General features: G+C 35.3%; 5 protein-coding genes across 16 annotated transcripts in view; 3 read left to right on the top strand and 2 right to left on the bottom strand.

The window, feature by feature from the left end:
- The window catches only part of LOC132286470 (uncharacterized), a 4443-nt gene extending 1301 nt beyond the window's left edge, over positions 1 to 3142 (bottom strand). The window contains exons 1-5 of one of the 2 annotated variants that reach the window (XM_059788812.1): positions 2880 to 3142; positions 1454 to 1531; positions 1308 to 1372; positions 702 to 1193; positions 531 to 621 (exon numbers count right to left, since the gene is read on the bottom strand). In XM_059788812.1, the coding sequence (XP_059644795.1) occupies positions 531 to 621; positions 702 to 1193; positions 1308 to 1372; positions 1454 to 1531; positions 2880 to 2981 (828 nt within the window). In that variant the 5' untranslated portion in view covers positions 2982 to 3142. The remainder of the gene's footprint in view (positions 1 to 530; positions 622 to 701; positions 1194 to 1307; positions 1373 to 1453; positions 1532 to 2879) is intronic. The other variant, XM_059788811.1, reaches the window with a different exon arrangement.
- A 702-nt stretch (positions 3143 to 3844) lies between these two features.
- Positions 3845 to 12404, bottom strand: LOC132286471 (calcineurin B-like protein 10). Of its 8 annotated transcripts, none has more exons than XM_059788814.1 (9): positions 12128 to 12396; positions 11874 to 12012; positions 11669 to 11751; positions 7406 to 7465; positions 6823 to 6931; positions 6676 to 6728; positions 5027 to 5107; positions 4797 to 4909; positions 3845 to 4361 (listed from the first exon to the last, which is right to left on the bottom strand). In XM_059788814.1, the coding sequence occupies exons 1-9, from the start codon at positions 12137 to 12139 to the stop codon at positions 4307 to 4309; spliced, it is 705 nt and encodes a 234-aa protein (XP_059644797.1). In that variant the 5' UTR covers positions 12140 to 12396; the 3' UTR covers positions 3845 to 4306. The 8 variants fall into 8 exon arrangements, 7 of the variants coding, with proteins under 7 accessions (XP_059644797.1, XP_059644799.1, XP_059644796.1 ...); XM_059788816.1 differs by having other exon boundaries at positions 11880 to 12012; positions 12128 to 12395; XM_059788813.1 differs by having other exon boundaries at positions 11841 to 12012; positions 12128 to 12394.
- An 11868-nt stretch (positions 12405 to 24272) lies between these two features.
- LOC132282340 (K(+) efflux antiporter 6) lies at positions 24273 to 47621 on the top strand. The gene is made up of 20 exons (XM_059783985.1): positions 24273 to 24712; positions 25646 to 25689; positions 26201 to 26259; positions 26407 to 26485; positions 26568 to 26629; positions 26732 to 26807; positions 26918 to 26992; positions 27643 to 27714; positions 27841 to 27924; positions 28508 to 28576; positions 28675 to 28752; positions 30418 to 30506; positions 31985 to 32081; positions 32274 to 32327; positions 33166 to 33261; positions 44925 to 45113; positions 45215 to 45292; positions 45504 to 45548; positions 46692 to 46781; positions 47145 to 47621. The coding sequence occupies exons 1-20, from the start codon at positions 24460 to 24462 to the stop codon at positions 47232 to 47234; spliced, it is 1779 nt and encodes a 592-aa protein (XP_059639968.1). The 5' UTR covers positions 24273 to 24459; the 3' UTR covers positions 47235 to 47621.
- Positions 47622 to 49555: 1934 nt separating this feature from the next.
- On the top strand, positions 49556 to 66994 carry LOC132282979 (serine/threonine protein phosphatase 2A 55 kDa regulatory subunit B beta isoform-like). Of its 4 annotated transcripts, none has more exons than XM_059784834.1 (14): positions 49557 to 50107; positions 54443 to 54546; positions 54677 to 54775; positions 54886 to 55005; positions 56744 to 56950; positions 57179 to 57270; positions 63317 to 63435; positions 63795 to 63918; positions 64219 to 64342; positions 65195 to 65263; positions 65378 to 65469; positions 65585 to 65662; positions 65836 to 65903; positions 66356 to 66994. In XM_059784834.1, the coding sequence occupies exons 1-14, from the start codon at positions 49993 to 49995 to the stop codon at positions 66490 to 66492; spliced, it is 1548 nt and encodes a 515-aa protein (XP_059640817.1). In that variant the 5' UTR covers positions 49557 to 49992; the 3' UTR covers positions 66493 to 66994. The 4 variants fall into 4 exon arrangements, with proteins under 4 accessions (XP_059640819.1, XP_059640817.1, XP_059640818.1 ...); XM_059784835.1 differs by having other exon boundaries at positions 56744 to 56953; positions 66362 to 66994; XM_059784833.1 differs by having other exon boundaries at positions 56744 to 56953.
- Positions 66995 to 71010: 4016 nt separating this feature from the next.
- Positions 71011 to 72089, top strand: part of LOC132282735 (uncharacterized) — a 7051-nt gene continuing 5972 nt past the window's right edge. Inside the window, exons 1-2 of the mRNA XM_059784501.1 lie at positions 71011 to 71454; positions 71801 to 72089. The exon at positions 71801 to 72089 is cut by the window's right edge and continues 1 nt beyond it. Of these exons, the coding sequence (XP_059640484.1) occupies positions 71148 to 71454; positions 71801 to 72089 (596 nt within the window). The 5' untranslated portion in view covers positions 71011 to 71147. The remainder of the gene's footprint in view (positions 71455 to 71800) is intronic.

The following is a 72089-nucleotide window of genomic DNA, read 5'->3' as shown; positions in this document are numbered from 1 at the left end:
ACCTGTAGGAATTATCACGTTTACATGCAAATAGAAGTTTATCAATTATGCTCAGATTTGCTGCAGCCAAATTGTATCAAACTTCTAATCACATTTAGGAAAAAGTACAAAATGACCAAGGAAACTTCTAGAAATTCCTAATTTCTAGATTTCTGCATGCACATATTAAGCAAAACATATCTGATGCAAATGAAATACTAATTTCCTTATCACTTCAAGCATGCTGTGATTAGATGCAATGATAATGAGGCTGCAGATGGATAATACCAGTATTTGATTTACAATTTCAGTCCGTTAAATTTCTCCACCAGATCAAAAGCACATGTAAGAGAGCAAGAGCTTTGTAGTGATATAGCATTTATGTGCAAATAAACTTTTTAAAGTATTAGTCCTCACAGTAGTTCAGGTATTGTTAAAAGCAATAAAATAGTAAAAAGAACAAACTAGTAAAAGTATGGAAACATGAGTTAGAACAACCTTCAAAGTTCAAAAAATTAAGAGTTTTCTGACATTATATTTGTCAATAATACCTCTTTAAAATCTTTAAAACAAAAAGTCTCCGCCATATCCGTACGGGTAACAGAACTCTGCCACTGAGCAATCAACATTGGGCAATGGTTCCTGTTAAAGAATAAATTAGCTGGAGCCAATCAGCCAAAATGCATGTCAAAGCACTGGAAAACATATGAAGTTCACCTTACCTAATGTTCTTCCGTTGATTCCCACCTTTCATGGTGTAACTTTGTCGAGGGAAAAGCAAGGAAATATCAGAGTTATTCTCGTCTTTAGTGATCAAAACTGATAAACTATGATTATCATCATCTGAGACAGCCCCATAGCTCATCACAACAGACATGTGTAAACGTGAACCGATTTCAGCAGCAGTCTGGGCTATGTGCATTATCCCACCAACCAAACCATTGACATATTCCGTGTTTTTCTGACCACTTGTATTTTCCCCAGCTCCAATGTGGACAAAAACTAAATCGAACTGGCTTGTTTCCAAAGTCCTCCTTTCTTGAAACCCAAGAAGCTTCAGTAACTCAGAGGCCACAACATCAGCCGGAGGTTCAGCAAGGGGATCATTGTTGTTGAATAATTCATTCAATTGCAACATCGTGAAGCCAAGTTTGCCTCCAAAAGATTTCATGCTGGAATTGCTTGTAATTATAGCAGCTCTCATTCCCATAAACCTAAAGTCCAATAAAGCACCATGTTGCTTGATATAATCATCGTACATATAAGTACATTTCATAATCATCAATATTACAAGTTTACAACCGTACAAAAACCAAAAGCAATAATACCTCTCTGATATAGTTCTTGTTAAATACTTCTCTTGACATTCTATTTTAGCAGTATCTTCCCCACTCTGGAAAACCATAACAAAGGCTGTAATATACTATTTTTAATGAAACCATAGTTTATAATGCTTAAAGTAAGTGGATCTCACCATATTGGGACTAGCTTCACACACATCCAGTAGCTGTGCAAACTCTCTAACTATTCTTCCTTCTTCGCTTTCTGAAATCTAAAATCCCAGTCAATCCCTAAAGTAATAAATGAGGTATGTAGAAATGTTGAAAATGAATTTCAGGAGTGGACTGAAAGAAGCACAACAGATTCTTTTCTATTCCAGACCAATCACTTTCCAACACAGACAGCAATTAATCCATAAGAGAGTTTTTGGTCAAGTAGCAGAGGTTGCTGTATATGTACATTTGAATCAATAGATGGAAGATGGATGAAAACGAGAGAAAAACAAAGCAATTGAGCCAAAGGGTTTAATGTCTAAAACTAAAAGGAAAACAGTTTCTTCAATAGATTATAGAATATAATTTCACAGGTGAGAAAAAATAACTAGATAAAAAAAATAAAAATAAAAATAAAAAAGAAGAAGAAGTGAGAATGAGCCTATGATACATAAATTAAAGAATTAACAGTATATAAAAGTTGGTGACGGATAAGTAAAACACGAATGGAGATATTGAGACATATTAGTGATAGGGAATGGGATATATGTTAATAGACATGACAATGACAGAGAAACATTAGAAGAAATGTAATAGACAAAAATAGGGAAGATGTGTTTTTTAGAATGAAACACAATTAAGCATCGCTAGTACAACTGACCCAAGAACAATTCGACATAAATTGGACTTTATTTTGTGCCCATGTGAACACCACTATGCCAATTGTGATTAGTTCTTTCTGATGTGAAAACGAATATAGGTTACAACTTCTGAAAATGACTTCAATTTTGGGAAAAATTAAAATTGCTTTCATGTAAAAATTCTAATCAGCGACAAATGCCGGATTAAACAATTTCATTTCCAAACAAATTGATTGTTGTATTTCATAGTTTTCACAATCTCCGATTCATAAAAAAATAAAACCTCCTCTAAGTCTGACCTAGATTAATACACCATTTTGGCCTAATTCTATCAATTAGAAAGCAAAGGATCATAAAACATTCACTTTCTCTAGTTCTCTCAGCAACCAAACAGAGGGCCAGGACTGTTATGTATCTAAAACTATTTATACCCAGCAATTAAATCATAAACAAAGATATGCTAACTTCGTCGTGGGTGTATCTTCATTTTGTTCGTTCTGCATAATTACTATATCAATTCGAAGAACTGAAAAAAATGGAATAATTATTTATAGGAACATAGATATATATATATATATATATATATATATATATGTAAAGGGTCATTAGGATACATACACACATACATGCCTGTGTTCGGAAAGATTTTACCAAAGATGAAAGCTCAAAATGAACAGAGTCGCGTACAAACTGGCAGTCCATTGTCTATATTTGTAATAGGGATAAGTGTGTGTATGTGGTGTGTGTATATAGAGAAGGGGCAAACCTGAAGGAGGGGAATTGGGGAGGGACAAGAAGCCACATAAGCCACGGGACGCGAGGGAATGGAGATGGGTATGTGATGGATTGACGAATTGCGCCAACCCATCACCGTATAACACCAACGCTCTACTCGGCTTGTCTGCCATTTTCTCTCTCTACCAAGCTTTGGTCTCAATTTGAAATTAGACAAGATGGAGAGAGGAGTGATGAGTGAGAAACCGAGTCGTCTTTTGCGATTCAAGGTAGCGTCGATGGTTTTGGAAAAGTAAAGTAATGACGTGGCTTACATCATAGACAGCACAAACAAAAGTAACATACCTGTGGAGGTGAGATTATCAATTTATTTTCTAAAGAAAGTCGTTGGGAAGAAAATGTTGATCAAAGATTCCATATATTTAATGTATTTAAAATTATAATTATAAAATAGTTTTAGATTTTTTTATTTTTTTTTCTTAACTGTACTCACACACACGTGCCTCTACCGAGACTCGAACCCCTGACCTCCTTTTGAAAAGTAAGAATTTAGTACCGTTAAGCCACTGGTCCATTAGTAGTTTTAGATTTTAAAATCATGTTAAGCTCCAATTGTTACACTACCATTCAACCCAACCCTAATTAAGTTTTAAAAAATTTCAGCTGATGTTCAACTCTAATTATCAAAAATAATTGCTCTCGTAGTTACAGATAGTGACTGAAAATGTAATGAAAATTTTCCCATTTGTTTGATAAGAAATGCAAATCGAATATCAATAATTATAATTCTACATGTGAAACATTTCTCAATATCTTAGTTAATTTGTAATAAAAGAAAATTCCATTTCTATAGTTAAAAAGAGATGCTTCTTAGTTGAACATGACTTGTTTATTAAACGAGCTCACGCCAAGCTTTAATCAAGTCGAACCCAAACTGTTTGCGAATAACTCTGTTTGTTTGCAGCCATGAAGTCCATGAAAAAAAACACAAGGGAAGAGGAAAATGAAAGCAGAAGTTCAACTCAAGGTGGCAATGTAGGGCGACTTCCCAATTTTCAACAATCAGCATCCACAGATATATGGATTTACCGGAAACGGGGCAAAAAATTATATACACACAAGGTTAGCCCAAATGTAAAAATAAGGAAGCAACAATACTAAACCTTTCACAAACTCAGTAATCTAATAACATTGTATAATGCAAAGCTTTCAAATTGGATTATAAAAAATCAATGACTTTGTCTATTTTTGGTAAGGAATGAATCAATTGAGACTGTTGTTCTCACTTGCATGAATAGGCAGCACCTCCATGTCTATGCAGGAATTCACTGACATGGATCATAATCATTTCGGAATTCAAATCCGCTAAAGTTGACGGCACTAAGCAGCTCTATCCGAGGCTGCTGAGCTGCTGCTTTGCCACGGATCCCCTTCGTGGAAAAAGAACGCTTTTGAGTCTCAGTCCTCAACCTCGGTGTTGAAAACAAAACTTGGAAATGCAGTTGTGATGTCCCTGAGAGATGAGAATGTTACAAATAAAGTTGGACTGTTTGTCAAGTTTGTCAAGTTTCAACATCAAGTGAACAGTTAGAAAGCACTCTCGAAGAAATCGTTGGTTCGGTTGAAGGGATCAGACCCAATGATTAGAAGTTTCATAATTGCTTTAACTTCTAAACTACCAGTAGCCAATCAAATCCACTCTCATTGTGATGAAAAGTGAGGGAGAAAAGAAAAAGAACATAAAACATGGCTGACGTTTTTTTATTTCCTTTTCTTTTTCCCTTTTGAGAGAGAGAGAGAGAAAGAGCACTGTGGTTGCTAAATAAAATAATAGATAGAGTGTGGGAAATATGGTGAGTCATACACGATAATTTTATTATAGATCTGTGGAAAACTAAAAGGAAGGGGGAAAAGGGGCAATACAAAGCCATAGGAGCAAGTAGCATACTTCAAATAAGGAAGAGTCATGTTCTTCAGGATGGTGGGGTGTCTGATAACAAAATCCTTCCATTCTTCTTTACCGATTTTACCATCCCTGTCAGCATCAGCATCAGCAAACGTCTGCGGAAAATGAATACAGTTTGGTTGTAATATGTTCGAAAAGATGAGCAATAATTATAAATAAAAAATAAAAATAAAAAAGGAAAAGGAAAAATCCTAGCTTGGACTAACTAATACCTTGTCAATGATATCCTCAAGAAGTTCTTCTGACAGATTCATATCAGATTCCGTCAGAATTGCAGTTACCATTTGCTTAACCTGCAAGCATTTGTTACAATATGTTCTCTTAGCTTCCATTGGTTATAATAGCGTTGGATAGAACATGAATAGCTTATTCTGGGACATCCTTAAATCATGATTTACTAACCAAAAATATGACAACCAATATATAATGGAACTGATAGTGTGGCACTATCGAGGGAATAAGTGACAATGATATATTTGGAGAAATAATGGGGGAACAAAAAGTCTAATAGAATCCTACTTTTTCATTGGGCTCTGCAACCATGTAGGCCAATCATTCCAAACTGCTCTGGACAGAAAGAGAGATCTCATTATGCATATAATTAGGCTCTAAACATAAATCCCAGGTCCTGAGGGTCATCCAAAGTGTTAGAGAGACGAGAAGCATGACTAAAAGGATAAGTGATTCTCTTCTAGACTTCTGAAAAAATTCAGTTGATCAGGAAGCTATCTGGGCACATGCAGGAATAAGAGAGGAATGTATACAATCAGTGCACCATTTAAGCAACATGAACTAATCAAAAAAAAAAAGAAGCAACATGAACATTCAGTCCATCAGAAAAAACTAAAAGCATGGGAACCCAAGCAAACTTCCTTCAACAGAAGTGCTCACATCCGATTCTGTAATTCACGTATCCATTCATATGCGAGAACTTCAAACAGAATTCAAAGCTGAAGTATGGGACAAGGAAAATGCATTCTTCTTTACAAGAGTGCCAGTGCGAACCCCCCCACAACAAAAAAAAACATTTCCTGACCAGTTCGGGCAATCTTCTCCGGGAATAATATTTGTTTGCATGGAGTCGATTTCATAGTCCAAGCACCCAAGAGAAGAGTTAATATGACATGTTTCATGGACTAAAAAAGTAAAGTTATTGCACAACCAGCGCATCATCCCCCAACCCAATGACCAAAAAAATGCAAGCAGCCTATTTATCTGGTGGCAACTTGACTTAAAAATACAAGCAGCATTTAGAAAGAAGAAGCTTTGATATATCCAAATTGGAATTAATTACAGCCCCCCCGGGCAACCAAAAGAAGGCAAGAAGCCTATCTATTTGCCCAAGAGAAGAGTTAATATGACATGTTTCATGGAATAAAAAAGTAAAGTTATTGCACAACCAGCGCATCATCCCCCAACCCAATGACCAAAAAAATGCAAGCAGCCTATTTATCTCGTGGCAACTTGACTTAAAAATACAAGCAGCATTTAGAAAGAAGAAGCTTCGATATTTCCATATTGGAATTAATCACAGCACACACACCCCCACACCCCCGCCCCCCGCGCGTGCATGAGGGGCGACCAAAAGAAGGCAAGAAGCCTATATACAAGCAGAACTAAGAAAGTGGTGATAACTAATAAGCTTTAATACTTCCACGTTGGAATTAATTACTAGTTCTATTTCAATACAAAATTATTTTTAGGGGAATCAGTTAAAAGCTTAAAAAAACAATACATGAAATGAGGGCATGTAATAACTATAATTTTACAGGGCAAACAACAGCTTAGAAATTACTTCTAGCATTTTCTTAGATATACCTATAGCATTTTCTCAGGTATACCTAAAGTATAGTGCACTTACTTCTTCTCGCTCAATAAACCCAGTTTGTCTCAGATCATAAAGCCTGAATGCAACTGCAAGGCATCAACAAGAAATGTATATGGGTTGTAGTTCATAATTGAGATGTAATTGATTGTATGAACTAAAATATTGCATTCAGTCTCTTACAATCTATCTTGTCTTCCACTGGAGCATATGGATGGAATACATTGAGTGCATGGACAAATTCATCAAATTCAATGACGCCATTTTTCTTTTCATCAAAAAGATAAAAAACCTAAAAGCAAGAGCAAATGGTTGAGAAGTGTGTCACCTTAGGTAATGCGGAGTTATTAGCGTAAATCCCATGAAGAAGGAATGATAAAATGGAAATGGCATTTCTTAGTGTTCATTTGGAATTCTAAAAAGTAACAAATATTGTATATACACGCATTCAACTTCGGATCCCAAAGGCACCCAAAAAATAGATCTAAAACTATGAAAACTTTTACATGGAGTTCACAGATATACATTTTTTACTGCCTTATTCCCTTTTCTTTTTATTGTTCTTTTTTTAATAACAAGCTTCTTGTCAAAGAAAGTTCTTCATTTGATCTTCTGAGTGGCATTTAGTCATTACACACAATCAAATTCCAATAAATGCTAACTTGGGGGTTCATATGCTAATAATACCATTTCTTATTTTGATCCAAGCAATTGAAGTGATGTTTTTCAATAATTAATCATAGAATAGGGAAATAAAGGCATTTACCCGGTCTAGAAAAAGATTCTCGCCATATGGAGTCCTGAATATTGCCAATTGAAGCTCTTCCTACAAAGTGATTAACATTGAAGAAAAATAAGCATAGACCCAGAGTACAAAACTTTGTTTTGTGATGTGTATATATGAGTAAGTTGCTTATCAGGGACAAGTTTGCTTTTGCAATTTTACAGAACGCTCACAGTATTATTAAAGTTCAGCTTTACATGGATAAGATTCCAGAAAGATTGATGAAAACCTTATGGAATTGGTCTGTGTAAAAATTAACAATTAATTAGATCCACTTCCTATCAAAAACCTGGCATATAATGCAAAATTACATCATACAAATAAAATATCTAGAGTTTTCCTTGGGAGTGTGACATGGGTTACTTCAGCGCCATAGTGCCTGGTCTTGAACAGTAGCTCGAGGCATTTTCTCTACCCCTTCTTACTCTGAAAAAGCGGGGCCACCTTACGTCCTTGAACCAATAACCATCTTTTGGCATTATTAACCTTGCTTTTCATGAATCTGGCTCTGATGATCACATTAATCATCAAGGAAGTTACCAATCAGTAACCAAAGCAACATTGTACATTTGGTTGGTTGCTGGAATAAAATTTCTAAATTAAATTAGTTTCATGGTTCCAATAATCTACTGACCTGTGGAACCCAAAGGAACTTGTGAAAACTAAACAAAGGTAACTTAAAAGGGGGAGGAAGACATAAGGAATACATGAAACTCCTCATGGAGAAAGACCCAGAAACCCCTCTTATGTTTTTGAGGAATATACTCTCTATTAAGTGTGCCAGAGAAGACCTACTCATGTGTCCTGAAAAAAAAAAAAAAAAAAAAAAACCATCTCACTAGACTACATCTATTGTCTATGAGCCCATTTACTGTATCTCAAGTCAACAAACTACATTTTCAAGAATGCCCATTTATCTACAAGAAAATTGCCAACTTAAGATTGGGGGGGAAGATTCCACTTTTCTATCACAAGTTTAACAATAGTCCCTTGATAGAAAATCATCACTTATATAGTGAAACCACCAATTTAACCTTGACTTGAACCATGGAAAAGTTAAATGCCTTCCAAACTTCTCTACTTGAGCCACCACATCCTCCCTTAATGTGCATCTTCCATATGCTAGTATGATCTACTTCCATTTTTCTATCCAAAAGCGCTCAAAGCTTAACCACATGCTTACATGCATTCAAAAGAATCAATTTATCCACTATCGTCACACCCTTGAAAGTAGCCTGAAATTCCTTCTTCACCCATGAGTAGAAGGGAACAACTAACATTAAAAAACTTCTGAAATTTCAAGTCTAAACTATAAATTAGAACAAACGCTACAAACTCCAGTTTGTTCTACAAAATTTGAACATAAATCCTACTGACCTAACAAATTCAACTTCCATGAAGATTTGGACATCAACCGGCAATATATACTTCATATTCAACAACGCCCAAAGTCAATTCTACAACTTTATTTACTAGATTTATGGAAAGACAATGTTTTATAAGTCCAGTCGCCGTCAAGCAAACTCAAGCACAGTGCTTTGTGGGGCCCACCAAGCTTCGTAGACAGTGTCAGCCTACCAAGCATTTTCCTTAGTGGATTAAGCAATTCCTTTTTCCTTATCCACGTGATTCATAAACAAAAAACTCCCTCGCCTCTATTAAACCAAGATTCTTGAACCAAACTCTTCGCTTTTAATCTCCAACATTCTTTCTTACATTGAGCAGTCACCCCACATTACTGATGTGGACTTATTAGTGGGCCATTATTCTAAAGAGAGCTTTTTTCCCTTGGTTGTCACTTTGCTATAAAGACTTTGCTTCGTAGACAGTGTCAGCCTACCAAGCGTTTTCCTTAGTAGATTAAGCAATTCCTTTTTCCTTATCCACATGATTCATAAAAAATAAAAAATAAAAAAAAATAATAAAAACTCCCTTGCCTCTATTAAACCAAGATTCTTGAACCAAACTCTTCGCTTTAATCTCCAACATTCTTTCTTACATTGAACAGTCACCCACATTACTGATGTGAACTTGTTAGTGGGCCATTTTTCTAAAGAGAGCTTTTTTCCCTTGGTTGTCACTTTGCTATAAAGACTTGGTATCATGCAAACTATCTAAGGATGAATTCATTCGCAGTTCACAATTACATGGTAAACTACTTACCATTTATACCAAAAGTGTGCCATCCAAGTACAACTTCCAACTTGTAACCATGTTCTCCAAACTTTCCGTGACTACACAAAAATGTGGCCACCTTATCCTTTTCATCCATCTTCTTAACAATGCATTTCATTTGGCTAATGTTTTAAAATCATTCAACTTTTGATCACCAATTCAACCATATAAATAATTTGATTTTCTTCTTTTGGAGATCCAATTTGTCAAAGATTTTGATTTGTATAAACTCTACAACTTCAACCATTCTCCATGGAATTTTTTTTACAAATTCTATTGGCCGATGTTTCTTTCGATTAATTTTGGTTTAATAGAGGAAAGGGAGTTTTTGTTTATGAATCACGTGAATTTGGTGTATCTTGCAGAAGTTGTTAGTGGGCCATTTTTCTAAAGAGAGCTTTTTTCCCTTGGTTGTCACTTTGCTATAAAGATTTGGTATCATGCAAACAATCTTAAGGATGAATTCATTCGTAGTTCACAATTACATCGTAAACTACTTACCCTTTTTACCAAAAGCATGCCATCCAAGTACAACTTCCAACTTGTAACCATGTTCTCCAAACTTTCCGTGACTAAACAAAAATGTGGCCACCTTATCCTTTTCATCCATCTTCTTAACAATGCACTCCATTTAGATAATGTTTTAAAATCATTCAACTTTTGATCACCAATTCAACCATCTATAAATAATTTGATTTTCTTCTTTTGGAGATCCAATTTGTCAAAGATTTTGATTTGTATAAACTCAACAACTTCAACCATTCTCCATGGAAATTTCTTTACAAATTATATTGGACGATGTTTCTTTCGATGGGCAAAATGAAATGCCATATAATAGCACAACATCTTAAGTTAAGCTCTTTCCATGCATCTTCTATGACAGTCATGCCTTCTGAAATGAACTAACAAACAATTCAATATAGCCATCAAACTCCTAATTCAAACTGGTTGCTCACCACTATTCAGTCAAACCCTGTTTTAAACAATTTGCCTAACATGTTGTGTAAACAGTTTGTACACCAAGGAATGAACGAACAAGTCAACAATCACCTTTACATGCAATGCTTGGATGCTCTAATACCTTGAAAGCAAACCTATCAGCTTCAAATACCAGTTATTGAGAATCCAGTCGCCAAAATCAAATTTCTGAACTAATATTAGTTCTTTGATCAGTAGCTGGCTAAAACCCTCAAAGCTCTTCTGCGAGATACACCAAGTGAAATGGAGAAAAATAATAAACCACAAGCTGTGCACAAGAGATGTGCATGCTCTTAGTCCACGAGAAAGCGGCAAGAGAAATTTCAGTCCCCTGTTGGAGAATTTACAAGGAGATGGATAGGGAACTCACTATCGCATACCTTTTAACCCGACACTCCAAATCCAACTACCAAACCAAAAGAAACTTGAGTTGGAATGACAATGGAGAGAACAAGAGAGACGAAATCTCTAACACCTTCACTTGAAAGTGATTTCACAACACATTTTCCTTCAAATAGCACATCATGCCTTTATGAAAATGAGCAAACCCTTTTAAACCAAGAGAGCAAGTAACATGGGAGTGGGCACTCTATTTTAAATAAAAATAAATAAATATTATGCTAATGCCCTTGGTAATCGATGTACTAATTTTCACAAATATCTAGATGAGCAAACATTTCCCAAATTTCCTTCGGACATATAGGGATGGGGATATGCCGCCTATGTGAATAAAGAAAGATCCAATTTGTTTATTTGAGTGTCAACTGAAATCCTAATTTTTTGAATCAAAGTGTCAAGGAAAGCGCGCACAATAATTTGACACTTCCAAAATGCAATAATCTCAATTCTGAAACCATGTAAAACCCAATTGAGACGCTTACAATATATTAAGAAACCTAGCTGAAATGGCTTGCAGTTTTAATTAATACTACACCTATTTATTGTCTGAGACACTGAATACAACATGAATTTCAAACTACTAACTTGCAATTAAACATATTGTTATAAAATCCTTTCACAAAAACTGACACCAAAAATTAAAAATTAAAAATAAAAAATAAAAATTTTGATTGTATTAAAAATTCAATATACCTTGTGTATTAGGCCATCGTCAATAATTGAACAGCTTAACTTTTTAAACAGCTCATAGAGTGCCTCCACTTCATTAACAGTGACTGGAACAATATTAATAAAACAATGATTTAGCTTTCAATTCAAAATCGAAACAACAAATTGCAGTGAAACAAAAGTTATATAAAATCACATCGAGATTCATCAGCGAGTCGAGAGAAATCACAAAAACCGTATCGCCATTTCCTGGGGCGTTGGCTGTATTGGAAACAGCCAGATACGACGAGTGTCAGAGCCTCGATTATGGCGACAAATGGTATGAATGCAGCACATATTCGTTCCCCTATTGTTAGAGAGCTCGATCTCTGTAATTACCAAAAATCAATCATACAATAAACATACATACAGTATACACATGTTTGTGTATAAGCAGAAGAAACTATCATGTGAAAGGGATGTTAGAGAGAGATTTTTATTTACCGAATAATCCATTGTTCTATGCAACAGCTCATCACGTATTTTCTGTCTTCTCCTTCTGGATGTAAAGCTTTCTGTCTCTCTAAAATGTTCTCTCTACACGGTCTCCATCGTTGCGTGTCAACGCGCTCGCTCTAATCCTATACGGAACATTAGATCTTATCTTGGGCCGTGTATGGTAACCAAAAAAAAAAAAATCTGATAACATTTCTTGTGAAAAAAATAGGGTTTTATGATCCATGATTGCCGATTGCTGTGATTTTTATATCAGCAATAATGATGAACACTGATTCATAATGAGGTGGCACTGGCCAATAAGGTTTTGTACCCACTGATGTGTAAAGTCAAGCTGTCATTCAGAATTGGATGTGATTACGTGTAAGGGACCATGATGTAGGTCTACAATCTCATAAATTCTCCTTATATATATATATATATATATATATTAATATTACTAATAAGTTAATAACACTCTCACAATCTTCCATTGCTACAGGTTTATGCTTTTTCTAATTGAGACAATGCCAATGTTAAGCTAGCTTGTGTTTTAAGAATAGCAACTATGGAGTATATCTCATGGGAGAAATTTTTACATCACAAAGGATATATGATATGGAGTAGTCTAATTGTTATATATATTTTACTCCCGTCAAATATATTTTATGTCCTTTCATTTTAATATATATTTTAAAACTTTTTATTATTTTTTTTTATGTCCTTTCATTTTTCTCTTTTTTTTATTTTTTTAATAATGTGTGATTTCTTTGCTCTTTTTCTATTTTGTTTCCTTTCAATTCTTCCTAATACCCGAAAGCATTTTTAAATTACTCGCGGGCTAAAGTAAAATAATAATTTACTAGGATAAATTAGACAATCTGACAGCCTCCTCCTACACATTAGCAATGACACTCATTTTTTGGAATATATATATATATATATATATATATATATATATATATCTTATTTGAATGTTTTAAGTAATATGATATAAACCATTAACTTTAATTTATTAAAGTGACACGGGATGACATGTGAAGTGCACGTGTTAGTCACCACATTTCATATTTTTCCTTATTAATATATTTTATGATACCCACTTTTGTTTTTTTAATGGTTGTTGTCAATCTTTACCGGATTGGATCTGTTCATGTGTTTAAAGGGCTTGAGACAAAATGGAATGTTTGTTTAGACTGTATTTAGATATAAATCTTTTAAATCTATGCTGAGATTGCCCTTTGTCAACAGCTAGTCTCAAAGTGAGGGTATACTAATTATAATTTTTTTTACCCTTTTAAATTAGATTATTATTATTATTATTTAGAGTTTAACACAAACTTTACTCGTATTTAACTCAAACTAGCACCGATCCAACTTCAGCAAATCACAAGCTCACGATGCCAAATAATATTATGTTGCGTTTGTTTGGTATATAATTTAAAATGGCAATGACCATTTCATTTGAATGAAAATATATTTCTGGAAATGAAAATCCATTTCACAACTAAAACTATGGAATGGACATTCCATTCCTTATTAAATTTTTTTAAAAAAATCAACTTCCAAAAAAATCCTCATATTCCAAATCAAAAAGCCATCACTACCTTTCACCACGACCACCTTCGCCTTTCACCACTACCACCACCTTTGTAATACCCCTAATTTTAAAAGAATAGTCTCGGTATTTTGATTAAAGATTTTATTGCATTTTCATTAAATTATTTGCTTATTTGTTTATTTGTTTAATTGGTTAATTGTGTATTTATTTAAATTAATTGTTTAATTGTAATTGTGTATTTATCTAAATTCATTGTTTAATTATTTATTTAATTTAATTATTTGGTTAATTGTTGATTTAATTGACTTGTTTTATTTAATAGCTTATATGATTTATTTGTTTTAATTCTGTGTATGCTTAGGTGAACTTAATTGGTTTATAATTTATATGTGTCGTATATAGTTTAGGTTTAGGGTTTTTCTTTTATGAGGTTATATTAGCCGACTTATAATTAGGTTAGAATTAGAAGTAGGTTTTATAGAAGCCTGTATATATATAAGTTAAGTGTCTGCCAAGGGTTTTAGAACCCTATTCACGTACTGTAAGGCAGAAAGAAACAAAGAGGGGTTTGAGAAGAAAAGAGAGAGAACTTGAGAGAAACATAGAGAGGCTCAAGGAGGAAAGAAAGGGTGTTGCTCATGGGTTAACCAAGAAGCAACAGAGGAGGAGAACAGTCTTGGGATTTGTCGGAACTCAGAGACAGTGGTTTAAGGTTTCAAAACTGAAACCAAAGGCAAGTTTTATTCTAACTCCTTCCCGTAAACCTGTGTTCTATGCATATTATATAATCTCCAAGAATTAATTCCAACTTTAAAACGGATGTTTGATGCATGTTACATCAGACTGTAAACTATTTTATGTTTAATTAACTAAAATTATTTTTCTTGCATAAACTATTTCGATTATGTTTTAAATTTTTGTCAAGCAATTCGTTTTGTAATTTGAGGAGTTTCTAGGACTTTTAGGACTTAAATTGGATCCTAAAAACTTTAAAAAATTGGGACAGAGGACCTGACCTTCGCCGGAAGCGAAGAAGAAGAACAGAGGAAGAGTAGCACGGCTCTCAGGGAGATAGCCAACTCCCTGGGTAAGAGAGCCGGCTCTCCATAAGGGAGAGCCGGCTCCCATGAAGAGGGAACCGGCTCCCTTGCTGTAACACCCATATGGGTGCATTTTCTGATGACAGACGGCTAAAATATAATTCTGAAACTTGTTTGGGGGTTTTTAAATAATGTATAGAACATACTTAAGACCCAGGAATGTTGGTTTATACTGTGGTAATGGACTTCATGAAATTTAAATACTAATTTGCATGTTGTCACGGAATAAGGAAGTTTTATTGCTAGTGATTGTTTTAGCAAATTAAACAGACAAATAGGAATGTATTTTTGGAATTTGAATGTTATGTGCTTAGTTTATACTTCTGAATATCATTATATCATGCTCTTGATTCATAATTGAGGATTAAATGGATATCATGAAATTCATATATTAATTTGCATGCTGTTAAGGATTGTGGAAGATTTAATTGCTAATTTTATTTTAGCAAATTAAATGGACTAGTATGAACGTATTTTTGGGATTTTGGTATAATGTGCTCAGTTTATATTTCTAATTATCATCATAACATGCCATAGATTTTAATTGATGAACGATTATAATTTATGTTCTGTCAATTATATGGATATAGATAGTCTAAATTGTTTATCATTACTCTAGCAGTTTAAACGGAGGTTATATGACTATAATCATATATTGGATGCATAAGAGGATCTTGTATCTGACTTCTATTATATTTGTCTCTGGATGTATTTGATGTTCGAATGAGTGTGCATCATTTATGGATTATATGCACCGGTATGGGACAGTGGCATATTAGGGATGGATTAGATCAAAATATTAATTCCTACCTATCTATACATATGAAATGGATTAACTAAAGCAGTTAAATTCTACATGGATTCATGTCTTGTCAACTAAAACAGTTGAACAACATATCGGATGTTTGTTTTATATTCTGTATTAGGAAGGATTTATATATATGATTATGGTACCGTGATATGAGCTTGAGTCTCAGGCTCATGGTTAGGGTGCGTATATCACCTAAGTTGTTGTTCCCTGGTAGGTCTAGGTATACATGACCACGTTGCGTGCGATTTGCATGTTACCTTCTACTCAGGTTGAGACAGAACTGTGGGCTAGTGAGCGTCCTATAGTGTGTATCTATATCTATATAGACTACTTAGTTATTGTTGAGCTATCTAGGATGTATCTGTGAATCGAGTTTCTGTATAGATTGTAGTAGAATAGAATTTGTACGTGGATCTGACCTACTCTTATATTTTTCCAGGTGTCCGTCAGTTCCAGGCTTAGAGCTTGATCGTGCTGAGCAGATATAGTCACTCATTCATTCGACTACGCAGAACTGCTTTCCATGTTTAGCTTTGGATTTTGTTTCAGTTGTTTCTTTTTCAGTTTGGGATTTTAATAGGGGTCCACAAGATGGATTCCCGAGTTGTTTAATTAATGAAGGTTTTTAATTATTGGATTTCAATAATATAATTTTGAGGATTTTTAATTTAGAATTCTTTTAGCTTTATTATTTTATTCTTATTTCATTTTTGTATTCTGTACTTATTTACATATTAATTGTTTGGTATCCCTCGGATCTGTGCTCGGACTTGATCACTTGTGGCTCTAAAATAGAGAGATATCATAGCCTTCCACCACCACCACCACCGACTTTCACTATCGTCCACCACTTTTCACCACTGACACCGCATTCATTTACCGCAACGGCCACCACTTTTCACCATCGCTACCACCACTGCCTTCCACCACCACCATCGCTATCGCCTTTCGCCACTGCCGCCACCACCACCGCCGCCTTTTACCATAGCTATCGCCTTCCACCACCACCGCCACCTTCACCACTACTACCACTTTCCGCCACCGCCACCGCTTTCAGTCGCCACTTCCTTCCAATTCCACCACCGCCTTACACCACCACCGCCGCAGCTACCACTACCACCACCTTCCATCACCACCGTCTTCCACCACTACCACTGCCACTGACTTCCACCACCGCTTTCCACCAACGCTTTCCACCAACGCCACCGCCACTGTTTTCCACTAACACCACAGTCACCTCCATTGGCTTCCACCACCACTATCTACACCATTATCTCCTTCCACCACCACCACTGCACTATTGCCATCGCCTTCCACCAACATCGCCGTCGACGCCTTCCATCATTGCCACCATTACTGCCTTCCAACACCACCACCACCATCGTCACCACTACCACCATTGCCACCGTTTATTTTTAAAAAATTATTAGAAAATGTCATTTTGTTAATTTAATTTATTTGTTACTAAGAGGGATATTGTGATACCCCTGGATTTCTAAATGCGGGTTGGCCAGGCCCACGCCCAAATACTCGAGGATATAAAAAACAATGGGTAATAATTGAACACAGAACACAAATATAATAAGTAAGAATAAATAAAATGTTAAAAAGAAACTAAAATGATAATCCAATAATTGATCCAAAAAACTTTCATTAATAAACAACCTCTTCTGATACAAGTAATCCTCCAAATAATAATACAACTCGGGAATCTATACTATGTGGACCCCTAGAAATCCCAACTGAACAAACCGATATAAAAAGGAAAATCAAAACTAAAACATAAATAATAGTCCTACGTAGTCGGAAGAGTGAGTGAACGTCTCTGCTCAGCATGAACTAGCTCTAAGACTGGAACCGTCCGATACCTGAAATATAATAGTGGGTCAGGCCCACGAATAAGTTCTATTCTACTACAATCCAAACAGAGACTCGATACGCAGATACATCCTAAACATCTCAACAATAAATAAATAGTCCATATATGTATAAATACACACTATAGGACTCTCACTGTACTGCAAGACAGTCTCAACCTGACTAGTAGACAATATGCAAAAACCACCTGAAGTGGGCATGAGTATCTAGACCTAGCAGGATACACATCAAACCATCATAGCCAACTATGCATCCCAATGCATATACGCTCCCTAACTATCGATCCTAAGACTCAAGCTCATATCGTGGTAACATAATTATATATATATATATATATATATATATATATATATATATATATATATATATAATCCATCATAATACATAATATAAAAACAAACATCCAATTTGTCATTCAACTGTTTTAATTGACCTAACATGAATATATGTATGATTTAACTTATTAGTTAATTCATTCCGTTATGTATGAATAAGTAGGAATTAACATTTTGATCTAATTCATCCATAGTATGCCACTATCCCATACCGGTATATATAATCCACAAAATCCATAAATGATGCAACATCTAAAGTAATACATCAAATAAATCCATAGTTGATGCAATAATGTAAAGACATCAAATATCCAAAAATAAGCATAGTAAAAATCAGACATTAACATGATTATTTTATACTGTCAGTCCATGATTAGAACCATCTAATATCCATACTAACTGCTAAGGTAAATTTAAGCAATTACATCTTCCATTACCAGTATACAAATTCTATTATAATTTCATACTGATTAAATCATTTAGCATAATAAAATCAGAGATAACACGTGATTACATTATACTTCTAACATAGAATTACTGTAATCCAATATCCATTTACATTGCTAAAGTAAGATTAAGCAAAATAAATCATCCAATTCACAATATGCTAATTTAATTGAAAATTCCATATTGTGTCAATATATTAACACAAGAATATAAATTATGTTTCTAGGGGTTTTAACAAGTCCATTATAATTATTTAAACCCACACGATCTTCCAAAACCACCATGAAACCACAAAATCCAACAACAGTGTCAAAAATAGTCATCCCGTAAAATTCCCAGCGTGAGAGCATGCTCTCAAAATATGGGAGCAGGCTTTGCCCTTTTGGGAGCCGGCTCCTCACAAGTAGGAGGCGGCTCTGCAGTGTTGGGAGCCAGCTCTCTCTCCCTTTAGAGCCGTTTACCAAATTTTGTTATCTTCTTCGCCTCCGGCGATGTGCAGAACCCTCTGTACTATTTTATTAAGGTTCATCGACTTCAATCTATGTCCCAATTAATCCAAAAAAATCACAAAACACAGTATGCATCATTAACAACAATTTAGAATCCCTAATATGAAACAATTGATACGATACATCAAAATTTCCAATTAACAACACATAATCTAGTTAAAATTCTAAATTAATATGCATACAAGATCAGTTTTAAAATCTGATTAAACCCTGGAGATTATCTAGGCATGCATAGAACACAAGTCAAAGGGAATGAGCAAGAAATATAACTTGCCTCTAGGTTTCGAATTGAAACCTTAACTTCTTCTTCCTAGTTTTTTCGGCGATCGTGACTGCCGTTAAGGACTCTCTGCTCTGGTTCTAACCCTTGAACAACCATCAACCTTCCTCCTTGGTCCGGCCTATAATCCTTGGCCAAAACCCTAGCTTTCTCTCTTTTTATCTCTCTATTCTCTTTTCTTTTATAAGTATACTATATCATGTATAACAATATTTCAGCCTCCACAGACCTATACTATTGTATATATATACATACAATATAAAACCCTAATCATAGTTTAACCCTAAGTCTGCTAACTTAAGAATAAAAACCACGTAATATAAAAATAAAAAGGAAAATAAATAACAGAAATAAAATAAAATAAATAATACTACTATATAGTAACACTAATACTATCCTGTAATATTACGTATTTACATATAAATATAACCATTAATAAATAAAATATAATTATATATATTTATAAAAATATATATATAACTGAATCCTACTTATCATTATTAATTAAAATCATAATAATCATAACCTCCAATACCCATGGTCATAACCCCTACCCATGTAGGTCCATCCAAGTAATCCACGAGACCCATTTATTTGGTCCACTACTACTATCCAAATTCAACTCCTTTTTAAATTAAACTTAAAATTAAAATTAAACAATTAATCATTTACAACTAACAAATAAGTTACAAGAAATTTCACATAATTAAACAAGCAATTCTCACACTATCAATCAACTAAAACACACAAGTAAATCACGTATTTCAAATAACCAATTAATCAAATACACTCATAGCCACATAATCAATTAAAAATGCACAAGAAATAAAAATTAAATTTCAATTATATCATTTTGAAAATTAGGGGTATTACAGATATTTTGGAGAATTCAATTTGAAATTTATTCCATTCTAAATTTTAAATTAGTCCAACCAAACACAAAAATGGTTATTTTCATTCCATTCCTACACATTTCATATTTACAACCAAACAATAGAACGAGAATCCATTCCATTTCATTCCCACTTGCATTCCATTTCATTCCTGCACACCTAACGCAACACTATATAAATTAGCAATGTACCCATAATTTCTTTCTTTTTTTTAGAGGAGACGTCTTTAAACACAATAAAATGAAATAAAAAATTCAAATACCGTAATAAACAAGAATAACTTTAACATTAATTGATATTTTAATATAAAAAATAGCTCATACTTCCATTTTTATTATTATTTTAGGTAATTACTTATATTTTAATTATTATCAAGATAACATATTAAAGAAATTTAGATATGTTATATAAATAAATAAAAATTTAGTGGGAGCAACCATCGTATATATTGTTTTACCAAAATTTCAGTATGACATATTGACATTGTTACAATTTTAATGAAATTTTATGCACATAATATAATTAAAGAGAATGTCAGGGTAGCCACCCTCACTGACCAATACATAGGTCCGTGATAGGGGGCGGTGCTATGATTTAATTTAAGGGGCGTAGATTAAAAAAAAAATCAAATAACATGATAAATATAGTTTTATTTTGAAATCGATGCATGAAATTAAACACATTTAGTTCATAAAATTACAACAATAAATGTAATTAAGGAGAGGAAAAAACAAAAAAAAAGTTACATGCATCATATATAACTACAAAAAGAAGAAATTGAAGAAGAGGAAAAAAACACTCTAAGAGAACTTTGAAGAGAAATAAAAAAAGGATTTAATTGACGAAAGGGGAAATATGAATATAAATTTTCTAAAAAAAGGAAATTATAGTAATTTGAATATTAAAAGTAGGGGAAAAAAAGAAATAAGATATAATTTTAGTAAATAAAAATTTTAGGAGGCACAATATAAAATTTCTCATACATATGATTAAAAAAAACAATACACACACACACACACACATGTAAGGGAAGGGCGGGATCGGGGGCATGTGCCCCCACATGCATTGGCTCCGTTCCGGGTCGCTCCGTATAAATAATTAAATTTTGATTTTTGGGACAAAACAAAGATACAATATATATGTTGAGGAGTGAGGTGGGTGTGTATGGTGTTACATACTTATTTTTATTTTTTTAGAATAAAAATGTTATATTAAAAGTTAGAATTGTGAAAATTCAAAGTCGGCTCTCAATGACAATGGTAAACAATCCAACCATTGGTTTGCCTTTCGCATTAAATACCTAAATTCAATGATGCTGGTGTTTTTGGCAATTTAACCATGCAATGTAAGAGCATGATAGGGCCATCATTTGGTGCACTTGGAAAATATTGTGTGTTGCCCAAGTATTGACTCTAGAGGGGGGGTGAATAAAGTCTATGGGGGTGTGAATAGAGTCTATGGCAAACAATGGTCAATTTTCGGATTTGCAAATTGTACTTAACACATTCTAACAATTATGCAATGATCAAGATATTGACATAAACAATTAGTAGCATAAATGTAAAGGAGATAAGGGAAGAGAGATTGCAAACATTCACACGATGATTTTAGCGAGGTTCGGAAACTCCTATTCCTCGGCTCAAGACTCCTCTTGAGACTTCCCAATCCACTAAGGCACCTCCTTATGGGTGGAGAACAAACATTAATTAGAAGTAACTCCTTGCTAAGAAATAACCTTTCTTAGTCTTCCTTTGAGTTACACCAACCCTTACAAATATAAAGCTAGCTTGCTTCTTTTTCCTTGGGCCACACCAGCTCTTACAAATTGAAGATCAGTTTTGTTGCATACAAATATATCTCTCAAAGATTGATATGCAAATTTTAGCTCACAACTAGCGTATAGATGAATAAATTGAAGCTCAATACTCTATGAATGATATGGGATGAGAGAGTATGATATGAATGAAGAACAAAAACTCTTATGATGCTAGAAGATGTCTCTCAATTGTAGCAACATTAAATCTCGAAGTCACCTTACTCTATTTATAGAGTTTCTGCAGCTAATTATAAAATAGAGCTGTTGTGCATGCGGTTCAAGGCAAAATAGCCGTTCAGATTTGAATCTGCGCAGGTTCGGTCGACCGAAATAGTTTAAGGTTGGCTATCACTCTTTATTTCGGTAGACCGAAATGATTTACCCTTTTATTTCGGTCGTCCGAAATACCTTCGTCCTTTGATCCAAAACTCTTTGTTATAATCGATTCGTCCGATTCATTTGCTCCTTTATTTCGGTCGCCCGAAATGATTTGCCTACCGAAATGAAACTCTGCATCAGGAAATTTTGTTCTAAATTAACAAATGCGACAGTTCGTGTATAGGACACACTGTAAATGTCTTTACAGTATTTATATGTCCATTTACTTTAAGTTTACAATGTAAATAAGGAAGTACCCCTCATTTGGATTCAATAAAAAATACTAGAAAATTAAAATCCAACTAAATCAAAATGTAGAAATTCAGTTTTAGTATAAATTTAGATTTCCAACAGTTTTGGTAAAAATGAATCCTTATGTAGACCAATGTAGACTTGGTTAAAAATTCTGATAAAATTATTTTAGACTAGTTAAAGTATAAAGAGTTATTACTGGGAAAATTTATTTTAAAATAATCATTATTTCAAAAATCTATTTTTCACATTTAGCCAAAAACACAATTTTTCATAACGCGTATTCTGGGGTCCTAATGTCCGTTACCAACTCATGGTAATGAAGGCTTCTCATGCCTTAATTGTTGACCAGTATGAATTATATGATTAATGTGCATGATCTTAGCATTTCTAGCACAAGTGATGAGTTATTTCAAAGCTTATGCAAGCTTAAACTAACTCACTCTTTAGCAATGACTCATGTGCAATTATATATAAATGAAGTGCATAGTCTATTGCTAATATATATAGGAACATATGAATGATGATATGATATGCATGATCCTATAGAGATGAGTTTCAAATGGATTCATAAATACTTTTACATTGAATCCTAAACATTTACCATCCTATGTACCTCTTTCTTCATGCTTTGTCTATGATCGTGTAGGCTTTCAGGTAGACTTGCTATCTTTCTTTCTTTGAGTTGCTTTCTTACTTATTATAGTCCAAGCTATATTTGGATGGACTTTACATTTGGTTCCTTACAACTTCATATTCCTTTTGTCTTATTTGCTTTTCATAGATATGATCTTGAGTAATGGAATACTTGGAATTGACTTTATAATCTTCATTGAGGTTATCATTTGAATATGAATAATTTATAACACTCAATGTAAACATTAGTCCTTAAACACCATTAATGATTTGTTATCATCAAAACCTCTAGATTGTCCTTGGATGAAATCCCAAATTTTTTTTTCCTAGTTGGACTCACACACACTACCTCCACTGAGGTTTGAACTCCTGACCTCCCTTTGGGAAGTAGGAGTCTTGTACTGCTAGGCCACAGGCCTGTTGGATACCGTAACAAATTGAAAATGAATTATAGAAAATATGATCCAACAGTTATCCAATCAGATTAAATTATAAGACTATATTTATTACATTATAATATACTATATGAATGTTATACATATCAGTTATATACTATTAAATTTATATATATATATATATATATATATATATATATTAATTATATATCACTATATTCATTTGGTTACATGGTTATATTATGCACTATTAGACATGTGTTATCTAAACCAAATATGAATTTGGTCGATCCGTAGATAGGCCTATCCTTAATGTAGTAGGTAAGGTATTTCGCGATTCTACCAAAAAATTTAAGTTATTGGGTAGAGCTAACATCCAATCCATATATACCTATTACAATTTTCATCCGGATCGATGTGACTTGCCCTCATTGCGGTCGGGCCACCCTGTCTATCTGGAGTGAAGATCCGAAAGCCTCCAGGCTAGGCACTTAGCGTGACGCCGGATCAAGGATTAGATTTGATTGATACCAATTATAACGAGTCAGATGTTTCGTGATTCAACTTAAAAACTTAAACAACTAGATAGAGCTAACACAGAACCCATACCTACACATTACAATTCCTATGTGAATCCAATATGGGATAAGTCCCATTTGTAACACTTAAGGTGCACTGGTTGATTTTCTTATAGGGAGGCAAATTTTTATTTTTATTTATTTATTAGTATTATTTTTCAATATATAGGGTGACGAATTGAATTAAAAAAGTTAAGAGGGTGAAAGTGTAGTTTAAATAAAAAAATCACTCTCTGAGTCTCCTGTTTCTCTGGTTATCCTAAACCGTGGTTACTCTACATTTACTCACAGTCTCCGTTTCTCACTTCTCTCTCTACACCAACTGTCACTTTCTCTCTCTACTTTCTCTCTATATCACTGGTTGTGGGCCTTGTGGCAAGTGCCACACAACCAAGACAACATCGCTAGTTTCTATATCAGACATTGCTTAACCTGCGCCGGTCTGCGTATCGTGTGCCGGTCTCCTTCTGCAATGAGGAGGAGGAGATCGTCCCTCGAGCTCCATCCCTCCTCCTTCTCCATACTCGCTTTCGCGTTTCTCTCTCTAGTTCTGATTCCTTCTCTCTCTTTCTCTCTTCTCGTCACCACGGAATCAGATCAGTTCGATGTTATCAATGCGACTGAATCGAACAATGTCAACCGTTCTAAAGCGAGAGAGGACAGCTTTGCAGGCATGATTGATCGAGCTCTGGAGAAAGAGTTCACTGAAAGTGATCAGAACGAAGGTTCTTAGATCTGATCTTTTAGTTTTCACTTCTATGCTCTGGGATTTGCATGTGATTATTTTGTTGAATTAGGGTTTTGAATTGTGCTCTGTTTAGTTATCCAGAGCAGTACGGAAATGAAAATTGGAAGACTTTTTTCATGCGAATAACATTAGAAAGTGAACTCACCCTAATTAGCATATTCAATTTAACTAGCAAATGGAAAAAGCTCCAAATTTTTACCTTGCCAAAGTTTTTTACATATATATGATTTATTTTGAACTTCCAGTCTCTAGACATGATCATGAGATTGTGTTAGAGTTTCAAGATGGGAATATTTCACTGATTTCCACTTGTAAAAAACAAAATCAGTGACTTTTTCACATTGAGAAATGGGAAATGACTTTAAGGCCAAAGAGACCAACCGATGCAGGAAACCGAAAGCATCAAAGGCCTTTGATGGTCTGAAGTGGGACCCATTCTTTGGCTAGAATAGCAATACTATTGAGGAACTTATTATATGATGTTGCTTTTCTATTATATAAGACTGCTCTCTGCTTTCCCTTCTTTAATTTAAAAGAAAGGGGAATAATTTGGTAGCAAGCAAAATGCCTTTCTATTAATAGTTGCAAGGGTTCCAAACCTTAACTACTTAAGTACCAAAGGCATATTTGGCTTTGTTTCGCAATAATTTCGCTACAAACCATCAATGATGATTTGTGTTCTGTATTTAGGATAAAACCGCTTTTCGTTGTATCACCTTTCTTGACTGCTATTTTTTACTATAGTTTAGTTCAGTTTTAGGGGCATGATAATTTTTCTCGAGAATTTGACAGTAGCATTTGCATTTTTGTAGTCTTGAGCTTTAAGCTTATTTGTAGGCTTACGGGTCAAAAAAGAAGTTTGAAGAATTAATGCATGCTCCTGACCTTTTGGATTGTGTTATATTGGCAGTAAATGATCCCGGCAGCTTCAACAACAGTGTAAACGAACAGCAGGTTGGTGGGTCTGCCTTTACTGAACCTCCAGAACATTGTATTTCTCAACAAGCTAGTTAATATATTTGCAAGTGGGGAGAACACACTGTAATTCTAGGATTTAGGTATGGTGTCAGGAAGAGGAAAAGTCCATTTTTGGTTGATTCTTAATCGGTTTCAAGAAAGTATAACAATTTGAAATGAAAATTTTCAGGATGAAAGCACAGACTTAAAATGTGGGTGGTTTCTATCAAACTCATAACTAATATGCATTCTTATCCTAAGAAACTAGCATGGGCTGTAATGAGGTAGACTCACATTGACGGCGTATCTCAGCTGTGCAATTACAGTGCACTTCTCCTTCATGGAATCAGTTAATACAATTTTATGTTTCAAGGTTTCTATAACTAAGTAAAATTTTTCCTTGTGCTAAATTTTGTGTTTTTCTTCCCTTGTCTAATTCCATTGAGAATCAATATCTTGCTTGATGCTTTCGGTGAATTTATTTTGTTTATGTGTTTTTGTTCATCAGGCCACTTTGGAAACAGTAGCTAGAGTCAAGTCCAAGAAGAACGATACTAAAGAGGAAAAGTACATGCTTCTATCAAATGATTACTGGAATGTTATTGGTGCTTAATATTATTTTGTTCAGACTAATGAGCATTCACTTATGTCCTGATTTTGATTTCCCTTTGGAAAAGTTGTGCTCCTCTTACATCATTTAGACATTTCTTTTAGGTCCTTTCAACTTCATCACGTATTCAATTTGGATAATGACAACGGAGCAGAAGATACCCCAACATTGATAGATAGAAAGGTAATGTTGGATAATAGGAAGTCATATAGTTGATTTATGCCATTAAAACTGCAAATGCATGATGCTTCTGTTGTATTTTCAGGACAATGTCTTTATAATATCTAATTTCAAATCAAAGTATCCAGTGCTACAGTTAGACTTGAGGTAAGCTTATTATTTTGATTGTGATATTTATGGAAAATATTTTGTGACAATCAAATACTTTACACTTACTGATCCAGACTATTCAAATTGTTGGTCTTGTAGATTGATATCAGATCTGGTAATTGTCATTGTCTCTGCAACTTGTGGTGGCATTGCCTTTGCTTGTGCTGGACAACCGGTATGCTCATTATTGTCAGCTTAGTTTACATGCAACTGTTCAATCTAGATCATAATGTTTCCCTTACCAAATTTTTAAGCTTTCTTGTTATTCATTTTGAAATTTCTCAGGTTATAACTGGATACTTGCTAGCTGGATCTGTTGTTGGACCGGGTGGGTTTAGCTTTGTCAGTGAAATGGTGCAAGTATGTTGATTGTCTTTACAAAGCTATAACCTATTCGCTATCCTCATCCTTATTATTATTATTATTATTGTTATTATTATTATTTCCTGATGAATAAAACTATTCATTACTAAATTATATGTTGCTGTTACATTAAGCACAATTGTCTTCTCAAATAATCACTTCATATACTGTATGCTGCAGGATGATACTCATCAAACAGATTATTGTTTCAATTTGAATCTTCTTTTAGGGTTTGGCTGAAGCCTAGCCACGGTCTGTCACTTTTTATTTGCAGATGCAACATGAAAAAATAAAGTATTTGTGTGTTCAACATGACTTCGTATTGTAATGTTAAAATAGAAAATGGTACTATTGAATATTGATTGAGGGCATCCGTGTACAAATTATAGTATTCCATCATTTGCTGATTGACATCCTATTTGCAACTGAAGATATATTTCTCTAACAATACGATTTGTTATGATTTGAGAATACGTAAAGAAAACTCTCCACCAATTTTACTAATGATTTGCAAGGTTTATATTCTGGTGTATTGTTGCAGTGTACATTTTGACTAAGATTTAATTTACACAATGCAGTTTGACAATTTTTTTTGAAACATATAACTTATCATGTTGCTTACATTGCTCACTGTGTTTTGCATATAGGTTGAGACAGTGGCCCAGTTTGGTGTAATTTTTCTTCTTTTTGCTTTGGGGTTGGAGTTCTCTACAACAAAGGTTGGCTCATGCTCTTATGCTTGTGTCATATTTTAGTAAATTTAAATTGCTATTCAGATATTGTTACTTATGAAAACAAAAAGGGAAAGAAATTATGACTTATGGTTCATACATTTGTAATTATAGCTTCGAGTTGTTCGAGCAGTTGCTATTCTGGGAGGCGTGCTTCAAATATTCCTATTTATGTGTCTTTGTGGAATTACAGCCTCGGTATGTTTACAGAATCTAACACGCTTTCATATTAGTTCATGTTGTGGTTGCTAATGCATGTTAAAAGTCAGAAGACTAGCCTCTATTCGGGGCTGCACATTGAGGCATATAATTAACTTGACGATCAAGTGTGTACATACAGGTTGCATGATGCTTATTACTCTTAACATTTTTAGTAAACTGGTTACTCTACCTTTGTATTACCATGCTGATTACTACATTTTTAGTATACAATGCTAATAACTCTACCATTGTATTACCATACAATGGCATCATGCACCTCAATTGCGTAATAGTTCATAAGTAACATTTTTAGTGACAAATAATATGACCCTTCTAACTTTCATTTTTATGCCTTGTGCTACCTAAAAACTTTTGTTTTTGAAATTCATTTATGTTTTTCTTTTTGAAATTTTAAATCCATTTATGTTGATGATGCTCATAATGCGTAGATTCTGTAAGCCTGTTATTTCAATGGTAACCTTAGCTCCCTGTTTGCTTCGCAAAAAATTGAATGTGTCGTACAATATTTCCCCTTTTTAGTTCTGCAGTTCTTATGTATGCAACTGGGTGCTGTTTGCAGTTATGTGGTGGTGAACCTTCAGAGGGGATTTTTGTTGGTGTGTTTCTCTCAATGTCTTCAACAGCAGTGGTAAGTATTCTTGTGGCTGTCTCTAGAACTACAATCTTCTTACATAGCCTGGTTCTAAAATGCTCATGGCTTCTATATTCACATTCCTTGGGCCATAGGTATTGAAATTTTTGATGGAAAAGAACAGTACAAATGCCCTTCATGGCCAAGTTACCATCGGCACACTTATTTTGCAGGTATGTAGTTCCTTCCTTCCATTGTTTTATTGTAAAGCACACCATAAAATAATTATGTAGATTTGAATTCAAGACAACTCTTACAAATTCCTATCACTTGTACCAATTGAGCTACAACTCACTGGTGCAAGTTTTTAGATAATGGTAATGAATGCTGTAATGCGGACATAGGATGCAACTTACATTTCTGATTTATTTTTTGGCAGTCCCACTGCAACACAATATGTCGATATGTATATTTGGTCACATAGTCTCATAAATTTAGTTTTTATTTTTTTTGACGAGCTTGTTGAATTTATCAAGATGATTTATTTAATTAAGATAATAAATTTTACAATGAATTTAGTAGGTCTTAAATTGACAAATGCATAATTACATATCAAATATTAAGTAATTTGTGATCTAATTTAGGAAGCACGTATTGGACGCCAGATACGTTCCGAAGATATGTGCCTGATGTGGCTGAGAATTATTCAGATATGGCTATGATACGACATAATACTTCTAGGATACAACATGATACTTCTGGGACATGGTTGTGCAAAATTGTAAATATTTATTTTATAAAAAATGAGGGTCTAATTGTAAAAGTTCATTGTTTAAAAGAAAATAAAATAGAAGGACCTAATAGCACAAATCGCTAATCCGCGCTCGTCAACAAAAAGGAGAAGGAGAGAGAGAGAGAGAGAGAGATTAGGTGCCTACTAAGGGAAGAATTAATTTGGGTCATTTAAGTTCTAGGGTTAGGGGTTTTCTCTTGTGTTTTTATCTAATTGCCTCTTTATTTATGAACACATTGAGGATTGCATTTACATTCATAATGTTATGGAAAACTAATAATTTATATATATATATATATAAAGCTATAATATATTATTATTTTATGCCATATCTTGCCGTACCCATATCCTGCTTTTTGGAGATTTGTTGTATTGTTGTATGAGTGTTGTGTCATATCCGTATCCCGTATCCGTGCATCATAGGATCTAATTTATACTTCATTTAGTTATTACCGAGCATAATAAAAAGTAACAGAGACTTATAATTTACCAATTACAAGTATCAATTACAAATATATAAATAAGTAACAAAAGTAGCTTTTTTATGAAAAAAATATATTTTGATGGAAAATTGAAAAAAAGGCTGTGGATTTGTAGATTGGAACAAAATACACTCACGATCTATATCTAAAGTCAAATAACAACAGAATAACGTAAATGAATATATATATATAAAAAAAACATTGAAACTTATCAGTTGAACGAAATGTCCCGAGCTCTTGATTTATGATCTAAGATTGATCTTGTGTATTATAAGAAAAAGAAGTGGCCAAAAGTGGCAAAAATGCCGCGTCTTGTGATTCGCGATCCAAAATTGTCAAGAGGCATAATGGATAATGCTGTGTCACATATTGTTAGAGCACTGTAAAGTAGTGAAATTTAACATGTTCAATATAATGGTCTTTATTTGTATCTTCTATAATTATGTTAAATAATGGCTGTGATATGTTAAACCCTTCTGTAACCCTCTATATGGAATTGTTGTATCATTGTCTTTTTGGCATTTATGCTATCAACATTATTTTTTTTTCCCAATAGACATCTGTTCTTTTCATTACAAGGAAAAATCTATGAGTATTGGGTCTGAGTTATGTTTGCTTACTAGGACTGTGCCGTTGGGTTGCTTTTTGCTCTGCTTCCAGTTCTGGGTGGAAATTCAGGTGTTCTACAAGGAGTAATATCCCTGGCTAAATCGTACGTTTGGAATTTTACATCTGCATTGAAAAAGCATGCATTCAATTCACTTATCGTATAATGTTGGATGATCATTTTTGTATGCATTGTGGATGTATAATGTTGATTGTTTGCTTGTAAACACTTAACTTTAGAACCATATTTGAAGGCATGTGAGGCTTGCATTAAGCTGAGCAACGAGCACTAAGATCGCTAATGGCTTTATCTTCTAAGATTTAAATCTGTTGTACGAGGCACATTGTCCTCCCCATTTATTCTCCTTTGCAAATGCTTTTAGTTCCATCTCAAGGATGAGTTGTTTGAGGAAGATTATAAATGAGGTGAGCTGTCCCAAGAATCCAACATCATTTGCTGAGGTGAAACAACGCTTGAAGAAATGGAGGATTAGGAGCTGACATAACAAGAATTCCAATCCTATTTAAATCACATTACTGAATCAAACGATCTACATACACTTAAAGACCTAATATCATGGTTGGTCCTATTCTACTCTGTCATATTTCATTTCCTAAATAGCACTGCTGGTGTATATCATTGAAAAGCAAGTGAATCAGGCTTGGAAAGAACTCTTCTATTGTGAAGTATGGCATTGGACTTAAAATCCTGAAACTTCAAATACACCCAAATGGTGCGAATAAGAGCTGTAAATAAAAGAAAATGCAGAATTGACCACAAATATTATAAGCAGTGTATTGCAATCGCTGGCAGGCTAATGTCGGTAAATCTCCCAACACAAAACAAGTGCAAAATTCTGGAGGAAGGATGAGGTAATCAAAATGAACTAATCTGGTATGTTTCATATCAGGCTTTGCCAGATGACAATGGAACGATCAACAAAATATTATTTTAAAACTCGCTACTGCTGGAGGGTAAGGCTCAAAATGCTGGATTTTATTGACCAGTCTATCATAGGAATTTAGATTCAAACTCTCAACAAATGCTCAGTTGATGAGGTTCTGTCAAGCTACTGCCTGGTTTCATGGTCGGCTGCTTGGGTAGCTGGTATTAGCCAATTTTTTTTGAAAAATATTGATGCAAATATTTCATTGTCATGAGGAGATCAAGCCAATGATAGCAGAAATTTTGTCAAATAATGATGAAGGGACTTGAATTAATTACAACAAAAACTGACCTTTACTAATGGTGTCAAAGCAAGCACGTGCCAAATGAGTATGTAGTGAACAAAATGAAGGATTGAAGGCCGGTCTACAAATATAGGTGTCATGTTAATGTATACAACTGGGAATAATGTTTCATTTATTTCACATATAAGCTAAGCAACGAACCTGAAGAATTATATTGTCTTGATATTTTTTTCTCGTTTATTCTTGTTAGAAGTGGCTATAGTTGAAAAATTGTATTTATGTGACTTAAAAGTTTTAGTGTTTTAGTTGTAGGATAATTTTGTGTTTCTTTATTCATAGATGAATATTGGAGCTATTTGTCTGTTACAACGTGCTAATTATTCTATTAACCAGGTTGGTGACGTTGATTACATTTTTGGTTGTTTTAACAATATTATCTCGCACTTGTGTGCCTTGGTTCTTGAAATTGATGATAAGTCTGTCATCACAGGTATGCATTTCTGCTATCAAAAGATGTAACTGCTAATGAAGGATATTTTGCACTAATACTGCTGATCTCTCTCACCCTCTTTCTCTCTCTCTCACACACACACACACACACTCGTGCACACACATTTTGTGTGCATGCATTGTGAAAGATTTGCTTTGATATGTTTATTTTATCAGAATTGTACTTGTGCAGACCAATGAGCTCTATCAATTGGCAGCAGTCGCATTTTGCCTTCTCGTAGCTTGGGTTTGTTATTCTTCTCAATGCTTAGCTTCTCCCGATCTCTTGTCTTGTTGGCTTGACATTCTTACAAGTTACAAATTTACATTAGATTTCATTTTATATACACGAATATAACAGAGCTACACCCCCCTCTCTCACTCCCTCCTAGTTTTTTTCTAGTCTTTTGTTTCTTATTAATAAAAAAGAAACTTTATTAGTGCAACATTTTTTTCCATGCTTTTTGGTGGGTCATCCTTTGAAGCATGTACGCCATTGAAATGCTGAGTCATTGTCTGGAGCTCAATTGTGATATTTGATTTACTGCATTACAAACATGACGTTGGGTACCCCAGCGAGACAATATTAAAAGCATGTGTATCTCAGCTGATCAGAAGATTTTCCCATCAAGTTAAAATTTATTTTCTTTTGGCCTTTGCACCAAAATTTGTGTAATGATTTTCTCTGTTTACTTAGTAAATAGTAAATGAACATCAATTATATGTACTTACAAAATTTTTGTTTACGTTAGAAGGACTAGGTGTTACTACCATAGGCAGGGACCATTAAAAATTGAAAAATAAATTTATTTCGGGGGGATGTGTTAAAAGAATGGTTAAAGGGAGATATTGTGTTCTTAATGCAATAGAAATTGGATGGTATAGAGCATTCTCTACTGCTTTAGTCTGTTCCTTGCAGCAGACTATCAGTAGGGCCTTGAGCATTTTGTTGCAATGTTATATGGAGTGGTGCATCTTGATGAGATTTGTGAAATAAGTTGAACGAGTTGTGTCTTTGCATGTTCATGTTTCTTCGTAATGCATGCTAAGTGGTACTACTCTTCAATTTGTCTGTATGGTTTCAGTGTAGTGATAAGCTGGGTCTAAGTTTAGAACTGGGATCATTTGCTGCTGGAGTGATGATATCAACAACTGATCTTGCTCAACACACACTTGAACAAGTAAGACTACTTTTCTGGCATTTCTGGCATCCAACTATCTAGCAAATTAGAAATATGTAATTTATCTATTTTTTGTTTTCCAGTCTTCAAATTTATTTTGGACATAATCGTTGTGGAATTATATGTTATATATATGCATTTTTTTATTCATTGATGTATGTTAATATACCATGAGTCCAAAATTATTTGCTTATCTTTTTTTTTTTTGATAAGTAAAAATAATATAAGAAAAGGCGTTCAAAAGGGGAACGTGTCCCAATTACAAGAGTGGGACCAGGACTAAGGCCCCAACGAATCCAAGAAAGTAATTAAATCATCAGAAGAACAAAAACTTCTCTTCACATAATTGAAAAGAGAGCGAAGAATGTAAAGTTTGACCATTGCCGTAAGCGACTCTTTCCCTTCGAACATTCTGCTATTTCTCTCCTTCCAGATGCACCACAATACACAATGAGGTACAATTCTCCAGAAATCGCGGACATCTCTTCTCACCCGACATCCTCTCCAAACATGAATTAATTCCTTAGTAGATTGTGGCATAACCCAACACATGCCAAACAACCCAACAATAAGATTCCAACAATCGGTCGCTAGAGGGCAATGCAAAAGGAGGTGATCAACAGACTCTTCAGTATCCTTGCATAGACAACACCGATTAACAATATAATTACCCTTTTTCTCAAGTTATCAACTGTCAAAATCTTTCCCCTCATAGCAGTCCAAACAAAGAAAGCCACTCTAGTTGGAGCCATAGACCGCCAAATGGTTTTTCATGGGAATTCTCGATTAACAAAATTAGACAAACATAAGAACAAGGATCTAACTTCAAAACGACCGTGGGAAGAAGGAACCCAAATCAAAACATCATTATCTCTACCAACGCCCTCCTACCGATACAAGAGATCCAGAAAAACACATACCTCGTCCATCTCCCAGTACTGAAGAGACCGCCGAAAATGCACATCCCACGTAATCCCACTGCTATCAAGCCGATAACAATCAACTACGTAGGCGTGTTTATCAACAGCAATACTGAATAATCTAGGAAATGTACGAGAAAGTGGCTGATCCCCACACCACAGATCATCCCAAAACCGAATACGACGACCATCACGGAGTTTGAATCTAATATGGGCAGAAAAAGCATCCCATCCCTTCCGAATAGCTTTCTACATCCCGACTCCTCCCGCGAGGGTAACTGGACATGTAGACCAACCTCCAGCCTCGTCCCCAAACCGACAAGATACTAGCCTTGGCCATGGACGATGTCTTTCCCTCCCATATCTCCATAACCATTTACCCAAGAGAGCTTGATTGAAAGGAACTAAACGTCTTATTCCAAGTCCACCCAATTTCACAGGTTTACAAACTTCCTCCCATTTGACAAGGTGGTACTTGAATTAATCGCCCTTTCCTCCCCATAGGAAATCCCTTTGAATTTTTTCAATCCTATCTGCAACGGAACAAGGAATTTGAAACATAGAAAATAAGTGGGAAGGCTCGATAACGTACTTTTGATAAGAGTAACTTTACCCCCCTTTGACAAGTATTGTTTCTTCCAACCTGCCAATCTCTTCGCATACCTATCAATCACGGAATCCCAACTCCCCCTTAACCTTGCAGAAACCCCTAGGGGTAAGCCCAAATAAGGAATAGGGAAAGAACTCACTCTGCATCCAAGGACTGCAGCTAAAGAGGAAATGTCCTGAACATTCCCTACTAGGACAAGCTCACTCTTAGCCACATTGACCTTAAGCCCGGAAACTGCTTGAAAGCAAGTCAAGATACACCTCAAGTATCGAAGTTGAGACACATCAGCATCACATAAAACCAGGGTATCATCAGCAAAGAGTAAATGAGAAATCTCCATCTGATGGTCTAAATCTCTGCCCACCCTGAAACCTTTTATAAAACCAAGGTCTTCTGCATTGAACATAAGTCTGCTTAAGCCCTCCATAACAACAAGAAAAAGGAAAGATGACAAAGGGTTACCTTGTCTTATACCCCGAGAGCAACCAAAGAAACCAGCGGGAGAACCATTCACAAGAACTGAAAACTTGACAGACGAAAGACAAGTCTCAATCCACTTCCTCCATTTACTTCCAAACCCCATTCTTTGTAACAAATAGAGTAGGAAATTCCAATTCACATGATCATATGCTTTCTCAATGTCAAGTTTGCATAAAACTCCAGGAATACCACTCCGCAATCTGGAATCTACACATTCGCCAGCAATAAGAACTAAATCAAGAATTTGCCTACCGCCAACAAAGGCATTCTGGGAATCCGAGATGATCTCCGAGATGATCCCATCCATAACTTCCCTCATCCTTAAAGCAAGCACCTTAGCAATAAGTTTGTAAATACAACCCATCAAACTGATTGGACGGAAATCCTTTATATCTGAAGCGCCTCCCTTCTTTGGGATAAGGGCAATGAAAGAAGCATTAAGCGACTTCTCAAAGACGCCAAAAGAATGAAACTCCTAAAAAGTACTCATTACCTCATTTCTTACAACTGCCCAACTTTCCATCAAAAATCGCATGGTAAAGCCATCAGGTCCCGGAGCTTTGTCCCCATTACAACTTGATAAAGCCTTAAGAACTTCCTCTTCAGTGAAATGATTCTCAATCCTATCTCTTTCAAGCTCAGAGATAGCCTCAAAATGAAGACAATCAAGTTTGGGCCTCCAAACTAAAGGCTCGGTGTAAAGCTTCTGATAAAAGGAGGCAATACCATTATGCACCTCTTCCTCTCTCCACAACTCCTCGCCATCCACCCGAATTCTTCCTATATGGTTACTCCTCCTATGAGCATTAGCAAGCCGGTGGAAGCATTTTGTGTTCCAATCACCTTCCTTTAGCCAAATAGCCCGAGATTTTTGTCACCACGAGATCTCCTCCATACTTGCAATCTCAGCGAAATCCGCCTGACAAGAGACTGTCCTGGAACGTAAAAATTCCACATCCCCTCCTGCCTCTTCAAGACGATCAATCTCAGAAAAATCAGCAAGAACTCTATTCTTTCTCCATTCCAGATTCCCAAAGACATCCTTGTTCCACTGCTTAAGAGCAAATTTGAGAGCCCTCAACTTCTTTGTGATTATAAAGCTGGGCGATCCCGAAGCAGTAACTTCCTCCCACCAAGATCTGACTTTCCCTTGGAAATCTTCCGCTCGCAGCCACATATTCTCAAATCTAAATGGGGATCTTTGAGAACATAAACCATCACAATCTAAGACCAAAGGAACATGATCAGAGGTAATCCTCGCTAACACTGCCTGAACAACATCCGGGAATTTCTCTTCCCAATCCCCTGAAATTAAAAATCTGTCCAGCCTTGAAAGAGTGATTGGATCCCTACCATTTGACCAAGGAAAGGCTGCACCTTCCATTGGTAGATCAATAAGAAGATGCTCATCAATAAAATCAGAAAATTGGTCCATATCTAGGGATCTTCTACCCCCTGTAGACCTCTCTGACGGGGATCTAACAGCATTGAAATCTCCTCCCAAACACCAAGGGAGAGACCACAATCCTTGGACATGGCGAAGCTCCTCCCAAAAGATAGGTCGCTCATCATCAACAACCGGGCCATAGACACCAGTAAAAACCCATTTGAAGTTGTCCTCTTCCAACTTAAACACACAGGATGCAGAAAATCTCCCCATCCAGACCTCCGTTCGAGTTAACCATCTACTATCCCACATGACTAGGATCCCACCCGAGGAACCTATAGCATCCAAAGCAAACACGCTGGGCACTACCCTTCCAAAACCTTCCTCCCCACAAGCTCTTAACCACTATAAACAGTTACAAACTTGTCTTTTCAAATTTACAAACTTATATAATGCCAATTCGTGTATATAAAACTAAGCATACACATTATAATGTAATCCATACATTCGTCCACATTGTTGCTGGGGAAGGGGAAGTGCTATATGTAGCTCTGTTATATTCGTGTATATAAAACTAAGCATACACATTATAATGTCCATTTGATACTATATATATATATATATATATATACATATATAATGCCAATTCCACAAACCTTCCTCCCCACAAGCTCTTAACCACCCTATCAGAAATGGATGCCAACTTGGTTTCTTGTAAGCAAACAAGCTGGGCACCCCACTTCCTTAAAGCTACCTTCACTACCCTTCTCTTGTTCGGATCATTGAGACCGCGAACATTCCATGAGATAATTCGTAGCTTCATTGTAAACCGGATAAAATAATCTCCCCCCCACCCTTCCTGAGACTCCTGCTCCTGGTTCTTCCCCTTTCCTTCGCCACTCCTCCTTTCCCTTCGTAGTTGACTTCAGAGATGAGATTCTTTATCTCCTGTACTCCTTTCCAAGACGATAAAGGCTTCATGTTCATAACCTCATTGGTAACTGCAACCTCTCTCCCTTCTACAATTGCTTGAAGGATAGATAATGTCTGAACGTCATTACCTTCTGAAGAGAATCCCAAAAGCTCACTAGTTACTCCAATATTGTCAACTACCCAATCTTTCCCCATATCAGCAATATGTTTATCCGGTCGCACCGTAGCCAATGGTACCTCCTGTAGGATTTCAGAACTATTCTCCGCCCAAGGTGTAAGCTCATTGGAGCAAACCTATTGGATAGAACCCAAATCATCAGGCATCTCCTCATCCACCTCCCTGTCATTCTCATTTAAAGAATCAGTGTCTGTAACAAAAGGGCCCATTCCAGCGAAGCTACCAGAATCAGTCTCGTCAACCCCTGTATTAAGACCTTTCAGGGCTACATTTAATCGAAGCTCTTTGATCAAAGCTATTGCCTCCTCATTGGACAACTGAAAATGCAAATCTCTGCCCACACAGACTGTAACCCCTTCAGATAATTTCTTAACAGCACAATCTGCAATTATCATCTGTTTAGAAATGCCAAACTCACTATCTCTTCGTCCCTCTGTATTCAACCCATGCGAAGAAACAGTTCCATTATTCGTGGCAGTCAATTTGCACCTCTTCTCCGAATCCAGCATAACACCGGCGCTCCTCATCGTACAAGAAGGGGTAGAAGAAGAGGATGGATCATTAAGATTCTGAGGATGTGAAACTGAATGCATACCTGGAGCATTAGTAGGAATCCACTTTTGCTTCTCTTTTCGAGACCATCTAACACCGTGATTTCTGATAATGTCCCGAAACGAAGACCTGACAGTACTTCCTTTTGGCTGTAAAGAATCAGAGAGAGATGAAGATGATAAACCTGCACAGCATTGAGAGTGGCGAAAACCTTTCTCAATAGGACCTCCACTAGTCGCCGCAGCAGAAAAGTTCATCCATCTCCTTTTCTTCGGTGAACTCCAGAAGATTGTAGAAGTATCATCAAAACGACGCATCTGTAATTGGCTAACACCTTTAGAAATAGGTGGGCTGGGCTTGGAATTGATGAGAGAGACAATCATTTTATTGGGCCCCTTCAAAACCTTTCTGTTCAAATTATTCACATTTGGTCCAGATCGTGAATTGGAACTGAGCTGTGGGCTGGGCTTGTTCTTAAAATAAAGAGGCCCCTGATTAACAGCCCTTTGCGTCACCTGTGGTCTATGATGAGCGATCTGCCCGTTTGGCAAGAGAGGCCCGTAACCCGCTTCAGAACCGCATTTGGGCCCATTAGTAACAGCATCGTAAATATCTCCCTTAAGGCCACAGTCTCTGCCACGTGGTTGATATCCGTTAGCGCGGATTTTACGAGGGAACGTAAGGCGGTGACTAAGGGCATGATTGATGGTCCTGCGACGCGCATCAGGCGCGTGAAAGGGCAATCGCCACTTTCCTTCGGCACTGTAGAAGATCTGTGCATTCTGGTGTCCCCCTTCAGTTGTAGCGGCCGAGATATTTGAGCTCTCCTCAACACCATAGTAAGATTTTGGCAGAATACGAGGTGTGATTTCTTCTATCAAGTTGACCCTGTAAGCAACTCGTTGATCCTCGACAAAAACGTACTCCGGCATCAATTTTCCGGCGGAAACATAGAGAAGAATTCGCTGTCCACACGCCGAGACGTCCGCCTCTACACCTCGAAACCCACCACACAAGTTCCCAATTGCTTCAAATAACTTGTTGCACCAGAGATGTAGGGGTAAACCAAACAAAACCACCCTTCGTATAACTCGTTCTTTAACAGCAGAACAGCCGGCGGCGAAGTACCAAATGTCGATGGATAATAAAGCTTCGCCCCATCTCTTTCTCCCTTCATCCAACACTCGTAAGGCTTCATTCTCCGATGGTAACCTGAATAGGAGTAGATCATCAGGTAATGGAGACACTTTCACCCCACATGAAACCTTCCAAGTTTTCGAGGCCCATGCCTCAATCCCTTCAAGGCTGCCCACGTCTCTGTCGAATCGACCTACCAGACATGATCGCAATACAGATTCACGCTCCTGGATGCTATGATGATCAACCCTAAATACCAGATCATGGCCTATAGAGCAACTTTTGATTTCCCCATGGAAATTGAGGCGTGGTAGGGTCGCAACAGAAAGATAGGAACGATGCATATCACGATCCTTTCCGAAAACAGACATAAACGACCGACGCCGGAGTAGAAGACTCCGACGTCAAAAAGAGAAGAGAGAGAAGTCAAACATTTTTTATACTTTTTCCTCGATCTTCACTTATTCGTCACTTTGCTTCTTTGAAGGCTTAGAGGTCCTTTGTGGCCTTTTGTTTTTCTCTTAAAATTATTTGCTTATCTTAAAAATTCCAACTTTGCAAAGAGACAATAATCTGATGCATTCACGCATAAGCTGAAAATATAAGTTTTGAAACTAATTATTCATTCACATATGCAACACATTCAATTTGAATATATATATATATATATAGAATTATGCAGAACTTCAAATTTCTACTACTCAAAGTAGATTGTGGGACATCCAGAAAAGACAAGTTTGTAACTGTTGATAGTTAGTAATGAGGTACAATGGGGGTAGAGAAAACATAGATTACTTACCTTGAAGTTAGAATTTAGGAGATAATCCATGCTGCACAATCACTCTGGAAGCTAGAGTATGGTTCAATTAAGCAAATGAGGGCAACCACTTCTGCTTGTGTTGATCTCAATTTATTATAGTTGTTGCTCTCTTTGCGTGAAAACTATATGTCCTATTAAATTGTGATTCATTATTTGACATTAATTGCAAAAAGGGTACGAGTCAATAGGACTTAGGTTGGCATATTTCGTGATCAAAGCTAGAGTCTCTATTTTTGTTTTTATTTTTAGTTTACCTTGATTTTTAAAATTTAGTTAATGTCAAGTTAGTTACCTCTTGGACATGGTCGAAGTTGGAAATGAATTTTAGTCAAGGGCAAAAGCGTAATCTTCAACACCAAGGGTACAAAAGGTAAATTGATAATTTGATACTACTAAATGCACTCACCAAAAATTAGGGTTCATGTATTCATAGATTAAGGTTTCATGATTATTTGTTTTGATTATGGAAAATCCTAATTGAATTACATAAAAGTGTTTTTGGGAGCTCCGTAATCTGAAATTTTTCCAAATAGACAGCATATGGCTCTTCAATCAATCGAAAGCTAATGGTGTTGCATGTTGGTCGATCGATTTAATCGATCTATTTGGAATTACAATTTCCTTTGGGGATTGAAACATTCGTATTGCATTAGATTGGTAAATGTGATATATTGAGTGTTGACCTGTGAATTGCTAGGGAGCTCAATTTAAGAGTTCAAGTTCAACATCACACAAATAAACCAACCAAGATTGGAGTGGATGACTAGTTTGGAGATCACGCCTAGAGTTGGGTTTGTATCTCATGGTCCTTAAAGCACACGAATGCTGGGAAGTCTTTTTATAACTTATTCTCTATTGTATCAATAGAATTACATTGCTAAATATAGACTTCTTGCTAATTCTAACCCTTTCAGATTCGAACTCTTAGAAACTTAAATGGTTGACTAATAGAACTTTAACATGCAAAAACCACGTAGAAGGACCCAATGCCATTATTGTGAAACATAGTATGATCCATGGACCACTACTACAGCACTTGTCCAGCAAATTGTTAAATCACGTTGGAAGGATTCGTAATAATGGTGTGGTGTTGAGAATGGAAGAGGACGTGTGGAGAGAAATATCATTTTAGTGAATTGGGAGAAGGTTTGTGGCCTGATTCAGGCTAGGGGTTTATGGATTAGGAGGATTGTGTTGTTTAATAAAACCTATGGGGTGGAGAGGGATAGGGTTTGGAGAAGGGTCATTCAGTGCAAGGTGGGGGAGGATAGGGGCGGTTGGTGTTCGAAAGAGGTGATATGACCAGCTGGAGTGGGGGATTGGAAGCTTATTTGGAAGGGTTGGAATGAGTTTTCCAAGCACATTCGATTTAGGGTGAGGAGTGGGATGTCTATCCTCTTTTGGGAGGACATTTGGTGGAGGGATTGCCTATCAGCAGGCACTTTCTCGAGACACTATCGTCTAGCAATGAACAAGCAGACCTTGATTGCCCACTGTTATTGCCTTGATGATAGGAGGTTGATTTGGGACATTCAGCTGGAGCAATATGTGCAACATTGGGAGGTGGAGGAGTTGTGGAGCTTTTGGCTTTGTTGTATTGCCAACAAGTGGTGGTTCCTGGTTGATGGAAATGATGAGTGGCTTTGGATAGGAACTACTCATGGGGGCTTCGAAGTAAAGTATTTATACTGGAGGTGTGTGCAGCCCCTCATTCCTTCCCTTGGAAGGCTATTTGACGCACTAAAGCACCCCTCAACGTGGCTTTTTTCGATTGGACTGTGGTTTTGGGTAAATTTTTTGACAATAGACAACCTTTGGAAGAGGCACCTCATTGTGGTGAATTGGTGTTGCATGTGCAAGAGAGATGCAGCCTCCGTGGACCATATTCTCTAGCATTGTTGTGGCTACAAATATTTGGTCTATGATGTTCTCTATGTTTGGTGTTTTTTTAGTTATGCCGGATTACACGAGCGTGCTTGAGACTTGGACAGGTTGTATTTTGACGACCTTTGTGGGCGGTCACTGGCAGGCTACAGGGTGTCATGATCCCATATCGCCTGGGGAAGGGGAAGTGCTATATGTAGATTCGATACCCTTCTATGACACGACGCGTTTTAAAGCCATGAGCCCATCAGAACTCCGGATTTAAGCGGGCTTAACCTGGAGTATCCCCGGGAAGTCTCTAGTCCGGGGCAGCCAAAAGCGAACAATATTGTGTCTAAGTAGGGTGAGGGCTATTACAAATGGTATAAGAGCCGGAACCCAGCCGGAAGTGTGGCCAATGAGGACGTTGGACCCCATGGAAGGGTGATTGTGACGACCTCTGTGGGTGGGCACTGGCAGGCTATATCGTGTCATGATTCCACATTGCCTGGGGAAGGGGAAGTGCTATATGTAGGTTCAACACCCTTCTATGACACAACGCGTTTTAAAACCATGATGGCTGTGAACCCATCAGAACTCCGGAGTTAGGTGTGCTTAACTTGGAGTGATACCAAGATGGGTGACCCCTGGGAAGTCTTTGGTCCGGGGGAGTCAAAAACAAACAATATTGTGTCTAGGTAGGATGAGGGCTGTTACATGTATCGTGGGTGGGTAGACCTGAGATGTTTGGAGAGTCACTCCCTTTTGTTTTTGGTGGGGGTTGTGGAGGGAGAGAAATAGGGGAGATGGGGTTTCTTTCCTATTTGGGGGCTTAAATATTCCATTTTGTGCACTTTGATTTTGTGGGTTTTAGGGCATCATTGTAAATCCTTGGAGGATATAGTTGAGTTTGTGGATAGTTTGAGAGATTAAAGGTTTTTTGTCTTCTTGAAGTTGTACACGGGTGTGTGTTTCCCATTGGAGCGATTTTCTAATATATTTTACTTATATAAAAGAAAGTATGATTTTTAAATATAAGCTCAACTATGCATGGTCAAGTGGGTCCTAAATTCCTAATTTGACATTTGAACCAATTCCCAGTATTTCTTTGGTAATTAATCCCAGTATTTCTCTCTTCTAAAAATTTGCTTTTTCTTAAACTTTTTATTGATTGCATTTTATCTAGGACATTCATTACCATTTACCAGTGAACTAGAGTAGTTAATGTCGTAGAAATACTGCAACATTGATGAAAAGCCATGGTTCTGACTGTGACGGGTAGCATATTGGCAAATATGTGTGTAGTCGAAGTGCTGTGGTGGTGGGAAATATAGATCAGACCACTGGTTTCCCTTTTTTATCCCCGTATAATATATATATATATATATATATATATATATATATATATATAAATTAAGTAAAAATTTTAAAATGAAGCCCGTTGCGGGGACTCTACTGCTTTTCACTGTTGCAATACTGAATTGTGTTTTTCACTATTACTCAACTCGATTGGATATTAACCAAGTTGTTCCCCTTTATTTAACTATCGAGAGTATCTTGGGCAATCAACTTGGGTTTGATTTTTTTGCATAGTTGCACCACGATTTTCTAATTACACTAGTTCTACCATAACATTCTGTTTGTCTTCGACTCTCAACTCCTTGAAACTGTATTGGATTTTTGAAATAATTTTTGGGTTGTGGATAACAATGATGGTAGAAGCTCAGGTCGACAAGTGAGAGCGTTTGTTCAATTTAGATAGCAGTTACTTTATTAAAAAAGAAAAAGAAAAGGAAAACCGAACAAATGTTGGGACTGTCCATTGTTTTTCTCTTGTAGCACCAACACAGATGGGTTATCACTGTATGAATTTCAATGATGGTCAGGATGGGGTGATGTTTAGGGTGAAATACGTCTTTCTAGGATTGTAAGCCTTCTGCATTAATGCAATATTTCATTTTGGCATTTGAACAACGCAACAAATACATTGTGGTATCCTATTGAGTTAAAAATTGTGTTGAAAACAAACACTACCATAGTGCTTCATTTTGGCAAACATCTTCCTTTGCCTCCCTTTTTCATTCGGTATTCTATAAAAGGTAGTACCAATATATATATATATATATATATATATATATATATAAAACACTCAATGATGTCAGAATTAGCTGTACTTGGATCTGTTGAACAGTGGATGGAGATCTGGTTCAAGCTATTGGTTGGTCGTTGGTCTGCCCAAGTTGGTAGAATGATCTGTGCTGAATGTAGATAAGTTGCGTTTAGATTTTTCATTTACCAACACGTGTGTATGTGTAGACACCCCTCCGATCCTTATTATTTTGTCCGCGATAGGAATTCAAACTTCTTAAGGAAACATATATTTAGTGCATTTACATTTAGAGAAAAGTAGAAGTTTCCAAAAATTAACCATCATCTACACTAGTTAAGACATTTATATTCCACTAGAAAATGTAATTTAAGAATTTACAATATTTATGTGGCTTGAGTTTTTAAAAGTGGACTTCAATTGTGAGACATCCTGAAATGGGAAGATCTACATATAATGTAGACTGAGGGTGTTATATGAATGTCATAAAGCATGTGTTAGATGTGTTGCTCATATTTGAGGTTTCGTCCATTTATACATAAATGTCTGAAACTATAAGTTGTCTAATGAGACCACGAATTAACACTTCGTGGAAAAGCTTTATTACTATTTTGTTTGGTAATGCACATCAACATTATGAAAGTGAAGTGCCTATGACAATACATTACATGTGCAGGTTGAACCCATTCGCAATTTCTTTGCTGCTCTTTTCCTTGCTAGCATCGGTATGCTGATCCACGTTCATTTTCTCTGGAGCCATGTTGATATCTTGCTGGCATCTGTTATATTAGTGATAATTGTTAAAACATTTGTCATTACCACTGTTGTCAAAGGATTTGGCTATAACAACAAGACTTCACTTCTTGTAAGCGATTACTTGACAGCTTTGTTTTCATAATTCTTGTCTTTAAAGTTTTATATGTTCTCATTGACTAGCGCCCATGGGTTCTTGTACTTCATTCATAGGTTGGTATGTCTTTGGCACAAATAGGGGAATTTGCTTTTGTCCTTCTCAGTCGTGCTTCTAATCTTCATCTTATTGAGGTCAGTACCACAATTAACAATGTTCTCTTGTTGCCTGTACAATAAACTTTTTGTATCCAAGGACAAATTTAACAACAAACGAACATACTCTTTGCTAGTGACTATGGCACATCTTCATGGTTATATTCCTCAGATATATTAACCATAACAGCAGTAATTTGCATAGAAGCCATATGCTTTTATTGAGAACTGAAGCATTTGTTGCTTTCAGGGGAAACTGTACCTGCTGCTCCTTGGGACAACAGCTCTTAGTTTGGTATGATACCTTTTTAAATCTTGCTTTAATGTGTGCCTTCCTATTCACCGCACGTTTTTTCCCATATGAGTGCATTGCAGTAGTAGTTCAAGAGATGGAAGTATTATCATTTAATATTTTTGGTAATTTTAAGATGATGTGCTGTCAACGCTATAATAATTAATAATCACGGGAGACGCTAAACTATTAATTAATGTAATTATTAAGTGTCAACTTTTTCCAATTATGATTATCCAATAGCATTCAACTTTGCATATACAAAAGTCAAATAATATACATAAAGTTTTTAATGGATACATTAATTGAATGGAAGGTTTTTTGTGATTCTTGTGAAGTTGTACATGGGCTGTGCTCCCATTTTGAGCGTTTTTTAATGTTGTTTTACTTGTCAAAAAATATGTGTATATATTTCAATTAAAAAAAAAATTCGCATCTTCCTAGACAATGTATATGTTTACTTTTTTCAAGCATAAGATAAAAAAAAAAAAAAATCTGTATGTTCATTAAATTGGCCTACATATTTAAAAGGTCAAGAATGTTATTTTTCAAAGCATGACATGTGAGAATATTGTTAGGTTTCTCCTATGTGAGTATAATTCATTCATTTCATTCTACTAAGTAATATTAAAATAAGTTTTTTTTTTTTTTCCAAAAAATTATTGATTATTAAATAATAGAATCATTAATCCACATGTAACCAAGTTGGTTCCTCCAAGTTGAGCATTCAGATTTTTTTTTTTGTTGATTCATCTATTTTATTTTATTTTCAATTTTCTTGTATTCTGGATTTAATATTTTTAGATTAAGATGAAACTGACTAGTGATGATAATTTAGAGAATTACTGAAGACCATTAGTTGAGTTCTATAAACACTGCAATTCAAGCCATGAACATCCCAAGGCTTTCTCTCTCTCTCTGTTTTAATTATTAGAAATAATTCCGAGTTGCAAGAAAATGAGTGCTTTGGAGGTCAGTTAAACAGAAGGATCATAATGTTAATATAATTATGCCATTTGGAGTGATTGGATTACAGGGAAAATATTTATAAATGTGGTGATGATAATTTGTTATATTTGCCACCGTAATCCTATGCAGTTTACTCCTTAATTTTCAGAGTGGATCTTTTACAAAGAAAATTTGCAGGTTACTACACCGTTGCTTTTCAAGCTAATACCTGCCGTTGTACGTCTTGGGGTGCTGTTACGGTGGTTTTCCCCTGACAGTCAGAGTGAGGTAATCACCCATGATCTTTATTGGTTTTTGCTTCATTTAGTTGTATGAGAATAGTTTCCTATTTCAAAGAATTTAGAAAATTCTTTAGAAATAACAGTTTGAGAATTTGTTTCGTTGACAATTTAAGAAAATTGTTATGTGAAACCAAATGGGAAAAGACATGTTTATTAAAGAAGAGTCAATTTTTTTTCTTCCTATTTATAGTTTCCTGAAGACTTCTCATTCTGTGAATTAAACCAAATGGGCCCTTGGTTTATAGACTAGATATGTCGTTTCTGACCCAAGGGGTTGATTCTTTATGTGGTTTTGCCCTTGCCTAGCTGATGTGCTTAAATTTTTTTTGTAACACGTTCTGATTTTCAGTTGGGATTCAAAGGAGAGAACCTCCGCTCAGACAGTGCCAAGCAGCGTATTGCTTTGATCTCCAAAGATCTAATGATCCATGAAGGTTAAATATATGCTTTTCCAGATCTACCTCGTAAGATTCTCATGCTCAAGACTACATTTCATTTGTTCAAAAGAGGTTGGGGCGGATTGCTTCATCTTTTTCTCCCGAATCTTACACAAATTGTTTCCCTTGTTATTTTTGTTACACGCCTCTGACCAAACTAGATAACTAAAAAACTTAACTCTCGGAAATGAGAGAACAGGGTATTAACCATAGTGGTGATCTAACTTCCAAAACAACTAACCAAATGTAGCTTCGCCTTTGCTTGACCTAATCATGCTATTCCAGTGTGAGCCTTTTTTTTTTTTTCAATGTAAAATAGTGCCTTCCTTCTGATGTAATTCAGACTGAGATATGTTATTCTTTATTCTTATTTGATGCATTTGTTCTAATTGTAGAAATTCAGAATGTAGCGTTTGAGCCTTTTTTTTAAAAATGATATTACATTGTATAAACTGATGTTTCTCTTAATTTGCGAAGTTATTTAATTGTGCACAGAATGTTGTGTCGAAGTATATGAATCAAATACCTTTTTTTTTTTCTTTTTTTTTTTTGGATTGACTAAATTAAAAGATTATCTGTTCTTCCCGAGGCTTGGAGACCATTTTGTCAAAGAACATGTGAAAATCACTCCTTTGCATATGAGTCTGGTGCAGGAGAGGACTTCTGATTTGAGCAGTGAGAAGTGACACTCGGATTTTGTGGCCATTGCTTTCAGTTTTTACCAGTCAGGTGTTTTTATCATTTGGGACGTAAAAACTTCAAAAATTATGAATGATGGTAACGCTTGCATAGCAATTTTACTATTTTGCATCGTCTGAGGCTTTTGCAGTTGTTATTGTCAACATTGATAGCATTCAACAGATGAGATTGGAGAATTCATGACCGACCAAAACACTTGCATGGAATTATTCTTGGTGTCAATTAAGATTGCAAATACGGTTGGCATAATTGTCCTATACACATTTGTAGTTACCATGGCAACAATGAAAGATGGTTAATTACCTCCGGTCAATGGGAACCCTTCTAAACGTCTACAGCTTTTTCTGCTTGTAATCTATTATCAGACTATATCAGTGTGTGCTGATGTGATCATAAATGTGATTGAAATTGGAAATACTCTAATGTTGTTGCATAGTCGACTGAATTCTGATGATAGATGTGGTCTCAACCAAACCTTTTTCTTTCTTTTTTTTTTTTTTTTTTTGTAATTCCGGCAAACTAAGGAGAGGGGGACTTAAACACTGATACACTGTTGCTCGGGGAGGTGCGCGTTCTGCTAATTACGTGTAACGGCATTAGGCCACTGAATAATGCCCAGAACTGTTTTACTCTCTCAAAACTGAATTTTTAACTCTCTCAAAACTGAATTCTGATGATAAATGTGGTCTCAACCAAACTGTTTTAGATTATAAATAGAAACCTAGCAAGTGTTGGAGCGATCAACTCGAGGCCTTTGATGGCCTGAATTGATGGGTCCCACTTCAATCCTATTGTTTGTTAGGCCCAACACATTCTGATAGGCGACACATTGCACTATTTTAACATGAAAATCATCTTTAAGAAAGAGAGAGAGAGCGAAGGACAAAGGTTGATGGAAAAAACACAAGGTAGTTACTTGATATTCTATGACAATCGTGGATTATTAAATAACGAAAGGGAAAAGGTCATTGTAATTTACGTCAAACATGTCTTTAGCCTCGACTAGAGTCAAAAGTTAAAAGACTAAATTATATAAATAATTTCTTGTCATTTTCAATAATGTATAGTTTCCGCCGAACATGTCTATGGCCTCTATTAATTTTGTTGCATCTTATATTAATTGTTCGTTTGCAACCTAATACCACTTCCTTCGTGTCTAAAATTGTTAATTGCATTAAATAAAACTTTTAATTAATAGAAAATTAGCATATCACTCCAATTCTAAACTGTTTGAAGGCCTCGAAAGGTGAAAAAAATGCTAATGACTTATAACGCTTTGTGCTAGACATCATCTAATATATTAAAACTTTAAAAAAATCTCAATTTACCTTCTTATTAATTGTATAAAACCTTTCAAACTACAATAAATTTGCATATAATCAACATTTCAAAAAATGGACAACATGTAAACTTATTGTAATTCAGATTAATTTTGTGCAATTAACTTAAGTGCAATTTCATTTTGCAAATTTTAGTATTTCATAATATTGGTTCAATTAACCCTTAATATATTTATATGTATATTAAAAAAAAAAAAAAACACACACACACTATTGTAGAGATTTTAATTTTATTTTGACGTTGCATTTTTCTGCTCTCCGTCATTGTCATCGGATATAACATCTTTCTCCTCACGAGTCATCTCCCTCAAAAACAAGAAGAAAAGAGAAAAGGAAGAGTGAGAAAGTAGAGAGAGAGAGAGAGAGAGAATCTTTGTATGAAAACCGCATAGCTGTTCAATACTTCTATCTTCAATCCTTTGTGTCTATATAGAGAGAAGAGAGGGGAGTGAGTGTGTTTCTGTTTTTTGAGAGAGTGAGAGAGTGTATGTGTTACATTTTCGTCGATGTTCAGTCCCCATAGAGAATGAAAATCTGAGCCATGTTTAATCACCATATCTGGTTTCTTTTTGTGATGAATCGATAGTCTACATTGATTATATTAATAAAGCTTTGAATTCATGATGTTAATGTAATTCTGAGAAACAGAGGGATTTTGTTGAGGAGATTAATTTGTTACAGTCTTTTGGTGGATTAATTGTATGTCATTTTGATTGGAACAATGAGCCGCGGTGGCTATGAACTTTTGGGTGGTGGGCCAGCGCCACTGCAGCCGCTGGAGTGGAAGTTCTCGCAGGTGTTTGGTGAACGGAACTCGCGAGAGGAAGTTCAGGAAGGTATGATATTTATTGCTTGGTCTGCAATTAGTTCTTTTCTGGTGTTAATTTTGCTGTTATTAGGATTTGATTGATTCACTTTTGAGTATTTGTTACCAGATCTTTAGCTGCCGAGATATATATGTGTGTTTGGGAATTCATATAGTCTGTTGGTGAATTGATAGTGACTTTAACATCTTCAAAGAATAGTGTAATCATTTGTATGCTTCTTGAACTTAAAACCTATTCCATTTAGTTGTATTACAGTTTATTGCAACTACTTGGGGTTTTAAATGGAATACTCATAAATATATATATTATATACACATAAAATTATAAATTATATATACCAAAAATAAATATTCTATGAATACTCATCTATAATCAGTAAAACCTATTCTCACAACTACTTGGGGTTGGCTAAATAAACATTTTATGAATATGACATGAAAATTTTAACTTAGAAACCTTATATTATAATTATCCTTACTTAGATAAAAACATAATAAGTATGGGACATATACATGTATGTGTCTTTTTTGTATATATGTGATTGTACACGTACATGCATAATTTGATGGCTCATCTCCTATATATGTACACTCTTTCAAAACATATATGTACACTCTTCCAATATTTGTTTAAATTCTATTTAAATATCATCTGTTTTTTCTTACAATAATGCATCTTTTTTATTCTGAAAAGAAGTCTTGTCAACAATTGTTTCATTACTCACATGTAATTACATGTCAAGAAGTGTTGTCCAAAATTAAGAATTGTACTTTTGAATTAAGGAGATGTCTAAAATATGTCAGCAATGTGTCCCTGAGTGAACACATGTTTGACATGGACAAGCTCTTTCTTAGGAGTGTCCGTACTTCTTAAGGTGGTCTGCAGCTTAAAACACATGCATGCTATAAGTGCACTAAGCTCCACATTTTTGGTATTTATGGCAGTGTCCTGTGAATCAGGTACTTGGTTTTTGTGAATCAGGTACTTGTGGATCTTTACATATACTTACAGCAGTAAAAACATAGTTGAGATTTGGAAGTTTCATTATTGAGATAATTGCAAGATGAAATACCCCCAAGATGCGAGAATTTGCATCTTAGCTTTGCAGGGCTGAGTAATGAGTGGTGGTGGAAAAAATGCAAAAGTTTTTATTCAACTGTGGAGTGTGTTTGACGTGGTACAAGTAAAAAGTGGGTTAAATGTGATGTGGGTTTACAGTGACACCGTAATCGTATTTGTCTGAAAACTGATATCCTTATTCATCAAGAATGGGCCATTACATCACCTATACTGACAACTTGCTCGAATTTAAACTTGGTGACCGAAAGCTTTACATGGCCAGCCTGACAAACCTTAGTTATAACACGACAGCCTTGAAACTCGAAGACCAAATTACCTTCAGATTGATTCCCAGCCTTAGTCTAGCAGTGGAAGCATATCACACATCAGATTGCACAATTTTACTCTCAAATTAAGGGGATATTGAGGGGAAGCTATCCGATGAGTAGCTATAATGTCAATGTAGGATAGGGGCTGAGTTGGAAGCACATAAAACTGGCTTTAAAATATAGATTAAATTCATTGGTGTGATGGCCTGGAAACAGTTGAATTGATTTGACAATGGAAGTGGAAGTACCGTACTTCGAATCTTACGATTCTACGATCCTAAATTGCCAAAACGATTCCGATCCCATCTAAAATCTCTAGGAAGTAGAATCTCAGTGGGATCTGTAGAATCGGAAGTAGGATTGTAGAATCTCATAGAATCTTACAATACTAATGATTCTACTAAATCGTGTTATTTTGTTCTTCTTCCGAATTTATTTGGGCCTACAATTAATTTTGGACTAATAAATTTAATCGTTTTAAATATAAAGTCCAACTCTTTGGCCTAATTACATTAAAAAATTAAAATAAAAAAATAAAAAACAAAGAAACGAACTTCAAATGTAGAGACGATCAACTCTGAATTTCAAAGATATCGTTTAAAACTTTAAAAATTTCCTCTATTTTGTTTTATTCTTCTCAATTTCTCTTTTTTTCTTTCTTTTTTAGTACAAGGAACATAAAGAATTCTATTTTTCCACCTACTCTTTGTCAATTCTGAAACAGAAATAAAGAAAAACTTCATTTTTCTTTTCATTGTTCTTTCTATCTCTATTTTGTTCCTTTTTGAACAAAAAAGTAAACTTTTCAACTAAATTGCTCAAACAATTAGGCAAAGAAATTGCACTTTTCTCTTTCTACTAGGCTTTACTTTAATTTCTTCTCTAAGATTTTACTTGATTGAAATGCTGATTTTTTGTTTAAATCAAGAAACTGATATTTAGTATTTGTCACGAGTCTTAGTACTTTGAATGTTAATTAATTTTGTTGGTGTCTCTGAATTGGTTATTTAGCCTTATTCTCTACTTATATTGAAATTATTTGATTTAGAAAGTTAGTTTGAGTTACTTTTCAAATAGTTTCATAGAATCTTACTATTCTCGATCCTATGGACCCTCATCGATCCTACGTACAATCCCGATTCTAACAACATTCACACTTGTTGACATGACTTGACTTACATGATTCGTCTGGGAAGGGTGCGATTTTATGTTTTGAATTCAGTTTTGTGAAAATCTAGGAACTCAATCTTTCTACTCTGCGAATTATCACTCTTCCACTTCGCTGCTTCTTTTTTGTCTCCTTGGTAAGTTATTATCGTTAAAAACCTGCTAGATACTGTTGGTAAATATATCCTGTCTTGAAGGATCTGAACAATTTCATTGATTAAGTAGACTCCACGAAGTTGTTATATGATGATTAAGAGGTTTTGTGAATGATGTGCATTTCCAATGGTCAATCATCTCCTTTTTTTTCTTTTAAATTTTTGGGCCCATTGCATGGTGTAATGGTAAAAAAGAGTGATGAGGTTGTTATCATGTTATGTATGACAAGTGCAAATCACACTCTTTTCAAGCTTTGATATAAAGAATCAAAGCCTAACCTAACGTAAGGCGGCATGGATGGGATTATATTAGGGTATGTATTGCTGAATCTTTTTGTGGCTAAAGGTTAGTAGAGATTTTAGGTTTTAGAGTTTGTCTAGGGTATACAAAGGGGTAAGGTCTGCGGATTTTAATTAATAAGGATAGACGATATTCGAATATTGTTCGGTGCTTTTAGCAATACCCATGAATGGTAACTGCAGGCCAGCCGGTAATCTTTTTGGTGCTGGAGTTGAATGATTAATTGTTCTTCAAGGCGATAGGTTGCTGGAATTGCAGTAAAAAGATGGAGTGCCCCTAAGTCCTGGTCCCACCTTAGAGGTCTTGGGCAGGAGTGTTTCCTTCAATTTCTCTAGTATTCTTTTGAGCAATACAAGGGAGAGGCTTTGAATTGGGGCTTGTTTGTAGGAAATGATATCTTTCTTGTGGAGTTTATCTTTAATGCATCCGCAAGGTTTATCCGTAGGAGAGGAGCTACCCAAGACTTCTAATACATTCACGCCTGTGGTGAAGGTAGAAATGGATGACCATTTCTCGAGGTTTATTCATAAGAGAAACTCCTCAAGATTTACAATATATCTTTCGAGGTTTATTTGTTGGATAGAAACTCCTCAAAGTAATCGAGGTTTATCTGTAGTAGAGGAGCTTGTTGAGGTCTTCGTACTCGAGGTTTATTTGTAGGAGATGAGCTCCTCAATGTCTTCAACATGGCCTCGAGGTTTTCAACATATCCTCGAGGTTTATCCGTATGAAAGGAACTCATCGAGGTCTTCAGTATTCTCCTTGAGGTTTCTTTGTAGGAGAGGTACTCCTCGAGGCCGTCAATACATCATCGAGGTTGAGGTCTTTGGAATGAAATAATTGTACGGATCCTTTGTGGCAATGCGTTGGTACTAGATACCCACTCTTCGTACTAAGTGTAAATGTTGTTGATTTTAAGTCATGAATGTGGGGTGTAATGGACGCGGGGTGTAATGGGCTTTACATGATAGTATTGGAAACTGCAATCATATAATTTTCTCGACCTTGGCCGCCATCAGATATTGCACTGACTAGGCCGGCTCCAAAGAGACTGTGCCGAGTCCCTAGGAAATCAGGCGAGCCTGATGTGATTCCATTTCCCACCTTTATATTGGTGAGTATTGGGTTCGGACAAGTCTGAGTTTCAAAAGCATGAATTGTTGCTTACGATTATTTGTGCCAAGCTATGGAAGACAGTGTGACTTGGTGGTATTGCATCTGAATTATTGTTTTTTTTTTTATTTTTTTATTAATAATTTCTCTTTTCAAATTGTGGGCTGAGTATGGTAATTTTCCTATTTATACCCTTACATGCTCACTATTGTATCTGCAGTTGATATCATATCAGCAATTGGATTTGATAAAACTGGGGACCATCTAGCTACTGGAGATCGAGGGGGTCGGGTTGTTTTATTTGAAAGAACTGATAAAAAAGATGTACGTCTGTTGATTATCTTCTTGTTTAATTTGTGGTTTCATTTTCCATTATTCATGATTCATTATTCAATAATGCTTTGGTTCTACCACTGTTGTTGTATCTTTAGTAAAATGAACATCTAATATGTAGTATGATGGTCGTAGAAGAGATCTAGAAAGGATGGATTGTTCAAACAGTCGGCATCCTGAGTTCCGCTATAAAACTGAATTTCAGAGCCATGAACCAGAGGTTTTCTTTCTTCTAAATACAGATGAATAAATATTTGTTCTGCTCCAACTTTTCCCTCTACACTGGATTTTGAATAAATTTGCTGTGTTCCTTTTCATGTTTGAATTCAGTTTGACTATCTCAAGAGCTTGGAAATTGAGGAGAAAATCAACAAGATTAGATGGTGCCAGACAGCTAATAGTGCCTTATTTTTGCTTTCCACAAATGACAAAACCATCAAATTTTGGAAGGTAGGGGGAGACGAACTTTGTTGCATGCTTTAAATTTTCCATTAATTTTGAGATAGTTTGTTCCTTATCTCCATTCTGTTGCCTTGAAGAAGACCAATTGCTTTGTTTTTTCTTGTAACATGATAGTATCTTAATCATGCTTTCATGTTCTTGGAGTTGGGTAATAGATTAGAATAATTTTATTCGTCGGCATGTCCATTGGATACCACAAATTTATAGGAGAATTTGATCCGAGTTTTTTTGACCAGTGAGAATGAGCAGTTGCAGCTAAGAAGAAAGTAGCGTGATTTCCTTTTTGAAAATTTTATAAAATGACACACCTGATGTTAGTTATTTGTATAATTTTCCTGAAAGCTAACAGGACAGAATAATTCCTCCACGGTAAGTATTTCAATTGCAATCGTCATACATTGGATAGCAAGATTTATGTTTTCCTCAGCATTTATTAGTCTCAAATTTCTACAAAATAATCATCACTTTCCAGCTGATGGAACATGTGATGCAAGTGCACAGCAAATAATTGTTATTGTGCAGAAGAATGCTTTATGTACTTGATTGTTGTCAATTTACTTTAACTGTTAAGCATAGTAAAGTCCTATTTTTCACCATTTATATTTGAACAAACATGGACCATAAAGCAAATTTCCTATCCAACTCTCATAAGCTTAGGATTTATTTTTTATGCATTATATGGTTAAATTATGCAAGTAAATTAACTCTTCATCATAAACTTATTAGTCTATCCCTAGGTTTTATGATTATAACAGGAGACAGAGAGGGAAAGGGGCTATCTTTATAAGAAGCAGGTGTAGTGGGTTGGTTTCACCAGAATCAACTTGTGACTTTCTAATAGAGAAAAACCCTTAATTTTCATTTTTAAATTTAGGATGACCTCAACTTTCTCTGTTTAATATATTTTCTTTTCTGCGTAGGTGTTTTTGCATGAAATTTTGGGGACTTTTGACTTTACATTGCCTTTGTCCATGTGGAGGCAACATAATTAGTTTAACAATGCATGAAAACTTGTTACAGGATCAAATGGTTAGCACAAAAGAGGCAGAAAAAGAAAACAGGAAGGTCAATAGCAGAGTAGGAATATGCAAGAGGGTAGAGGAATTTATGCAATAGAGGAGCTTTTTACTGTGTGTGGTTTGGAGTGAGTGGAGAATTGCATGAATGAAAATATTACTTACAGCTGGTTTTATACCTTTAAAGTAGGACAACTTTCCACTTTAACGTGCTTTTGGAGTTTTACATTTCCTGGACATGTGACATCACATTTATAATAAGTGAAGATTGGAAAATCTAAATTTTATCTTTTTATAAAAAAATAAAAGTTTATTTATGCTGTTGGGTTGTGGAATGGTATGGATCGTTCCTTGCATGTTTTAAGAAATTTTTTCTAAATATAAATTAAAATTACGAGTGCCATTGGGCTAATTTGTTGAATGATTCCCATTTATCCATCTATAAATTAGAACTCAAAAAATTAAAGATCAACAAGTTAACACTTCTGTAGTTTCGTTTTAGGTGGGTGAAGTTTTCTGGAAAATTCTTCTTAGGGTTGGAAAGAAAACTCCTAGAAGTTCTTCTGTTGTAAACAAGTAGAGTCAGCAGCTAGAATAGCAATTTTTATTTATTTATTACTTTTTATAGAAACATTTGCAGTTTTCTGATCCATGAATGGCAATTCCTGGTCAGATGATTTTCTTATTTTTTCAGCTTTAATGTTGAACAGGTCAATGAGAAGAAGGTCAAGAAAGTTTGTGACATGAATATGGACTGTTCAAAAGCTATGGAAAATGGCACTGTTGAATGTTCAAGTATATCAACAGGCTCTAAACTATGTATTGCAAATGGAAGGTGCATCAACAAGCCCTTCAAGTATTCGTGCACTGACTTCTCATTCCTGCCTGGGGGCAATTTATCCCTACATTTGCCCGTGGTAGTTGTACTCAGCCTAATCTAATAATTTTCTGGCAGCCCAAGCTTCAAACTTTACCATCTCTGTTATTTCTATATTGCTATAAGAACTTGCTGTAGTTGAATTATGGGGTGATTCTTTTTTCTCCTGCATTTATGGATTTAAGCTTTCATACTGATGGAATGCAAGGACTTGGTCCGGCTATATGTAATATGCAGCACTAACATATGGTGCACTTGTAATATTTAGGTAACCAGTGATGAAACAAGCCTTGTGGCAAGATGTCGAAGAATATATGCTCATGCCCACGACTACCATATCAATTCCATTTCAAATAATAGGTGCATTCACTTCTTCTGAAAACCTAAACCTCTAGCTTTTTCCATTTTATGATATTTTTGTTTGCATTTGTCATTTGTTATTGCATATTTGTGTTAAACTTTTGCATATAGATGTAAATTCCACTGGGATTCATTAAATAAAAAGAGAAGACAAATAAAGGGAGGAAGGTGTAGAAACATAGAAGAGGATAAGAGCACAAAGTGGTTTTCCAAGCTTCTTGATCTTGAAAGAGAGGGGGACAAAGAGACAGAAGAAAACCTTCCTAAATTTTTTTTAGTTTTAATTCATCTTAAGGGGCTTCCTTCGTTATTGTCCAAATCTGTATTATAGGTTTAATAATACCCTAAAAATATAAGCAGAAACTATCTAAAAAGCATCTTAATCAGGATAGTAATATTTTAAGGCCTTATCTTATCCAACATACATACATATATATATATATTTTATATATATATTAAGTCTTTAAGCTCCACTCCTAAAATTATTGGAGCTTCTAGAAAAGTGCATATTCAGCTTTGATTTCTGAAGAAAAAGAAAAAGAAGAAGAAGAGAAGCGAACAACCCCTTGAGGAGACTAAGACTGAATAATTCCATGGTAATATAATCTTCATGAGGGTCCTGTAGCTAACAAATTGAAAGAACTTTGAAGCTGAGATTTGCTATGATTGAAGAGGCATAATCTTCCAGGATGCATTGTTACATCTTTTATTAGAGTTGCTAATGTATGATTGTGTGGAAGAGGGTTTTGGCTGACTAAGATCAATTTATTGCAGCTAAATGTTGGTATTTAAAGTGTTTTAGGGTTTAAAAGTACAACAAATAGGTTCACACTCTAGTGTTAGAATCACCAAGTTTATTCCTGCTCTGGGGCTGTGAATAATTCAGCCATATGGTTGGGGAGTACGTCACTTTCCATTCTCTTAAGGGGCCTCATTGTATGTTCATGTGAGTGGTATCTTTGTAGACTTAGGCTATTTTTGAGGGTGCTTGAATTGAGTGTTTGAGAGAGGGGTTTGTGTTCATGGAGAAGGATTTTGTAAGCATAGAAAGGGTTAAAACAAGTTAGATATCAGTGGTTTTTATGCTTAAAGAGTGCAGGAAATTAAAGAAGAAGAAATTCTAGGAATTACTTCTAGAATCATGTACACGTCACAGATGCGTGTGGAATTGCATGCATAATCCTCAAGAGCATATTTTATTCGAAAATTCTCTAGAACTTAATCGTCATTGAATTGGAAGTATTGCTGCTATTGCATACCTTAAAATAATCATAACCTTCTAATGACTTGACTTATCAAAAAAAATAAAATAAATAACCTTCTACTTGAATTCTGTATTCGAAAATTAAGAGATTTTGACTTGTAAGACCCATATAAACCTACCAAGTCCACAAATAAAGACCCAATCTCAACTTGAGACAAAAGACAATCAAAGGGCCACAGCTATAGTCAATGTCCAATAAATATTAAATTTACAACACTAAAACTTGACTCTGAGTTGAATGATAAGAAAATGCTTATAAAGCTAAATTGACAGCAGACATACTTAATAAGATCCTAAAAAGAAGATTCACTTGAGCTTAAACCTAATTAAGTGAGCTTCCAAGTGAGCTCCACACAATTTATCATCTGTCAATTCAATGTGTGGGCCCTTTGAAACATCTTTTCTACTCCTTTTATGCACTTTATAGGTGCTGTCACTTGTCTCCATGAATTGCATTATTTCTTTGTTTTGATTTTTTTAACGATTAAGGTTTTTCTTGTTTCATGTTAGTTATTTCTCTCTAGCGGGATGACTGACTGACTCAATGCAGTGCTCTCTCTCTCTCTCTCTCTCTCTCTCTCTCATGGTTAGGCATCCATATATGCATCGACGCTGGCAAATACACGCATAGAGACTACCACTAGATTTTTCTTTTCTTAATTTACCCCTTTGATGCTTGAAATGCATTCTTTTTAAAACATTTATTATTCAAATGATTTTTGTTTTACACCTTTTTAACAATTTTCAAGGTGCCACTATTTGATGCAAAGGTAAAAATTCAGGTTGTTAATTGTGAGAACTCATTTTGAGTTTCTAAAGAGCCACTTTGTACATATCATGCAAAAAAATCAGGGGTCTGTAGCAAGTCTGTGTCCGCAACACTCTCAATTAATGGGGACCAACACCCATGAAGCATGTAAATGGATACGAGAATATGACGATACGAGAAATTCTTAAAAAATAGTACACAGGCACAAGAAGTTATATGTAGATATGTATAGAAATTAAAAGTATATTTATGTATGTATAAATTTAAAAGAATAATTGTCTACCATAATATTTTTTTTGCCTTGTTATATAAAATGGGCAAAAGTGCAAAATACCCCCCCTGAGGTTTACTCCATCGAGCAAAATACCCCCCTGAAGTAAAAAAGTGAGCAACTTAGTCATAATAGTTCTGAAATGGAGCATATTGCCCCCTTGCAGACGCCGGATTCCTCTTTCCGGTGAGCAAGTGATGCACTTGATTGATTACTTTATTGGAATGCCAAAACTGCCCTCCATGATGACCATTATGCCCTTCAATGTTGTTTATAAATTTTTGGCCTCTCCCCAAACCAAACCCATTTCAGCCCCATTTCTTCCCTCTGCTCTCTCTCTCTACCCTCGCTCTCTCAGGTAAGTATATTTATTTGTATTGCTATATATATATATGTTAAAAGTTATATATAGCAATACAAATAAATATTAGGTTAGAGCTCAGGGACGGGTTATATTCATACCCTTATTCATTCGATCTATTCTGTGACATCATATTGCATTTGATCCTATGAACGACGAGTGGTCAAGCACCATAACAAATAAGGATGAAGAGTTTACATGAGAGCCCCTTTCACAGTATTTATAATTTATAGAAAAACTCTTTTTAATTTTTAATTTTTAATTTATTTTATTATTATTATTTTTTTAAGCTCTCTCTAATTTTATTTTTATTTTTATTTATTTATTTTTTAACAAGGCAAGAAGGGTTAGAAGTTAAATTAGTAGGTGCAAAGAGTCGAAGCCTGGCACTTCCAAAATCCACCGGAGGCACTAATCACTGGGCTATCGAAGCATCTGCTAGCTCTCTCTAATTGGAGGAGTTGTTGATATATGTTAAAAGTTAATTAAATATATTAATAAATCACTCCATCCAGTTAAAGAGAATTTATCTTGATGTCTTAAGAAATAATTTTCTAGATAGTTACTCTAAATGATGTTCTCGTAGATTTTGCACGGATAAGAAGTGTATTGGTGTGGGCATATAATAATATTATATATATATATATATATATATATATATATATATATATGATTCTACAACAATCATAACAACCCTGAAAACTAACGTTCACAGCTATATGTGTCACAGTTGCCTCAAATATGACGTCTGAAAAAGCTACTGCCCTGTTCATTCTGCAATGTCTTTTTCTCCATTTCTTTCTATAACGTCTCTCTCCCCCCTGATCTGAATTCCACTTTTTACTTTGCTCCATTATTTTCCTTCAAATTCCCGAGAATACCTATCAAAGAAACTTCGAAAAATCATGTTATCAGAAGTTAACGGCGTTGTTTGGATGGAAGATAGAGATAGTGAAGAAACATCTTCATGGGCTCGAAACAACAACAAAGGAACTGTAGAGAACAAAGACGAAATGGATTCATTCTCCACATTCAAATCCTTGCTTGACGTTGGAAGCAAAGAATGGTACGTAACTAACAATGACATCCAAAACCACCATGACATTAGAGACACCACCTTCTCACCAAACTTCGCTGAAGCTGATAACAATCTGCTGTTACAAGTGGTGGACTCGTCCTCTTCTTGTTCACCATCATCAACTTCAGTGTTCAACAATCTCAATCCATCTCAGGTACAATACTTTTTGCCTCCAAAGCCAACCATCCCATCAAACCTCACTGTAATTCCAAACAACCCATTAGATACTAGTTTCGATTTGGGTTGCGAAACTGGGTTTCTTGAGAATACCCAAGCCTTGAGTGCTTTGAACAATGGTGGTGGGGTTTTGAATGGTTTCACTGATTTAAGTTCACAAACCCTGATGGGTACTCCCAACTTGACCTCAGATCACCACTTCTCAAGTACCTATTTGCTTCAATTGACCGGAAACAACGTTACGGCAAGTTCCGGTTTCATCGCTTTCTAACCGCGTACGCAAATGGAATGAGGAACACTTCACCAAATCTAGTCAAACAAGACTTTACAACTATTAAGGGTATAAGCGACATTTTGCATTTTCATGATTTTTTATTTTTTGGCAAAAGTGCAAAATACCCCCCTGAGGTTTACTCCATCGAGCAAAATACCCCCCTGAAGTAAAAAAGTGAGCAACTTAGTCACAGTAGTTCTGAAATGGAGCATATTACCCCCCTGCAGACGCTGGATTCCTCTTTCCGGTGATATATATAAGTGCAATTACATATATGCCCCTATAATTATCATTTTAGAAAAAATAAAAAAACATGAAAATGCAAAATGTCGTTTATACCCTCACTAGTTGTAAAGTCTTGTTTGACTAGATTTGGTTAAGTGTTCCTCACTCCATTTGCGTACGCGGTTAGAAAACGATGAAACCGGAATTGTCCGTAACGTTGTTTCCGGTCAATTAAAGCAAATGGGTACTTGAGAAGTGGTGATCTGAGGTCAAGTTGGGAGTACCCATCAGGGTTTGTGAACTTAAATCGGTGAAACCATTCAAAACCCCACCTCCAATGTTCAAAGCACTCAAGGCTTGGGTATTCTCAAGAAACCCAGTTTCGCAACCCAGATCGAAACTAGAATCTAATGGGTTGTTAGGAATTACAGTGAGGTTTGACGGGATGGTTGGCTTTGGAGGCAAAAAGTATTGTACCTGAGATGGATTGAGATTGTTGAACACTGAAGTTGATGATGGTGAACAAGAAGAGGACGAGTCCACCGGTTGTAACAGCAGATTGTTATCAGCTTCAGCGAAGTTTGGTGAGAAGGTGATGTCTCTAATGTCATAGTGGTTTTGGATGTCATTGTTAGTTACGTACCATTCTTCGCTTCCAACGTCAAGCAAGGATTTGAATGTGGAGATTGAATCCATTTCGTCTTTGTTCTCTACAGTTCCTTTATTGTTGTTTCGAGCCTAAGAAGCTGTTTATTCACCATCTCTATCTTCCATCCAAACAACGCCGTTAACTTCTGATAACATGATTTTTCGGAGTTTCTTTGATGGGTATTCTCGGGAATCTGAAGGAAAATAATGGAGCAAAGTAAAAAAGTAGAATTCAGATCAGGGGAGAGAGAGACGTTATAGAAAGAAATGGAGAAGAAGACATTGCAGAATGAACAGGGCAGTAGCTTTTTCAGACTGTCATATTTGAGGCAACTGTGACATATATAGCTGTAAACGTACGTTTTCAGGGCTATTATGATTGTTGTAGAATCATATATATATATATATATATATATATATATATATATAATATTATTATATGCCCACACCAATACACTTCTTATCCGTGCAAAATCTACGAGAACATCATTTAGAGCAACTATCTAGAAAATTATTTCTTAAGACATCAAGATAAATTCTTTTTAACTGGATGGAATGATTTATTAATATATTTAATTAACTTTTAACATATATCAACAACTCCTCCAATTAGAGAGAGCTTGCAGATGCCTCGATAGCCCAGTGGTTAGTGCCTCCGGTGGATTTTGGGAGTGCCAGGCTTCGACTCTTTGCACCCACTAATCTAACTTCTATGACTAAGTTGCTCACTTTTTTACTTCAGGGGGGTATTTTGCACTTTTGCCTATAAAATATCTACGTCGAATGTCATTGTTTACATTTGTGTGTAGTATCTAATAAGTAAGAACACTGCTACAACTCCAAAGTTAATACTATAGTGTGAAAAGGTACTCCTTTATTTTTCAATTTACATTTTGGGTGTGCTTAGTTATCTACTATTAATTGCATACTTACTTGGCACACAACATGCATTTAATATATCATCTTTTCCTTTTTGTAGTGATGGTGAAACTTTTATATCGGCTGATGATCTGCGAATAAATCTTTGGAACTTGGAAATTTGCAATCAAAGTTTCAATATTGTAGATGTGAAGCCTACAAACATGGAGGATCTAACAGGTTTCTCAGCATTCTGAAATTAAAATCTTAATGCTATGGTTGTCTGAGGACTTGAATGTATAGAATTCTGATATAATATAGCAAGGAGCATTTTTATGATTTGTGTGTGTATATATTTACATACACATGCTTCGTATTTGGTCTTCTCATTTGTGCATTTTCTTTAAAGTAGGGGGGATGGAGGAGGGAGATTAAAGTCCATTTGGTGTTTTGGATGGACTATTTCCCTCCATGGCGTTGTGTTGGATGATGGAAGAAGTTAATTTCATTTTTTATTTATAGTTAGTCTTTTTTTCCTGTAGAAGTGCTATATTAACAATTCAACATTTGATATCACATGTTTGAGCGTATAATTGCAGAGGTGATAACTTCAGCGGAATTTCACCCTTCACATTGTAATATGTTAGCTTATAGTAGCTCAAGAGGTTCAATCCGGCTTATTGATTTGCGACAATCAGCCTTATGTGATACTCATAACAAATTGTAAGTGAATATTGTTTTTTTGTCCACAATTATTTGTCTCTAATTCCGTTCGGCATATCTAAAAATTGATTGCTTTGGGTATTATAAGAATGCAAGAGTATTCTTTTTTTTCCTAGTTGGTACTCACACACACTTGTCTCTTCTGAGATTTGAACCCCTGACCTCCCTTTGGGAGGTAAGAGGCTGATACTGCTAAGTCACTGGCCCGTTGGTAATGCAAGAGTATTCTTTTAGAAACCTATTAGGGAGCCTACTTTTGTTGGATTGACTTATTAGTTCTACATACTCTTAATTTTTAAGGTTTGAGGAGAAAGAGGTTCCTGGTTCCAGATCCTTTTTCACCGAGATAATTGCATCAATTTCAGATATAAAGTTTGCTAAGGGTGGAAGATATATACTTAGTCGTGATTACATGACACTTAAGGTATGTGTTTTTGTTTTAGCTATTATTTTTCATTGGATTAAAATATTTTTATTTATCAATTTAGGTATCATATCTGCATGGAACTTTGCAAGCATATATTGATATTGAGTTGATGCAGGCCATAAAAAGTTTAAGAAAGAGCAAAATTTAAAGAACGGGAAATTCTAAAAATTGGTTGGATTTCAAGACATGCCCACCTGAAAACTTGATATAGTTTGAGTGACATTGAGTCTTATTTTATGCTTTCCTTTGAAACCACAAATTACTGGTCACTTGCAGAATAAAACCGCTAATGGACATCACAATATTCCCCGTTCAGATGCTATAAAAAAACTGCTATCGTCTCAATTCAGATGCTATAGGAAATAATAGAATAGTATTATTACATTTGCATAAGATATCTCACCCTATCTTTGTCTCTCTTTCTGAAAAGGAACAGTGTGTAGGTGGATTTTCAAATTAAATTTCCTATGTTGTCTTGTTGGAAATCGTACTTGTCAAATGTTGCATGTTTGGCATTGTGAATTATCTTTTAAAATATCACATGTTTGCTTGAGCGATCCCATAGTATTGCACAGTAAATTAAATTTTTTGAGAATGTCTCCTATGTTCTTTTTCACTTCTTTTGATCCTTTTTCTTATGATTCTAGAAACAAGAACTCTCTTGTTTTTTGCTTGTCACTTGATCAGATGCAATTCATCTTGTTGGTTTACCTTGATGTTTTAGTTATTTAAGCTGCAGTGGTTAACTACTTATTTTTAGGCATCTAGTTGACTTTATCAGTAGATCTCTCCCCCACCCCAACCGAATCTAACTTTTCCCCCTCGTAACTTTGGCTTCCTCTTCCTCAGCTGTGGGACATAAATATGGATTCTGGCCCAGTTGTAACTTTTCAGGTTCATGAATATCTTAGACCAAAGGTGACATTTTCTTTTATGCAGCTTTTATTTGAGTCTTCAAAAATTTTAGTGGAGTTGTTGCACTTTTTATTATCCTATGGCTCAGAGTTATTTTAACTCTTTGAACTAGATCAGTTGTGTGATTTATATGACAATGATTCCATCTTCGACAAGTTTGAGTGTTGTCTGAGTGGAGATGGACTTCGAGTGGCAACAGGTTCCTACAGGTATGCTTTATAAATTCATGATTCCAAGCAGAATCCTTAATTTTTTATTGTTGTTTAAAACCTTAGCCATGATGGCTGCACCTGGACATTTGATATAATAATTTCTGCGTTCCAGCAATTTGTTTCGTGTGTTTGGTTGTTCTGAGGGAAGCACAGAAGCAACAACTTTGGAAGCCACCAGAAATCCCATGAAGTATGTTATATGATATTAAACACAGCTAATAGGTGCTTTCATGATTAGAACAGTTGTGAAAACTATTCTTTTACTTAAATGAGTTTTTTAGGACTTATCACATTAAACGATAGAATGTAACTGTCAGAATAACATATATTTGATATTTTTTAATGTATGCCATGCATGATTAGGAGACAAGTCCAAACCCCATCGAGGCCTTTGAGATCCCTTGGAACTCTTCCTCGTTTTGTCAGGCGAGGTATGTGTTTCATCACTTATTACACTGAACCTTGTTCTAATGTCTCAATAATTTTGACTTGGGTATTAGGCTGAGTAGGGTATCTCCACCACCTGAAACTTCATTCTCTGTAGTGGCTTAGTAATATTCCTATTATCTCAAGTGATGATAGCCATGGCAAACCAAATCAATTTGTTCAATACGTTTTGACCTTCGCATCATAAAAGTGCCATGGCAATTAAATTTTTCATGTTTTCTTTTGTCTTTGACCGAATTGACACAAATAATTAAATGCGATTTATGTCTGGGCGAATTTTGAGTGAGTTGATCTAACTTACTGAGTTTTAGACCAATAGTACAAGTGGGGATATTCTTTCGTTATGCGCTTTTATTGTGGTTTTCTTATGCCTATATTGTCCACTAATTACCTTACTCTCATGATGTTCTTTTTTCTCCAATTCTGACTGTGAAAGGGGCAGAGAAATCAGGAGTTGACACAAATGGAAGTGCTTTTGATTTTACAACAAAGCTGCTCCATCTAGCATGGCATCCATCTGAAAATTCACTCGCATGTGCTGCTTCAAACAGCCTGTACATGTTTTATGCATGACGATGTATTCGGAAGATTTTGTTTATTACCCGGCAAAAGAATTTTGATTGCGTTTGGCGAAGACTGCTATGCTTCTTCACTAACCAGTGACATGGAGCTGCATCATTATCAGAATCCCAGCTATCCAATTGAAATGCAGACATTCTCCAACATCAGGGTTCAAACATGGCTGTCACAGAGCCTATAGGAAGTAACCTGTCTTTTGCTCCGAGGTGGACATCACATATTTACTAAATTACCTTCTTCCATAAAAGAGATACAGTTTTGTTCTTTTGTGCTTTTAAGTAGGAGAAAATGTGATTGTAGCTCTCCTACAGCACAATACAAAGGCTGCTCTATCATGCTGCTAGGTCTGAGATCAATGGGGTCTTACTCAGATCGAGAGGATGAAGCTATTGTTGTGTATGAGTAACATTACAAGGACTTAAGAAAATCTACATCCTGATTATTGCTGTCTTATGTACTGTTCTTTTTCCTCTTGACAGAGTTTGCCACTTTGTTATATCACTGAGAAATAATGGTACCTTTGGGGATGGACGGAAGTCCTTTGAACCATTGCTCAAAAAATTGCACTTGAAGTGTGTTTGGTTTGAAAGAAAATTGATCCTCAAGAAAGTGCACTTGAACCGTGTTTGGTTTGAAAGAATATCGATTTTATTGGATATCAAGCCACCTACGGATATCCTTGAGAAAGTGCACTTGAAGTGTGTTTGGTTTGAAAGAATATTGATCCTCAAGAAAGTGCACTTGAACCGTGTTTGATTTTGTGGATATGGTGTCACCTACAGAGATCTCCTTAAGTTGAAGAAATAAGGTACAATTTGTAAGGTGCTTAAAATTTTCACCTACAGATATCCTTTATTTGTGAAACCTTAATGACGCGTTTGGTAGCTGTTAATTCGAGAAGAAAATTAGAACTTAAAAGGATAATGTGGTAAAACTTCAATTTTTTAAACCTTGACATTTCAAAAGTGAAACTTATTTTGAAAATAGCTTATCAATGTAATTTGGAAACTTATTTGGAAAGAATGGAGTATGAATTAAATGCACACGTTTATGAATAGATTCAGATTGGAGAAATGATAATACATGATTAATTGATTTTATGAATGACAACTGTTTTGTTATTTTATTTTATTTTATTTTTATATATATTTCAATTTCCTTTCCTTACTTTAAAATTACCTTTTTCTTTTTATTTTCTTACCTTAGAAGTACTAATTAATTATTTTACTGCACATGTATTCCGAGGAGTTACACCATGGTAACCCAAACATTTCCTGCAAAATTAATTTTATCTTCTTATGAATCCAGTATTTTTTTTCTTTTTCTTCTCTATGAAATATCAATATCCAATATTTTGACCCCAAAAAATTCAAAATTTTATCATAGAAACAAAAAATTAAGCTAAGCGTATTCTCCGGTGAGAATGCCATCGATAAACAAACTTCATGTTCATTTTCTGTTTACAAGATCTATAAAATTTTAACCTAAATTCACAAATTGTATTTATCCCCCAAATTCACAAATTTACCAAAAATGTAATCAATGCTTTTAGAGTTTGTGGTCAATGAGGTTTTTGTTTTTCATTTTTCAATTGCATATGCCCTTTTTATTAGGATGTAGCCAAATCTATGCCACATCACTTCTATCTAGATTCAAGATATGAATCTTAAATTGCATTCATGATGTTCAGATTTTGGTATAAATCCAATTTGATCTACCTTGTAGTCTTGAATTGAGTGAGAGAATACAAATCTAATAATTTGTATATCTATTAGAGGGGAGGGAAGGGTTCGAGTCCGTGAGTAAAGAGTCCGTGAGTAAAAAGTGTAATATTATGTTTGGTTGGAGAGAAAGATTGAGAAGGGATGATTGAGAGGGTGGATAAAATAAGTTTTTTGTGTTTGGTGAAAAGAAATGAAAATAGGGACCAAGCAAGGATGGATGCTTCATCCTTCTTTCCTTGTCCAAAATTGGAGGGAAGAGAGATAAAGTAAGATAATAACCAATAAGTTTTTAATTTCCATTTTAAATCTCCTTCTTGTATAATTTGGAATTGGCAAAAGAGCAAAAAAAAACACCCCTCAATTATGGTGTTTTTAGCAAAATGCCCCACTGTACTATTTCTGGGACAACTCAACCCCTCAACTATGTAAATGTTGCATATTGGCCCTTTTACTTCACTGGAGTGTACTTTCTGGCCGTCAGAAGGACACAATTACTAAACAGCCCCCACTTATTAATTTATTATTAAACTAATTAAATATAAGACGTGTAAAATATCTATAATACCCTTCATTAATTAAGTTAACAATTTTACCCAAAGCAATTCTGATCCACTGTGATATTATACGAACACAAACACTAACTTTCTCTCTCCTCATCTTTATCTTCTCTTTCTATATTGCCTCTATATTACTATCAACTCTGATCCACTGTTAATACAAATGCTCTTTAATTGTTTCGTGGTGTGGACCACCGTGCTTACAGCTTAGTTGGTGAAAGAAGGACAATAGGGCACCCTTTTAAATTACATGCATTGGCATTTTTAATATTGCCAGTGGACCAAAAATCTGGTACCGTTTAAAAATATTGCTGATAAATTATGAGATTTCAACCATTAGCAAATGACCATAGTTTTGTGTTATCGTTTTTTACCTTTCAAAATGAAAAATTAAAAAATTAAATTTTAATAAAAATTAAATAAATAAAATAATAATACTAAATTATAGACAAAAAAGTGAAAAAATCAATTAGTATTAATTTATCTAACTCTCTTTCCTTCTTTTTTTTTTTTTTTTTTTGATGTGTTGGCTATCCCATTGGAGTATAGCTATCATCCAAATTTATTTTCAATTTATTTTATTATTTTTTTTTGTAGGGTCTTGACCTCTATCAGCTGCAGTGCAATACTTATGGATATATAATTAATTATAAGGTCATGATTTGCTGCAGCGTGAATGAAGTATTGAAATTGGAATTTTAATTTTAAGACTCCAATTCAATTGAATTATAATTTTCTCTAATTCTATCCATTCAAGTTTTAAACTGTCAAAATATATTCTTTAGACTTTCAAAGAGTACTTAGTTTATTTTCAAAATTATAATAAATAAAATAAAGAATTAAATGCAAAAAGAATTCCTGAATGATTGGCCAATCAGTAACAAATTCCCTAAACTACAAAAATTGCAAAAAAGTCCTGAACTATATATTTTTATTGCAGATAGCCCCATCTGGTGATGTGTCATTTGGATTCATTTGGATCTCACTGTTAAACAACACGATAAATAATATAATGACCATATTATACCTCTTTAAAGGACACTTGTATCCAAACAAACCTTATACCCTTCTGTCTATATATACAGTGGTCCACACCAGTTTCTAAATCAGTTTCTATATTACTCCATATCATTTTGACTTTCAGTTCTCTTCCTCACTTCGGATAATATATATTGTATTAAGTTGGGAAAAAAGAAATGGAGCAGAAAATTGAAAAGTTGGGAAAATAATTAATTTGCAACCACAATTACATGCATAATTAGAGAGATGGAGATTTAACATTGCAATCACAATTATATTCCATTAAATTATCACACAATTATTAAATCCAAAAATAAAGCCAGGTGTAAAAGGAGAAAGATTAACTTTGAAGTGAAGAGAAAATATTAACTTTAAAGTGAAATTCACAACAAATGAGTCTTATAAGCAATGGAAGGTATAATGGTCATGTGAAAGGGCATTTTCGTCCTTAAATATAAAAATTAAGTCGTACTGCCGGAAACTACACTCCGGTGAATTACAAGAGGGCAATATGCAACATTTACATAGTTGAGGAGTTGAATTGCACCCAAAAATAATATAGGGTGTCATTTTGCAACAAACACCATAGTTCTGGGTGTTTTTTTGCTCTTTTGCCTTTGGAATATATACTTTTTTACAAGCTTATATACTACTATATAATTAGGATATATTAATAAAAAAATATAAAACCCTCTTTTCCTTCCTTCCAACCAAAATAAAAAATAAGAGATACACAATCCATTCCCTAAAGATGTCTCACAATCCTTTCTCATTTTACTTCAATCTATTTTTCTATTCTTCCAACCAAATGAGGATATACTTCTTGTCAATATATATATATATATATATATATATATTATTGATTTGAAACATGATGATTTTTATTTTTACAAAAACATGATGAATTAACTTTAGGATATTACTATATGAAAAAAATTATGTGTGCCCATCACTGTCTTATATGAAGCATTGATAATTAACACTCTTTAAAAGAAGTGTTTTCTTCAATGTGTTTTATTAATTAAAATTGCCTAAAATTTTGCTTCAAAACTTGAATTAAATTACTCTAGTATATTTAGATTTTTTATTCAATATTGCTAAAACTATAGTAGATACTATAAATTAGAAATATAGTATACCATTACTTTTTTGGGTCTATAAAACTGATAGACCATTCTTTGGGTATACAAACTCTAAAAGATCTTCTCATGCGTTTGTCCAAGGTCTCTCCATAAAAGCGCCTCAATACTCATTCTCCCGGGTACCTTCGTTTTCTGTCTAGGGTTTTCGAAATCCTCTCTTTCTCTCTCTAGATTTACAGAGATTCGAAGCAGAAAAGCAGAGACCAATGGCGGATGAGGTACAGTACGCGTCTGGTCCGGACTCAGCCACCAACAAGAGGAAGTACGGTGACCAAACTCCGCCACCTCCATCGTCCGGCACGCGGCGGGCCACCGGCTTCTCTGCTCCAATCGCGTCTCAGTCACCAGATTCGGGTCACGCGCCGTCGTCGTACAACAGCGTTCCCCCACCGGTCGATGACTTCCAGATCGCGAAGCAGCGTGCTCAGGAGATAGCCGCTCGTCTCTTCAACAACGTCGAAGCTAAACGCCCTAGGGTTGAGAATGGCGGTGGTGGTTTCGATTCGAATGACAGTAAGGGTTTTAGCTCATATATATATATATATTATATGCATGTATATTTTTGTGTATATGTCTATTAGCTTGATTGCTCTTGTTTGTTTTTCGTTTGTTCTTATTAATTATTTCAATTGATTAATTTTCATCACTAGAGAGTTCATTATACTTATTAGTGACTTCATTGTGTATTTGCCTCTTGTTGTTTGTATTGCCTCTTGTTGTTTGTTTGGATTCACTGCTTAAAATCGTTTGGATTTATTTTAGTTTTGGCTGCGTGTGGATGTAATCTACATGTTCATTGGTTGTCTAGAATCTAGCATCAGTTGGTAGTGCTTAGGTATGTTGAATTGATTGAATGCAGATTCAGGACAGAAGCATATGTTTTCGAATATGGCTCCTTCGTCTATTCCCGTTTCATATGGTCAGCCAGGCACAAGCAAAAAGATCGATATACCGAATGGCAGGGTGGGTGTAATTATCGGAAAAGGTGGAGAGACCATCAAGAATCTTCAGCTTCAGTCCGGAGCTAGGATTCAAGTCACTAGAGACATGGATGCAGACCCTAATTCCCCAACCAGAATGGTTGAGCTCATGGGTACTCCGGAGCAAATAGCCAAGGCTGAGCAGTTGATAAATGAAACTCTTGCGGA

Source organism: Cornus florida, unplaced genomic scaffold, assembly GCF_030987335.1.
Source record: "Cornus florida cultivar Cherokee Brave unplaced genomic scaffold, ASM3098733v1 CherokeeBrave_3.0.0_Hap2_Chr11, whole genome shotgun sequence".
Classification (NCBI taxonomy): domain Eukaryota; kingdom Viridiplantae; phylum Streptophyta; class Magnoliopsida; order Cornales; family Cornaceae; genus Cornus; species Cornus florida.
Note: the sequence above shows the minus strand (reverse complement) of the source record. Positions and strands in the feature narration are given on the sequence as shown.

Bases quoted from the DNA above. Each gene is read 5' to 3' on its own strand.
- LOC132286471 (XM_059788813.1), bottom strand. The intron at 7,466-11,668 runs GTATATTGAATT...ATCACTTTGTAG, and splicing joins ACGATGGCCTAATACACAAG to GAAGAGCTTCAATTGGCAAT. The intron at 5,108-6,675 runs GTAAGTGCACTA...AAATGCTTGCAG, and splicing joins GGTTTATTGAGCGAGAAGAA to GTTAAGCAAATGGTAACTGC.
- LOC132282340 (XM_059783985.1), top strand. From the start codon at position 24,460: ATGAGGAGGAGGAGATCGTCCCTCGAGCTCCATCCCTCCTCCTTCTCC. The intron at 24,713-25,645 runs GTTCTTAGATCT...TTATATTGGCAG, and splicing joins TGAAAGTGATCAGAACGAAG to TAAATGATCCCGGCAGCTTC. The intron at 46,782-47,144 runs GTAATCACCCAT...TCTGATTTTCAG, and splicing joins CCCCTGACAGTCAGAGTGAG to TTGGGATTCAAAGGAGAGAA.
- LOC132282979 (XM_059784833.1), top strand. From the start codon at position 49,993: ATGAGCCGCGGTGGCTATGAACTTTTGGGTGGTGGGCCAGCGCCACTG. The intron at 64,343-65,194 runs GTATGTGTTTTT...CCTCTTCCTCAG, and splicing joins GTGATTACATGACACTTAAG to CTGTGGGACATAAATATGGA. The intron at 65,663-65,835 runs GTATGTTATATG...ATGCATGATTAG, and splicing joins GCCACCAGAAATCCCATGAA to GAGACAAGTCCAAACCCCAT.